At 30.4% G+C, this 70379-nt stretch overlaps 14 protein-coding genes across 14 annotated transcripts; 6 read left to right on the top strand and 8 right to left on the bottom strand.

Annotated features, from left to right (window-relative positions):
* Positions 1-152: 152 nt before the first annotated feature.
* OCT59_019389 (uncharacterized protein) lies at positions 153-1941 on the bottom strand (the record flags this gene model as incomplete). The annotated part of the gene is made up of 10 exons (XM_066143499.1): positions 153-502; positions 583-767; positions 839-856; positions 934-1068; positions 1133-1239; positions 1324-1568; positions 1673-1682; positions 1750-1778; positions 1839-1868; positions 1935-1941. The coding sequence occupies 10 exons, from the start codon at positions 1939-1941 to the stop codon at positions 261-263; spliced, it is 1008 nt and encodes a 335-aa protein (XP_066005239.1). The 3' UTR covers positions 153-260.
* Positions 1942-2098: 157 nt separating this feature from the next.
* Positions 2099-4408, bottom strand: OCT59_019388 (uncharacterized protein; the record flags this gene model as incomplete). Its single annotated transcript, XM_066143498.1, has 13 exons — positions 2099-2131; positions 2440-2484; positions 2581-2652; positions 2713-2907; positions 2980-3057; positions 3118-3187; positions 3292-3379; positions 3493-3529; positions 3590-3659; positions 3764-3851; positions 3965-4001; positions 4062-4131; positions 4236-4408. 13 exons carry the CDS (start codon positions 4406-4408, stop codon positions 2099-2101), a joined length of 1056 nt encoding a protein of 351 aa, XP_066005238.1.
* A 1222-nt stretch (positions 4409-5630) lies between these two features.
* Positions 5631-6404, top strand: OCT59_019387 (uncharacterized protein; the record flags this gene model as incomplete). Its single annotated transcript, XM_066143497.1, has 2 exons — positions 5631-5666; positions 5739-6404. The coding sequence occupies 2 exons, from the start codon at positions 5631-5633 to the stop codon at positions 6402-6404; spliced, it is 702 nt and encodes a 233-aa protein (XP_066005237.1).
* A 1797-nt stretch (positions 6405-8201) lies between these two features.
* On the bottom strand, positions 8202-12341 carry OCT59_019386 (uncharacterized protein). The gene is made up of 6 exons (XM_025319783.2): positions 12075-12341; positions 11926-11976; positions 11484-11855; positions 9545-11385; positions 9405-9476; positions 8202-9318 (listed from the first exon to the last, which is right to left on the bottom strand). The coding sequence occupies exons 1-6, from the start codon at positions 12166-12168 to the stop codon at positions 8296-8298; spliced, it is 3453 nt and encodes a 1150-aa protein (XP_025172968.1). The 5' UTR covers positions 12169-12341; the 3' UTR covers positions 8202-8295.
* A 170-nt stretch (positions 12342-12511) lies between these two features.
* Positions 12512-13086, top strand: OCT59_019385 (uncharacterized protein). Its single transcript, XM_066143496.1, has 4 exons — positions 12512-12660; positions 12738-12767; positions 12839-12892; positions 12970-13086. The coding sequence occupies exons 1-4, from the start codon at positions 12537-12539 to the stop codon at positions 12972-12974; spliced, it is 213 nt and encodes a 70-aa protein (XP_066005236.1). The 5' UTR covers positions 12512-12536; the 3' UTR covers positions 12975-13086.
* On the bottom strand, positions 13009-14487 carry OCT59_019384 (uncharacterized protein). The gene is made up of 2 exons (XM_025331177.2): positions 13498-14487; positions 13009-13421 (listed from the first exon to the last, which is right to left on the bottom strand). Exons 1-2 carry the CDS (start codon positions 14186-14188, stop codon positions 13183-13185), a joined length of 930 nt encoding a protein of 309 aa, XP_025172970.1. The 5' UTR covers positions 14189-14487; the 3' UTR covers positions 13009-13182.
* Positions 14488-15520: 1033 nt separating this feature from the next.
* On the top strand, positions 15521-17855 carry OCT59_019383 (uncharacterized protein; the record flags this gene model as incomplete). The annotated part of the gene is made up of 10 exons (XM_025319785.2): positions 15521-15668; positions 15749-15975; positions 16060-16179; positions 16256-16588; positions 16657-16726; positions 16802-17078; positions 17146-17214; positions 17290-17421; positions 17521-17557; positions 17631-17855. 10 exons carry the CDS (start codon positions 15521-15523, stop codon positions 17853-17855), a joined length of 1638 nt encoding a protein of 545 aa, XP_025172971.1.
* A 272-nt stretch (positions 17856-18127) lies between these two features.
* Positions 18128-19345, bottom strand: OCT59_019382 (uncharacterized protein). The gene is made up of 4 exons (XM_066143495.1): positions 19212-19345; positions 19105-19145; positions 18942-19034; positions 18128-18876 (listed from the first exon to the last, which is right to left on the bottom strand). The coding sequence occupies exons 1-4, from the start codon at positions 19339-19341 to the stop codon at positions 18220-18222; spliced, it is 921 nt and encodes a 306-aa protein (XP_066005235.1). The 5' UTR covers positions 19342-19345; the 3' UTR covers positions 18128-18219.
* An 8042-nt stretch (positions 19346-27387) lies between these two features.
* On the bottom strand, positions 27388-28078 carry OCT59_019381 (uncharacterized protein; the record flags this gene model as incomplete). Its single annotated transcript, XM_066143494.1, has 4 exons — positions 27388-27398; positions 27472-27650; positions 27718-27954; positions 28017-28078. The coding sequence occupies 4 exons, from the start codon at positions 28076-28078 to the stop codon at positions 27388-27390; spliced, it is 489 nt and encodes a 162-aa protein (XP_066005234.1).
* A 12622-nt stretch (positions 28079-40700) lies between these two features.
* Positions 40701-43158, bottom strand: OCT59_019380 (uncharacterized protein; the record flags this gene model as incomplete). Its single annotated transcript, XM_066143493.1, has 9 exons — positions 40701-40886; positions 40983-41109; positions 41182-41336; positions 41418-41690; positions 41783-42111; positions 42190-42252; positions 42383-42589; positions 42666-43037; positions 43116-43158. 9 exons carry the CDS (start codon positions 43156-43158, stop codon positions 40701-40703), a joined length of 1755 nt encoding a protein of 584 aa, XP_066005233.1.
* A 6363-nt stretch (positions 43159-49521) lies between these two features.
* On the top strand, positions 49522-49997 carry OCT59_019379 (uncharacterized protein; the record flags this gene model as incomplete). Its single annotated transcript, XM_066143492.1, has 2 exons — positions 49522-49728; positions 49977-49997. 2 exons carry the CDS (start codon positions 49522-49524, stop codon positions 49995-49997), a joined length of 228 nt encoding a protein of 75 aa, XP_066005232.1.
* A 6211-nt stretch (positions 49998-56208) lies between these two features.
* OCT59_019378 (uncharacterized protein) lies at positions 56209-57379 on the top strand (the record flags this gene model as incomplete). Its single annotated transcript, XM_066143491.1, has 5 exons — positions 56209-56254; positions 56947-56994; positions 57063-57107; positions 57192-57236; positions 57327-57379. 5 exons carry the CDS (start codon positions 56209-56211, stop codon positions 57377-57379), a joined length of 237 nt encoding a protein of 78 aa, XP_066005231.1.
* Positions 57380-62599: 5220 nt separating this feature from the next.
* On the bottom strand, positions 62600-62935 carry OCT59_019377 (uncharacterized protein; the record flags this gene model as incomplete). The annotated part of the gene is made up of 2 exons (XM_066143490.1): positions 62600-62791; positions 62864-62935. 2 exons carry the CDS (start codon positions 62933-62935, stop codon positions 62600-62602), a joined length of 264 nt encoding a protein of 87 aa, XP_066005230.1.
* A 277-nt stretch (positions 62936-63212) lies between these two features.
* OCT59_019376 (uncharacterized protein) lies at positions 63213-65320 on the top strand (the record flags this gene model as incomplete). Its single annotated transcript, XM_066143489.1, has 8 exons — positions 63213-63226; positions 63293-63392; positions 63568-63736; positions 64091-64159; positions 64221-64351; positions 64465-64737; positions 64824-64991; positions 65159-65320. The coding sequence occupies 8 exons, from the start codon at positions 63213-63215 to the stop codon at positions 65318-65320; spliced, it is 1086 nt and encodes a 361-aa protein (XP_066005229.1).
* Positions 65321-70379: the final 5059 nt, after the last annotated feature.

The raw sequence follows: 70379 nt of genomic DNA, 5'->3' as shown, positions 1-70379 counted from the left end.
TTTAGCGACCATGAAAAACCGTTCCCGATCAGAATCATGTGACTCCACGCAGTGGATAAAAAATTATCAAAAAATGAATTTATTTCGGTGCAACTGGCACGTAACCTCCTTTTTTAACACATTCGCATATATTGGTTAAAAATTACTAGTCTAAATCGTGGAAAAAAACTATTTCAATGTAAACTTTTATTTTTGACATTCACGTATGAACGCTACTACAAATAATAATCATATTTTTTTGTTTGAAAATAAAACTAATGCTATGAACATGAAATGCAGTTTCGGATTGAAAATTCAGGTGAGGTTGCTGGATGCTTAATTAGCTCCCTTATGACATCTGGATATTCTAAAACAGATACGATTACGAACTCCATCAATTCAAATATTTCAATGAATTGGAACCGGAAGTCCCAACTAAGTGGAAAAACCGCAGAAAATTCTTCTTCATCCTTATAGTCATTTTTTCCTCTTAAAAATAACGTTCTAAGAGTTAGTCGATCTCCTATGATAAAACGGTTAAAAAATAACAAATGAAAGTCTGTCTTTTGATCAAAATAACAATTAACGGAAAAAAATACTTACTAATCCCTTGAATCGTTAGTGAGCGAATTCTCTCTGCGAATCTTACGTCATAATTCAAATAGTTCAAAAGCATCGAATTTAGGGAATCAATTCGCTCCTGAAGCGTCTTATATGTATCACCAATTGAGTGTGGCTTTAAAAAGTCTGTTGGAGCACCATTCATCTCCAAAAAGACAACCTGCCGGCTGTCAGAAAGCCGAACCCCAACCATGTCTGCTTTCATCCGATATTTATTTGTAGTGTTTCCTTCGAATACAAGCCGTTCGTGTGTTGGCTCGATATCAATGATTTTCAATTAATATGTAAGTAGTCAACAATGAGTTTATAAGTTAAGAAAAGAACAGCACTCACCACTGAAATTTAATTTTGTTTATGAACGTCGCTTGCATGTAAGTGAACATCGGAGAAATTTTATCGACAATCCAATCCCTCTCAACTTCGTCAATGGTCATTACATGACTGGGAACATCAATGATTTTATTTATACTAATGATCAATCAACATTTGATTAGAGTACATATTATACATTAAAAAGACAAAAATAACTTACAAATCCATTAAGACTTTCCCGATGTATTTTATCATAATTTCTTCGAATCCATTTGCGGGTGTATATTTATATGTCAAAATGTTAATTCGGGCTTCTTCAATCGAAAACTGCAAAAAAACAATAGAAAAAAAGAATAACAAAGCTCAGCTCATAAATGATTATTAAGCAGTTGTAGGTAGCTCTTTACTGACCTCCAGAATTCTTTCTAGCCACGCATGCCAATCCATAGCTATGAACGGATTATCTTTTTTCTCCGAACCTTTCGACTCCTCTTCAAAAGCTTTTTGATCATCTTTTTCTAAACCTTCCAACTCGTCTTCGAAAGTGACCTCAGCTTTTTGACCGTCCTTTTCTGGCTCAACTTCTTTTGACTCGTCTTCGAAAGTGACCTCAGCTTTTTGACCGTCCTTTCCTGGCCCAACTTCTTTTGACTCATCTTGTTAAAAAACAACCTTAACTTTTCTGTAAAAGACACTTGCGGGTACATTTCTTTCATCTCCGGTTGGATAATTGGTTTGTTGGGAGTAATTGGATAATCACGCTTGCGTTTCTGACCATAATGACGACAATTATTATTAATAGAATTTAATAATACAGAAATTTAGGAATATACTTACTAAGGAGTGAGAAGAAACCTCCCGATTAACTTCTTTGAACGTTATAACATGCTATTACAGATATTGACGCCGATTTTTCCGCGACGTACACACTCCAGTCTTTATTGAAAATCCCCCTTCTGCATAAAATAAATGTATTAAAATTCGTATCAAAAGAGATAAATTATGCGTATCTATGTTCTCACCATCCATTTTTCCTGAATTTCTTGAAACATTGACATTCTCTTTTCTGGAATACCATTTGATAGTGTTAAAGTGCACTAAAATATGTGTTCGTGGCAATGCTTTTCGTTTTACGATTCAGGTGTCGATAAAATTCCAATGGTTCGGGGTTGAACGAACATAACATTCATTCAATATTGGACCTATCTTTACCGGATAACTTGACATATAAAGAAAGTACAAAATGGATTACTTAGTCAAATGTTTTTTTATGAGAATAGAAAGCCCTTTGAGCACACTTTAAGTAGAATGTACTCCGAGGAAGGTCGGTACGACCGAAGCCTTACACGATGGGTTATGGTAGTAACTTATTGACTAGACTGCCATTGTGCTTAACCAGCCTCTTGCAAGACTGTGCGACCGAAGCCTTACACGATGGGTTATGGTAGTAACTTATTGACTAGACTACCATCGCGCTTAACAGTTTGCAAGCCCAGAAGAATATACTTGTAATAAAATATGACTTACGTTCGAAGAAATGATTAAAAGCTCGTTGATAGCGTTGTTATCCCTCTAAAATATTGTACAGTAGAGTTGAGAAATTTTCCCGAGTTGGCCGAGTATTTATCTCATTTCATCAGTATACGTCATACGTGAGCGAGTAAAAACTGCGCATTTTTTCAGGTGATCGGTCTCACTCTCACATGACGGAGTTTCTATGCAACGAAACCGAGATCTTTCCTTTTACAGAGATAAGTTAGTAAGAAATCAAGGTAATGATAAATAAGGTTTAACTACTACCTTCTCCTTTTCATCGTATAATTTCGTTCCAATATAATTTTGATCCACCGTTTTGACATTCAACTTTAACCTTTTGAAGATGTAAAGGTATAAGGATGTGAGTAATTGTAAAATGTGAGTGATAAAAAATATTATAGGCAAATCTATGGGAAGCTCAGCACGTTGACCAGATACTTCTTGAACAGCACGTTGACCCTTCAGAAGCGCAATTATGCAAAATTAAAGATAAATATAAAAAACAAAACTTTCTTTTGTATTTCTTCAGACTTGTCTGGAACATGAGTTTGTACGGCTCTCATAACTCTCACATGACGGAGTTTCTATGCTACGAAACCGAGATATTTCCTTTTACAGAGTCAAGTTAGTAAGAAATCAAGGTAATGATAAATAAGGTTTAACTACTACCTTCTCCTTTTCATCGTATAATTTCGTTCCAATATAATTTTGATCCACCGCTTTGACATTCAACTTTAACCTTTTGAAGATGTAAAGGTATAAGGATGTGAGTAATTGTAAAATGTGAGTGATAAAAAATATTATAGGCAAATCTATGGGAAGCTCAGCACGTTGACCAAATACTCTTGAACAGCACGTTGACCCCTCAAGAGCGCTATCCCATTATTTGCCCAGCACGTTGACCAGATACTTCTTGAACAGCACGTTGACCCTTCAGAAGCGCAATTATGCAAAATTAAAGATAAATATAAAAAACAAAACTTTCTTTTGTATTTCTTCAGACTTGTCTGGAACATGAGTTTGTACGGCTCTCATAACTCTCACATGACGGAGTTTCTATGCTACGAAACCGAGATATTTCCTTTTACAGAGTCAAGTTAGTAAGAAATCAAGGTAATGATAAATAAGGTTTAACTACTACCTTCTCCTTTTCATCGTATAATTTCGTTCCAATATAATTTTGATCCACCGCTTTGACATTCAACTTTAACCTTTTGAAGATGTAAAGGTATAAGGATGTGAGTAATTGTAAAATGTGAGTGATAAAAAATATTATAGGCAAATCTATGGGAAGCTCAGCACGTTGACCAAATACTCTTGAACAGCACGTTGACCCCTCAAGAGCGCTATCCCATTATTTGCCCAGCACGTTGACCAGATACTTCTTGAACAGCACGTTGACCCTTCAGAAGCGCAATTATGCAAAATTAAAGATAAATATAAAAAACAAAACTTTCTTTTGTATTTCTTCAGACTTGTCTGGAACATGAGTTTGTACGGCTCTCATAACTCTCACATGACGGAGTTTCTATGCTACGAAACCGAGATATTTCCTTTTACAGAGTCAAGTTAGTAAGAAATCAAGGTAATGATAAATAAGGTTTAACTACTACCTTCTCCTTTTCATCGTATAATTTCGTTCCAATATAATTTTGATCCACCGCTTTGACATTCAACTTTAACCTTTTGAAGATGTAAAGGTATAAGGATGTGAGTAATTGTAAAATGTGAGTGATAAAAAATATTATAGGCAAATCTATGGGAAGCTCAGCACGTTGACCAAATACTCTTGAACAGCACGTTGACCCCTCAAGAGCGCTATCCCATTATTTGCCCAGCACGTTGACCAGATACTTCTTGAACAGCACGTTGACCCTTCAGAAGCGCAATTATGCAAAATTAAAGATAAATATAAAAAACAAAACTTTCTTTTGTATTTCTTCAGACTTGTCTGGAACATGAGTTTGTACGGCTCTCATTAAACGATTTGACCAAGCGCTATCTAGTCCACTCCAATCACCAGTAAATGGGGTGAATTAATCAATATATCTCGTTTGAGATATAAAAAATTTTGATAAGTTGGTTCTTCATATTTTTCAAGATAAGATAAAAGAGCTGGAAAAAAGTGGTTAGATCCAAAAACAATATTAATAATCGAGCGGCTTGGAAAACCAAAAATACCTTTGTAACCAGATATTGTACAGTAGAGTTGAGAAATTTTCCCGAGTTGGCCGAGATTATATAGAGCGTACGGTGAGCTATGTGCGTAGCATACGGTGCGACATGTAACAGTTGACGTGGTACAAATGTGACAAATAACTAAACAACACACTCAAATCACGTGATAAATATATGTTATATGACACATCCCATTACTTTAATGCATAGTCACGTGAAAGCGTCACACCCGTGTACAACGTATACGCGACACCATAGTGACCATACAGACGTACATAGCTCACCGTACGCTACATGTTTCCTGCGTACCGTTGGCCGAGTATTTATCTCATTTCATCAGTATACGTCATACGTGATGTACTGCGAGTAAAAACTGCGCATTTTTGATCGGTCTCACTCTCACATGACGGAGTTTCTATGCTACGAAACCGAGATCTTTCAAAAAAAAAAAAACTCTCTCCCCTTTCCGTTTTTTTTAATACAATTCCGCAGTAAGCGTCAAATTTTCTCACACAAATAAAATTTTTTGAGGAGCGAGGATCACGGGGTGGCCTCAACGGAAAGGCCTCCTCTTTAATATCACTTTTCGCCCCTTGAGAGAGATGTGGGTGAATTTCAATACCACACCACAGAGCCTACTCCCTTTATTATGTCAAATAATAGACGCGCCTGCATTAATTATCACAAAAACCTAGAATTATACACAAAAACCGTAGATACACCTACCCATACACCTTCCCCCAAGGCTTATCATGCAGAACTCCTATTTAAGTCTTGGAACGAATGCAAAGTCAAACAAATCTATTCCCATCGCCAAGGTATTTCTTACACGGTGAGATACCAGGCCAACGGACATTACAATGTGCTCTCGATGCAAAGTAAATACATGTATCGAAAACGATTTGAAAATTTACAATTCAATCGTAGTAACAAAGTTAACACCGCCCTGAAACAAAGGGATCGATACTGGTGTAAAAGCAGAAGAATCCCTTTCCTAAGACACGATGGTCGTTTCCTCAGACTTTCTGACAAATATTACCGTAATCAACGTGGAATTCTGAGTTCGTTCTCGGATGTATACATCAAGCCTATTAAAAATTTACGTTACATAGAACAAAAGAAAGCTATATGTTTTAAATCTTAGTGTTTATAAATTTTCAATTCCTTGGTTCATTCAAACTTCCAAGGCTTGGAAAAAACGAAACCTGGCTGTAGAATCTGGTGATTCTTCACAAGACACACCCACATCTTCGTCGTCGAATCCAATAACTCCTACTATTTCATTACCTGCTATGGAAAAAAATCTACCGACAGTGGGTTCGTACGGACCTTACAATTTCGACATCCCCACGGACCTTTTACCTTACGTTCCTCCTGGACACCTATATGTAAACAAAAAGGCTAAAAGGAGTAAAATTATCCCGCCTGGAAGTCCAGAATGGATTGATAAAATCAAAGTAATCCAACAAGAATACGAAACCTATTATGAACTATTGAAAATAGCCGAAGATCAAAAAGCTAAATTTCTTGGTACATCATCTAAACATTTACACAAGAGGAAAGGTCTAGTATCTGACCTCACCAAATATACAGACACCTTTGACAGGAAATTCACCAGTCTCCTTAATCGCCGTGCATGTTGCACAAAACAAAAAGCTATAATGCAAGCGAATGAAGATTTCAAGACATTCCAACCCGATTATTTCGAAGTGTGTGATGCATCCGCACCTCAATATGAAGACAAAGGGGGTCGTCTAAAGCCGTGTTCGATCATGTGACTTGACATTTTATGAATAAGCCATTTTTTTATGAACTAAGATTAATGTAAGTATGAAAGTTATAGAATAAGTGTATTTTGGCCTGCTTTACAAGTTTACTTAGTGAAAAAAAGCTGGTTTTAAACACTGTTTTTGACTTTACATATGAATGAATAATCTTTGCCGATCATATCCAAAAATGGATGACGAAAATGAAAAAATTCAAATAAGTCAAAAACGGTGTTCAAAACCCCATGTTGCGCACTAAGTAAACTTGCACAGCAGGCTAAAATACACATACTATGTGTAACTTGAAAGTTTTATGTATTGGCGAAAAAGTTTTATTTGTAAAAAATAAATTTTTACAAATCACGTGATCGAACACGGCTTTAGACGACCCCAGACAAAGGCAACACTTCAGACGAAACTACCACTCTTGAGTTGCGCCCTAACAAACGCAACACTATTTTAGTCTCACATGATTCTATCAACTTTTTACAGTAGTAGAAAGTAGAAAATGAATACCAAGTATTTTCCTGGTTACAAAGGTATTTTTAGTTTTCCAAGCCGCTCGATTATTAATATTGTTTTGGGGTCTAACCACTTTTTTTCCAGCTCTTTTATCTTATCTTGAAAAATATGAAGAACCAACTTATCAAAATTTTTTATATCTCAAACGAGATGTATTGATTAATTCACCCCATTTACTGGTGATTGGAGTGGACTAGATAGCACGGTGGATCAAAATTATATTGGAACGAAATTATACGATGAAAAGGAGAAGGTAGTAGTTAAACCTTATTTATCATTACCTTGATTTCTTACTAACTTAACTCTGTAAAAGGAAATATCTCGGTTTCGTTTTTTATTTTTATTTTTATTTTTATGTTTCAGAGAGTACGCAGCCGTAGTACAAATTATCAGAACAATAAAATTTAACAAAAAAATGCAGCGAGAATAATTCTAACACTACGAACCAAATCGCAAGCTGGTAAACCAGACAGACAATGACTCCTGACCTTGAAAGGGAAAGAAACGGAGTCAATCCAAGATCGCCTCCAGAACTCCCCGCCAATGGAAGGAAATAAAAACAATCGAACAAAACTAATTAAACGATCCGTATTTTTCTTTCGGCCTTGTTAAAGACCGCCACCTGTAAATACTGTCATAGGTGGAGTGTTTCACACTATTCAAAATTGTTCTATATAAGAGGGTGTCTATGATGTAGAATAGGGTTGTTATTGATTCTACAAGTAAAAAAAAAAAATCTAGACTCATTACAAAAAGAAATAAAAAAATAATTTGAATTCATTTAACCCAAAAACTGGGAGTCTGTAAATGTAAAACAGCAGTTGGGTAATAAAATATCTCCTTTGAGATATACGGGTTCTTCTAAAAAAAAACAGTAGTTAATATGGGATTCGGGTTCTTGTCCGAATACCCTAAAGATCGTGATTTTTTGTTAATGCGTTTAGCATGAAGGACTGAAGGGAGCTCTAGAAATACTGATTAGGGTAAGTGACTTAGGATAAGTTGATTAGATTTAGCGCAAAGATTTGTATTTTTTGTTCGCAGTTCTCTGCTTCTGAATGTCAGATTCTAAGCTCGCTAAAAAAACCACAGAGGAAGTAATATAAGTTTACATTACGTCTCATTATGATGAACTTTTAATTATATTTCCATGATCGAGAAAATGTGGGTTACCATTTTTGAAAAGGTACCGTGCATGCCGATTCCGCGTATTAACAAAGTATAATATTTAAGCCATATAATGCTTTTATCCAACTTAAATTTTATATTAAATTTTTTTTTTTTATTAAAAGGTAATTACAATTAATGTAAATATAAATAAACTACATAAAGTTTCTGTCTAAAAAAATTGTTTCAGATATATCAAATTTTGTAAAAAAAGTTAAAATATATCATCATCAATATTCCATTTACCTTGACCATTACCTTCAACTTTTTCCTTGCCAGCACGTTCTCTTTCTTTCCAATATTCATGATTAAACTCCCAATATAACTCGCCAGTATCTTTCTCAATCTTCTTTGTAAACCATCTTGGAACAAATTCTTTATCTACTCCTTGTTCTCTTTTCTTTCTCTTTTCTCTCTGTTTTTCTTCTAATCTAACCTTCTCAGTACTAGCTAAATCGTAATTGCCTAATTCCATAGCTCTCTGATCAGGTCTAAGACGACTATCAGTAGGAGCTATCCAAGGTACTAAATTTCCAGGCAGGTCATTTAATGTTATAGCAAAGGGTGTTAAATTAAAAGGCATTGGTTCTTCAGGTGTAGGAGATTTTTTCCATAAAAGTACGATAGGTCTTCTATATTGCAAGGAAGAAGGGCTTATTGGTGTCATAGGTATTCCATCTAAACTATTGCTATTTCCTGCAGTATGATGCTGATAAGCGTGCTCAGCAGCTTTATCACTACCCAAATCAACTTCACTAGCACCACTCAAATTAATATCACAACGTCTTGCAATTAATCTTTCATTCCATCTGCCAGCAATTTCCCAAACCTCTTGATCATTTTCGCCATCTTTAACAAAACCTCTTATCTCAAAAGCATCTTTACCTCTCCAACCTCTTGCTTTGAAAGTGAGTACACATTTATCACCGGTTAAATGATTTGTTATAATCATGTCACCATAATGATCTATCCATGGAGTACCTACAATTAAATTATTCACGCAAGTTGTAACCTTTTTCCACGAATAATGTTCAATAAATACTTCTCCATTTTCATTTGCCGGCTTCTTCAATGTATCAGGTAAAGATTTTGGCCAATAATCATTTAATACTTTTAAATTTACATGTGATACACCTTGTGGTAATATTTCAAATGATTTTCCCCAAAACTTTGATTTTACGTCCACCTCGGCAAAAAAATCATAATTTGGTGATTCACAATAACATGCACTTATTGGCTATTCGGGTATGTGAGGAAAAAGAGTGAAGTTACGTTAATATGAATAATAAACATATCTTTAATGGGTTTTTTTGTGATACTTACCGGATGATGACTAACTTGTTCCGAAATATATCTAAATGCTTTATCGGGTCTAACATATTCATATGTCTCTCCCTAATTGATTAATTATAAAATTAAAAATAGTTTCTAAAAATCTCCGTATACGATCCTACTTTACTTACCAATAACGGATTAAACGGTTTAGCAATTCTACCGACAGTGCTTGAATAATTACTCATGGCAAAAGCAGCAACATATAAAATTCTTTCGGCGCTATTTTGTTGTCTGCTAGCAGAATCCAATAACTCACTATATTCCATATCTTCAGCCATACGCTGCAACATACTAGTAGGTTCATTAAAATAAACTGGTAAAGTAATTTTACTTAAATCTTTACCTATACTATTTTTTAATATACTCCATAATGATACTTCGGGCCTCAATGATTTTTGATCTAATGGCAACCTCTCTCTAATATGTTCTGGATATCCTAAATATGAATTAGATATATATGGTTGCAGGGAGGTAGAATTAGGTAGACTAATTCCTTCTGATGATAATTCAGAAGGTAATTTTGTAGCAGATTTGTTAATATCTTCATTAACCGAACAACCATCAAATGCATCGTAAAATTCTTCATCAGAATCATATTCATCCGCCAAGGACATTGAAGAAGTTGTGATCAGATTTTCTCCACTCGTCGTCGATAACCCATTAGTAACAACGGTTAAGTCCACAGCACGTGACTGAAACTCTTCGCTCTTTCTCACTTCCATTTCACTAGATTCCCTCTGTATTGGCGTACTATTCGTTGGAGATATTAATCTTAATTGTTTTTTTCTTAATTTTTCTTCTTTAACATTATCTTGTATGATCTGTTCCATCTCATTGCGTTCAATAAATAAATCTCTCATACTTTGTTCCCATAATCTTTTGATCTCTAATTCTTTATCTAATTTTTTTCTCCAATACTCTTCCCTTTCTTCTGTCATCCTAAGAATTTCTTCGACATAATTTTGTAATAAATTTAATGATTTACTAAATGTTTCAACCAATGCTCCTTCTTTTGTTTCATTACCTTCTTCCAACGAGGATGATTGTAGTGGTAACATTGTAATTAACGCTTCAAGTTGTTGATTTTGTAAAAGAAATTGTGCTTTTGCTGAATTAATTGTCATTTGATATGAATCTTCATATGGTATTGTTTCTACTTCGATACTATCATCCGATGGTGATCTTGATCTTGATCTTTGATCATTATTTTGTTGAGAAAGACTTTCGGTTCTTCCAACTCTAGAATCATCATCTTTAATTTCTCCTGTTACGTTACGAGAAGTGGGTGACACCATTCCTCCATCTTCTCTATGATTTTGTTGTTGCCATTGAGTAGATTGAGTTAAAGCAATGGTCCATTTTTTTGCTTCAGAAGGATGATTAGCTCTTAAATGATATCTTATACTTCCCTTCCCTATGATATCGAATCTTTGTCTATCAGAAGAATCAATAGAAATTTTTGCTATCTTCATATTTATACTACCTCTACATGAATTTCCCGCATCATCTTGATTTTTAAAATATGAAAGAATACAATTCTCTAGGACAAACCATCTACTCTTATATCCACCAGCATAATTTGTCCATTTATTTAAATAACCTTTTAATTTTGGTGGTTGATTAGATTCCAAAGTGGTTACTATTGATGTGGTTGTTAATAGCGGTGTAATTTGTTTTAATAAAGATTTAATATCATCATCTTTTGTCACTTCTATTGCCAACTTCCCCTTACGATCTCTTATTCCTACATCTGCTCCATGATCTATACAAAATTTTACCATTTCTATGTCTTTTTTCCGAGCAGAATCATGTAACAATGTTGCACCTGTTGTTGAATCTTGATGATTTATATCCACTAATGCTACTGCTCTTGGATCTGAAAATAAACTATATAGTCCTGAATAATTTGAATTAGTTATATATTGCTTAAATAATGATGTTGCATGTTCAACAAATTCGTCTCTGCTTTCTTTATACGAAAATGGAAAGAAAGAAAAAAGGAGTTTAATATTGAATAACTTTTTTTTTAAAAAAAAAAACCTAACGAAGGCCCTTTCATTCCATTACCTTTTAAAATATTGGCAATTTCCCGATTTTTAGCCAAATCGATAGGTTGTTTGCCATCCACATTCATTATTGTATCATTAATATTTTTTTGTTTTAACAGTAATTCAATAACATCGATTCTACCTCCCTTTGATGCATAATGTAATGCCGTATTCCCTAATTGGTCACTTTGATTTAGATCAATATTTTTCCCAACAAAATTTGATATGATGAACTCTATTGTGTTGGTTGTGGCACATTGTACACCTAAAGTTAGTGGTGATGGCAAATTATGTTGTGATGAGGTTGAGGAAGTGGGAGTGGAGGAAGAAGTAGAAGAAGGAACTGGAAGAGTGTACGTTGATATTAAAGTTTGTAATGTTGAAGTGTCTCCTATTAACGTGGAAAAAGGGTTAGTATGCGATTTAATAAGAAAAAAGGAAATCCTGGTTACGAAATTTACCTGATCGGAGTGCTTCTAACAGTTTATAAGTTTTTAAAGAATCTTCAACAGCTAAAAAAAAAACCAAAAAAAATAAAATAATAAAAATAAAATAAAAAATAAAAAACAATTTCTTAAGTTAAAAATGAGGAAAAAAAACTATTAATCACCTGCATTGGAATTACTTTTTATAGATAACCTTAAACTTGGAGTTGATACTCTTCTCTGTTGTTCAACTTGTTCAACTTGTGGCGTTGTTGTCATAATTATTAATTTCAAAATAATTTTTTGAATTTTTAAAAAAATTAAATACTTGAAATAATGATATTAATTAATTAAACTGATAAATAGAAAATTAAACATTCTAAATCGGAAAGAGAGAATAAAAAAAAATGATATTACTGTGCATAATTTGTTTGTTACAAAGATATGTGCATATGCACAAAATGAAATAAAATGGCTTAGCTTTTATCGTGGTAAGTTTTAACATTTTAACTTTAAAAGTTTGAATAATCATGCGTGATCGATATTAATTGGCTGATATAAATAAGCATTAATCGACGTTCATTTCTATATTTATTTCATAGTAATTATTCATGCAAAAAAAAAAAAATTTCTTTACAACTCTCAAAATGAAGTTTAATCAATTTGTTTTAATTGGTTTGATAACACTTTTATTGATTACATCGGTATCTGCGCTTCCTTCTTGGTTGGATTTTTATAAGAAAGTTAAACAAGAACATGAAAATACAAAACGTGGGTATCACAGTTTTTTTTTTCATTACAATATATCAGATATATATTCACGCTACATAATTCGAAAATTGTTATAGGACAAGATTTTCCACAAATCAATATTGGAGGTAATCTCTTTATATAATGTATATAAATATGAATTAGAATAGTTAATTAACTTAGATACTTTTCATAGTAGGAGTTAGAAAACAAGAAAGTGAAAGCGAAAATACGGACAAGCCTCTTGCGGAACGTAAGTTTGCCTGGGTTATTATTTATGATTTTTTATGGTTGAAATTTTTTTTTTTACCAACAACGATGATTTTTTAGTGTGATGATGCATACATAATACATATATAAATTAATTACATCATTTGCATGTGATATAAATAACTGATGCGTTTAATTAACGAATACAAATAAATGTCCAGATTTGACAAATTAACATAAATTGGAATTCCTTTATTTACTGCTAATACTTAAAAGCATATGAATAAAAAAAAAATAGCATATAAATAAAAAATATTATATGATAAGATTAATTCATTTATTAACAGAAGATAATCCTGCAGCTATTCTCAATGCTTCAACAGCACCTGAATAATCATAATTCTCTCCACCATTCGCCTTAACGGTAATAAGATGTTGATGAAAAATATCGGCAACTGGAAGCGGACACTCGGATTCCGCAGCAAGACGTCGCATATGGCCAACATCTTTCAAAGCATTAGTAACTGTAAATCCAGCTTCAGTAGTAAATGTATCTTTTTGCATTTTTTTACCTAATAAATAAATAAATAATAAATAAATGAAAATAAAATGAGAAATATTAATACTGTAAGGTACTTAGGTACTTACCATAATTCTGAAAAGGTCCGAATGGAAACAATAAATCAATAAATTCCATTAATTTATCCCTCCCAATACCAGTCTTTTCAGATAAAGTCATTCCTTCAGATAATAATTCAACTGCTCCTATAATGAAAAAATTTCCAACTAGTTTAAAATTTGCGGCTTTCGCCACATCTTCACCAACAGTAATTGATTTTTTCCCCAAAACAGGTATAAATAACGGCATAACATGATCAATGGAAGGTTGATGACCTGAAGTAATTATAATTAATTGAGCATTCTTTGCACCAATGGGTGGACCCCATACAGGACAACAAAGAATGTGAACATTTGGAATTTTTTCAGCTTTTTCTTTTATATTAACAATTGTTGCCGGATAAATAGTGCTCGTTTCAATTAAAATTACATTTTTTCCTTCATTGGGTTTTAATGATCCTAATAATTCATTATAAACTTGATTGACTGCTTCATCATTTGAAAGTGAGGTAAAAATAATATTAGCTTGTTCCGCAACTTGTTTTAAAGATTGAGCTGCGATTGCTCCGATTTTAACAAGTGATTCCGTTTTTGAGATTGTACGATTATAAACTATAAGAGGTTCTCTATTTTGAGATTTTAAATAATTTTGCAGATTCGTAGCCATGTGAATACCCATGGCTCCTAAACCTATAAATGCAATTCTATCTGAAGATGCCATTTTTTCCTTTGAAACAAAAACAAGAAAAAATTGGGACGTCTTTTAAATGATTCTTTAAACAAATTTCAATCTCAAAAGGGTAAAATGTTTTCCTAGAATTATTAAGCAAAGTTACGCCCGATTACTAATAAATCTCTTAATAACAAAATTATTTTCGGAAACCTTTTTTTTAAAAAAAAAAGAAGTTATTTCGAAAAATGCTTAACGATATTATAAGATTACATATAAGAGACATATATATAATTCTTAACTTCTTTAGTTAAGAATCAAGTAATAATAGATAGATGATATTACAACTATACTATAATCAGGTTTATGAGATTACTAATTATTTTTAGCAATTAATAATCAAAGCAATTTTAAAATAGCACATAATAATTCCCTGATCGGCACCATTTACAAATGTAGTTGTATAATTGATGGCTTTGAAAATTTGTTCTGTAAAATTTTTTTATTATATCCTAGCTTCGGTCTATCGGCCGATCATTTATCCGATCCTAGTAAAATTTTAATTAGCCAGGATTTAACTAATACGTGTTATGAATTTTTTGATAAGGAAAAACAATTTTTTTTTTGAAACAAAAAAAAATAAATTTTAGATCACATTTAAATGATTCTTTCAAGCATACTGTATTCCAACCTCAAAAAGTTAAATGTTTCTTAGAATTATTAAGCAAAGAGATTACACTTGATTACTAAGAAATTTTTTTTTTTTAGAATAAATCACATGTTTAAACGAAAAATGATATAATAGCCGGATTTGTTGCCGGGTTATACATGATCTGCACACCGGTAATTAGCGCGAAATACTGTTACCCCTGTCGCACTAATGTTACTCATCATACTAATTTTTGAAATTTGTAAATGACCAGGAATTCGTCCGGGAAATCTCTAATTTTAGTTTAAAGTTTAAAATAGAAATCACGAGATTACCCATTTATTTCACGGAAACATATTCATAAATTGATTATTAATTGTTAAAATAATTATCATCATTCATCTTTTTCAATAATTTGAAATTTGGACAACAAATTTTCATTGCTTAGTATTAAAGAAGTTAAGAACTATATATAGTATATGTCTCTTCTGTTTATATATATATTTTTTTATTGAATGTGATCTTATAATATTTGTACCATTTTTTTCAACTTTCTCAAATCTTATTTTGTTGTAATTAACCGAAAATAATCTGTGTGCAAGATCATGTGTAACCTAGTATTAAATTTGGCTACCATTTTTTCATAGGATTTATAGTGTAGATCAATAATCAACACTCAAAAATTATATCAGGTTGTTTTTTTGTAAATTGTCCAGTTTTTTTTAAAAAAAAAAATGAATTCAAATAACGATAGCGAAATGTCCGATAACTTTAGTGATTTTCCAGCAGAACAAGTAGCTACTCCGGTTCTAGAATCCCCTGACGGAATTACTGAAGAAGATTCCACTTACATATCCATAACCGAGAATGAAGATAATTCAGGTAAATTAAATATCATTTTTAACATTTATTTGTGCCATTAATTATTATTCAATAAAATTAATAAATTAAAAAATCAATAGATGATTCTAATGAATCAAATACTGATATTTGGTTAATGGGAAATAATTCAATTAATCCAATATTGGGGATTTATCGATTACTTCATAGAACATTGGAAATACAAGAAGAATCTGATAACGAAAGTAGTTCAAATTCATATTCAAATGAAAATTATAATAACAATGAAGTTGATGCTGATGGTATGAATAAAGGCGAAATATTAATGAAATCGGGAGAATTCGGAATTGTGAGGGTTACTTTTAAATTATTTTACCCACTTTGATTTTAAACAAGAAAAATATTATTTACCGATCAATTTTTATTAATTTAGATTGAACCTTCTCCGGATAAAGGATTGAATGCAGAAAAGTTATTTTCAAAGAATGCTTGTCATCAGCTTATGTTAAGAGAAATATTACCAGGTCGATTTTCAAAAATTTCTTTTGGAAAAGTAAGAGTTCAAAATAATTATATTTTTAATTCAATATTTAATAATTTTCATATTTATCGTTGCATCAAAATTGTAGAATTTTAGACCAAATACTAATGGAGAAGTTGCAGTTAATTATGGTGTAAGAGCATATTCAGGACAATATTCCCTAGATGGTTCATTCTTTTATACTTGTTGCCAAGATTTTCGTGTACATATTTATGACACTACAAATCCTAATGTATTTAAAGAAACGAAAACAATTGTTGGAGATGGAAGATGGACGATTACTGATGCTAATCTTAGCTCAGATAATCAATGGTTAGCATACACAAGTATTACACCAATTGTATATTTGGCAAAGACGGACCCTAACGTTGATTTTCAAATACCTCTCGATTTCTCCAAAAGATTGTCATATAATTATGGGGTAAATTAATAAATTAAAGAAAATTTTTTTGCAAAATTTTTTAATTAGGAATTTTATTATTATTATAGTTATGGTCAATTCGTTTTTCAAATGATTCTAGAGAGTTAGTTGGAGGTGCTAGCGATAGTAGAATTTATGGTAAAATTCTTTCGATTATTATTATTATTATTATTTTAAATTTATCGTGTTGGTATTTAGTAACTTTTTATGTAGTTTATGATATCGAGACACGAAATGTCCTTCTTCAATTAGATGGACATGATGATGATGTCAACGCAGTATGTTTTGCAGATGATTCATCTCATATTCTATTTAGTGGTAGCGATGACACTTATATTAAAGTTTGGGATCGTCGATCAATGAGAGGTGGTAAAGAAAGCGGTGTCTTAGTGGGACATACTGAGGGAATTACTTATGTAACCGCAAAAGGTGATGGAAGATATTGTTTATCTAATAGTAAAGATCAAACAATGAAATTATGGGACATTAGGTAATTAAAATAATTGAGGTTGATCGTAATTTATGTAAAATTTTATTAAATAAAGAATTTTTCGTAGGATGATGGTTTCCGGTGAAAGATTTGAGAATATGCAATTGGAAGATTATAGACAAGGGTGGGATTATAGGTAAATTTAATTCAATAATAATCCATTGTTTGAACATATAATTAATCTTAATCAAAAAAAAAAAAATGCCCTAAGGTTAAATAATTATCCTGGTGATCGGCATTTTAAACATCCCCAAGATGTGTCTGTAATGACATATCGTGGTCATAGTGTATTGAAAACATTAATAAGATGTCACTTTTCACCGATAAGTACTACCGGACAAAGGTAATTTTAACTTTTTATTCCTCCAAAATTATGATTATATGTATTAATCAAACTTTTATTTAATCAAATTTAAAACTAACCATTGTATTTCAACAAAAGGTATCTTTATACTGGATCGGAAGATGGCCGTGTCAGAGTAAGCATTTTACGGAGCTGAATTAATTTTTCAATTTTATTTCCTAAGTATTAAACTTTAAAATTAATTCCAGATTTTTAGTCTTGATGGTCGCATAATACAATCTTTAGATGTGATAGAAGCAATACGTAATGAAAGAAATCGTAATACATCTCGGCCAATATATTTACATCGACCAGTAACAAGAGATGTTAGTTGGCATCCTCATCTACCACTTATGACTTCAACTAGTTGGTCGGGGCCTCATCGTGACTCTGGTGTTATTGTCTGCCATTCTTATAAAGAACCAGATCATTAATTAATATATTAATTAATGATCTTATGATTTGTATAATAAAGTATACTGTACGGTAAAAAGTTATTTAATACAAGCATATGTACACACATAGTAAAGAATTCGGATTAACTGAATGCCATCAGTTAACTCCCGAAATTTCTTCTTCTATGATTCTTTCTATGATTCGTTAATTCTCCATTACTCTTAACTTGACCATATATATTAATTAACTTAATTTGCACAAAGCTCAATATCTTTCCATTTGGTTTATAAATTTTAATACTATTAAGTTATTACTTAGTGCGCATGCCAATAACATGAAGTTTATATTACTTTATTAATCATAAATAACAATATTAAAGTAATTGACTAATCCGTTTTTCCTTTATTTTCTTTTACTTGAGTCTCTTAATCTTTCTTTACCTTTACGAACATTTGTCTTTTTTTTCACTTCTTTCACCTCTTTCACCTCTTTATCTTGCATCATCACCTCCCTACTTTGCTCATATTTTCTGTTTCTTCCTCTATCACGAGAAGCTTTCTTATATTTTTTATCATCTTCGTCTATTTCCTGCGACATTTCTTCAGAATCAGAGGACTGAAAAGAACTACCTAGATATGAAGATTCATCACTGATCATATTATCACCCGATCCAATACTACTAATCTCATCACTATCATAGATTTCCTTAGCTCCGTCATCACTTGTCTCGTCATCACTCAATTCTCTTCTTTTCGTATAATCCAGATTATTTAAGTTACTAACATTGCCTTCTTCATCTGTTCCAAAACCTAACAATGAACTTTGAGAAGAAAGCATATCATTTAACAATTGTGATGGAGTATGCTTATCTAATCCATAATTATGTTGAGGAGGTAATGTTGGTGTTGATGAAGTCGAAGCACCTACTCCCAAGTTCTTTCTTAATCGTGTCATAGGTCCAGGAGATGGTTGTCGTTTATTTTTGTCATCTAACAAACTATCTAAGTCCGGAATTTTTTGTTCAGTTTGTGTTATTGTAACCGTAAATGGATATTCTTTCTTCAAAGAACAAAATGTTAAATTTATACTTCGTATTTTTAGGTGAATATACTGTACATTTTTACCTGCATTAATGTTAACGTATCTCCATCAAATATTTCAATCTTATTATTTTTTCGTATTATTTTGCTTCCTTTCATCATTGCATTGGATCCGAGCTAAGCGAAAAGAATTTTTGTTGTTTATTGCATTAATAACATTAGGATGTTTAAATTACTCGTTACCTACCGCGGTAACATAAACTCGTCCATTTTTTACTTCAAACGAAGCTATCAATAAAAGAATTACAATAAATATTATAATACGTTATTTGTTATGTAATTATAGATATTTACCTTGCTTTCTACTTAACGTTTCATTTTCAATAAACCCTGAAGATCTTCCAAGTTCTAAAGTGTTTGGTTCAGTGAACCCAAATGTTTTATCAATTGGATCTAAAAAATGTAAAACTACATGAATAGGCATTATTATTACATTATATCTTTGAACTAATTCTGGATAAAAAATCTTTTCTTGGATGTGACATTTAAGGATAGGAAATCTTGCTGCGCCACAAATCGCAACACACCTCGGCTTTATGTTTATGGTAACACAGGTGACATATTATGATAAATATAAGAGTTTGCGTACACGTGATAAAGTGTATGAGCGTGTAGTCACGTGATTATAATAAGACTATCAATGGCACAAAAATTTAAATGAGAAGCCCAAGAATAAAGCACTTTAGTTTGAATAATTATGTATTATTTTGTTATTATTTTCGTAAAGATATATGAAAACATACAGTGGGCTGCCAAAAGTGACCGACCACCTGAAAATTAATGACATCAGTTATTTTCATTTATAATTTTTAAAAATTAGAAATATAAAAACCTTATTTTTAAAGTATTTTTATACTTAATTAATAATAAAATTATGTATAAATATCTAATTTTAATGTGAAAAAAAAAATTGACTTTTTAACCAGAGCAGCTAGAGCAAAATAGATGCCAAAAATCAATTTTTCAACTAAAAATTAGCTTATTTTCAAAAAATCAGAAAATTTTAATCAGCAATTTTTGGAAAAATCTGCTTTTAAATCATGAATTTTGATGAAATTTTATAATTTTTATATGTAGATCATCAATTTTACCAATTTTTAGGAGTGGATTTCTCAGCAACTACTAATCAAATTTTCTGATTTTTTGAAAATAAGCTAATTTTTAGTTGAAAAATCAATTTTTGGCATCCATATGGGCCGATTCAACGCATAAAATGGATTTGGCCAACATTATCGGATATTTTAAGGGAAATTTGGCTAAAATTACGGTATTTTCGGCCAAAATTACAGCATGTCCAACAGGTGGACAACAGGTTTTTGAGGAGACGATAGATGATTATTATTATAACTTTATACTTATCTTGCCAAAAATAATAATTTTGTAACTAAAGTAAATTTGTTAAGCTTTACAATTATTGTTATATAGAAAAAAAATACTTCATTGAAATTTTTTAACAAAAATTTTAATAAATAACAAATTTACTACTTAATGCATCAAATCTTTCCCATTATGTATTTTACTACAGCTCTTTCTGGATTAAAAAGTCAATTTTTTTTTACATTAAAATTAGATATTTATACATAATTTTATTATTAATTAAGTATAAAAATACTTTAAAAATAGGTTTTTATATTTCTAATTTTAAAATAAATATAAAAATTATTAATAAAAATAACTGATTTTATTAATTTTTAGGCAGTCGGTTACTTTTGGCAGCCCGCTTGTGCTTTATATAAATTTCAAATATGTTAAATCAATAAATGATAAAATGCTTTTTTTAAAAAATAATATTATATTTTCCAGTAGAAGATTAAACTTTCGGCTAGTAAGTGATTCGCAAATTTTTTGGAACTTTTTTTGATATTTTCTCCAAAATATAATATTTAAAGTCTCAAATAAAAACTATACCCTGAATGAACCTTAGTTAAAAGGTAAAAGTATTTAAAAATAATATATTTTTTTTAATATTTAGTAATTTACAAATGTTTTATTAAACACGATATATCTGAATAAAGACAAAAATTTTTTTGGTGTTATGATAGTTAATTAAAAGTCATATGATTACACTCTTCCCTTAAATGCAAAAAAATTTAACTTAAACTAACTGCAGGTTTAGACTTTCCTTTCTAGACCAAGAAAGTTAAATCCCGATTATTATTACCTTCATTTGTTTATTTAAAATAAACACTATGCTCGCTCTTTTTTTTATACTGCTATTTCATTTGGTTTTTTTTTTTATATTATTTTTTTCTATACAAATTATTATTTTTTTTTTTATAATAACAGTCATTGAACATTTCAGCAAAATTAGTGGTGAGATTTTTTGTACTATGATATTATAATACAAATTCTTAATATGATATAGTCTTTAGGTAAATAATATTTATTTAATATTTAAATTTGGCTAAATTAGTTTGATTAGTTAAAATTTATTAATTTTTAAATTATAATTCTGGTCGAAATTTTCTTAATTCTGGTAAGGATTACGTAATGTCGAAATCTAAATTTCATTAAAATCAGAATTTTCAGGTCAAAGTAACACTATATTTATACAATGTAATACTTTTAGGGGATGCTAACAGACCGGTCCGATCAGTCTCGGTTGTCTTCAATCGTCTACGTCTGAACTGCATCGGGAGCATCCATCACGGTATGATAGATTGCTCATCATGGCATCCCAAAAAAATTTTAGTCTTAGTCGCATAATTTCTACCGGAATTAACAAAATTCAAAATTTCCTTTTTTGGAAATCTGTGTAACCTTGTGCGACAATAAATTTCAATTTTTGCGAAAATAAAAATTCCTTTTTTTGGAATTGTGTAATGTTACATAACTGTAATTCTGGCCGGCACTATGAATTTTAGTTAAAAAAATTTCGTATAGAACCGTCTAATAGGACTGACGGTCCTATATGGTCCAGTCCAAAATTGGTCCCTAGGACTGGACCACGGTCTGGTCGGTCTGGACCAGACCGTTAACATCCCTAAATACTTTTTCCAACAATAGTAAATATGTTTGTTCAAGGTTTGAAAAATATTTTTAAACTTTTTAAAAGTCAAAAACTTCACTTTATTCAGTTGCATCTGGCCAGTAAAGGTTGTCAATTATATGGTTATTTTGATATAGCAAACTAATAAAGTATTAAGAAAACTTTTTTAACTTTTTTCTTTTGCTTATTTTTTTTAGATAATTTCTTAATATACACTAGTGTGCGAAACACGAATCACGTGACTATAATTTGTCACCCATGTCACACCTAGTTTTCCATTTTTACTATTTATTCTAGGGACTTTGAATTTTTTTAGTAGGAAAAACCTTATTTGTCACATATTATATGTCACTTCTACTAATTTCAGCCAAATTTTATAATTCCAGCCAAAAATTACCATAATTTCCAATTTTGGAAATTAGAGTAACGTTACACAATCCAAAAAAAGGCAATTTTATTTCTCTGTAAAAATGAAAATTCATTACACAAATTTCTAAAATAGGAAATTTTTTATGCAGATCACCAAAAAATGATAATAATCACGTGACCCGTGTTTACACACGTAGTGTACAAATAGAAATAGTCTTTTTTTTAAATACAATATATTATAAATATATTTTATTTTAACATTACTTTAGATATAAAAAAAATATTTTCCTTTATGATTTTTTTGACATGTTCCTATGATTGTAAAGAACAAATGAAAGTTGTAAACAAAATTCGTTATTGTTGACAAAAAAAAATACATACTTCTAAAGCAACAAGATGACTAATTGAAAAATCCGCTAATGGGATTGATGCTTTATCAACCACCATTTTTGTCGTTTGAAATGCCCATAAAGAATATAATCTGTCATATCTCAAATTCATGAAATATGTTTTCATCAAATTACCTGATTATCAGAAGATACTTTAATACTTTAATACACACAAAAATAACAACTTTCTATATAATCTCTCATTTACCCATATTTAAGAATATGTCCTTCTCTAGGATCTCTTTTTCTTCGTAACTGTTGATTTATCGATTTTTGTGCTTTTAGCTGTACTTTCATCTCATCTTTTTTATGTTATAATGGTATGCTACAGAGGTTTGAATTCTGAGTTAAGGATTGGTATACTTTCTATTAGTGCTCTGAAAAAAATCCGATCTGATCTGGATCCGCAGATTTGATCTGAGCCAGATCCGATTCAGTTTTCAAAATTCTGATCTATAGATCAAATCAGATTTAAAAAAATCTGATCTGATCAATTTTGGATCAAATCAAATTATAACACAAGAAAATCTGATCTGATCTGAACAGATTCAGATCAAATTTTTTTTAAAAAAACCTTTTCCTGGATGAACGGACGAAGCCGGACGACCAAGATTTAAAAGAACGAACTAGGTAAGTTTGTTTCTTTTTTTTTGTTATTTTTACTTGAGAGAACGTAATTAACGGTTTTCTTCTTTTTTAGTAGGAAGTCTGAACAAACGAAGCCTAACGACACGACCAGGATTTAAAAAAAATGAAATGAACTATAGTAAGTTTGTTCCTTTTTTTTAAGTTTTTTTTTATTTTTTATTTAAGGGAACGTAATTAACATTCCCACTGGTCAGAATAGTCCATTTTGGCAAAATTTTAAATTGCCAAATGTTGGACGAAATTTGGTCTGACCTTAGCCGATCAGTACCAAAAAAATCGGCAACTAATTATATAGATGATTTGCACCATAACGCCTGCCATTTGTCAACAAATCGATCAGTAGAAATTGGAAACAAATTGGTAAAATCAAATTGACGATTGTTAATAAACCTAATAATTGATTACTGATTTTAATTTTATAATAATTTATTAATTAAATTTTATTAATTCATTTTATTAAAAATTACATATTAAATTAATATATAGCTATCTATCATCTATATACACCATCCACCATCCATCATCCACCCATCATTCTCACCTAACCTGATAAAAATCTGTAGAAAACCTACAAAAAAAGGAGGAAATGGTTAGTAACCTATTTTTTAAATAAAAAAAGTTAAAGTTTCAAAAGAAACTTACCCGATCCAATAAAAAGTCGAAGGGGAAATCTACAAAAAAAAAGAAGAAATGGTTAGCAAACCGATTCTTTTATAAAAAAAAATTTCGAAAAGTTTTGAAATAGTTCGAAACTTACCCGATCTATCAACCCGAAGTGAAAGCCTACAAAAAGAAAAAAGAAACGATTAGTAAATTGTTTCTTTTAAAGTTTTGAAATTAAATCAACTTCGAAACTTACTATCAACCATTCCATGCCCTAAACCCCTATTATACTTTGAGAGCATCTTGAATCTACAAAAAAAAAGAACGAAAATGTTAGCAAACGTTTCGTTCAAATAAAAAAAGAAAAAAAAATTTTCTAAATACAAACGAACGTTAGTAACGTTCGTTAGATAAATTAATGAAATATTTTGAAGTTCTACCTTCGAAATGCCATGTTGAACTCATCCTGAAACCTGATCGAGGAGATTTTGGCGTCCATATTGAAGCCGATTTCCTACAAAAAAAATAAAAAAATGTTTAAAATAAACGTTTTTTATTAAGTTTCAAAAAAAAAACTTTGAAACTTTACTTGTAGGATTGGTATTCGAATCGGAGCTAATTCTCTACAAAAAAAAATAATAAAAAATAATAAAAAAATGTTACTTTAAACGTTTTTTTTATTAAATTTTGTAAAGTTTCGAAAATTCGAAACTTTACCTGCGGGATTCCGGTATCCGAATTGGAGCTGATTTCCCTGCAAAACAATTAATAAAAATAATAAAAAAATGTTAAATTAAACGTTTTTTATTAATTTTTATCAAAAAGTTTTGAAAATTCGAAACTTTACGGTATCCCTACAATAATATTAAAAAAAAAAATGTTAAAAAACGTTTTTTTCAAAGAAGTTTCGAAAATGAAACTTAACTGGAATGTCGGCGTCCACGCTAAAGCCGAATTCCTATACAAAAGTAAAAAAAAAACGTTTTTAATATTAAAAATGTTTTAAAGTTTTGAAACTTTATTTCAAAACTTACCTTTGGAAGTATCCACACCAGAACTGATATCCCTACAAAAAAATAAAAAAAAATGTTAATTTTTAACATTTTTTATTATAGTTTAGAAATTTTTCGAAATTTATCTTTGGGGTTCGGTATCCACACTGGAACTGATAGCCCTACAATTAAGTATAAAAAAAAAATGTTAAAAACATTTTTTTTTTTAAAGAAGTTTCGAAAATGGTTTGAAACTTATCTGGAATATCGGCATCTACGCTGGAGCCGAATTCCTATACAATAAAATAAAAAAATAACATTTTTTAATATAAAAAAACGTTTTTAAAGAAGTTTCAAAACATTTATTTCAAAACTTACCTGGAATATCGGTATTCACGTTGGAACCGATTTTCTACAAAAATTAATAAAAAAACGTTTTTTATTAAAAAACGTTTTATTAAAGTTTTGAAACTTTAGTTTTGAAACTTAATTGGAATATCGGCGTCCACGTTGGAGCCGAATTTTTATATAAAAAAATAAAAAAAAAACGTTTTTTTTATTAAAAAACGTTTTAAAAAAGTTTCAAAACATTTAGTTTCAAAACTTAACTGGAATATCGGCGTCCATGCTGGAGCCGATTTCCTATACAAAATAAAAAAAACGTTTTATTAAAACGTTTTATTAAAGAAAGTTTTGAAATTTTTTTCAAAACTTTACCTAGGGAAACAGTATCCACACTGGAACCGATTTCCTGCAAAAAATATAAAAAAGAAACGTTTTTAGTTAAAAACGTTTTTTTTTAAAAGAAAGTTTCGAAATTTTTCGAAACTTTACCTGTAATATCGGTATTCACGCCGGAACTGATTTTCTTCACTAAAAGTATAAAAAAGAAACGTTTTTTAATGTAAAAAACGTTTTTTTAAAAAAAGTTTCAAAACTTTTTTGATTTAATAAAAAGTTATCGAATTCAATGTGTATATTTATGGATGAAAGAAAGAGGCGAAAAGTTTAAAAAGTTTAAAAAAGTTTATTTTAAAAAGACCCGTAAAATGTCAATCTGGATCATCTGATTTTTTCAGTCATTTACCAACTGATTTGCCAAATTATTGCCAATTAGTTATTGATTTTTACCGTTTGGCAAATTTGGCAAAATTATGTTGATTTATATGACCAATCAGTATAATTTTACTGAATAATCTTAAAAGAGCAATTTTTCGTATAACAATCAGTATAAGTTGATTTTTCACTAAAAGACTGAATAAGTTTTCGTTTAACAATCAGTATTAGTTGATTTGTGATTGATTTTACCAATTTTTGCCATTGGTCAAAAAATGTGACAAATCACATAACTAATCGGCAAAAATTATGCCAAAAGCTCTTAACGGTCGAAAGTTTTGATTTCGACCAGTGTCCCTTTCTTTTTTTTTAGGAAACCTGGACGTGAGATGAAGGAACGACCAGGATTTAAAAGAACGAACTATGGTAAGTTCATTTCTTTTATTTTATTTATTTTTTTTTACTTAAGGGAATGTAATTAACGTTCCCTTTCTTTTTTTTAGGAAACCTGGACGTGAGACGAAGCTGAATGACCAGGATTTAAAAAAAAGAACGAACTATAGTAAGTTCGTTTCTTTTTTTGTTTTTGTTTTTATTTTTACTTAAGGGAACGTACTAATTAACGTTCCCTTTCTTTTTTTTAGGAAACCTGGATGTGAGACGAAGCTGAATGACCAGGATTTTAAAAAAAAATGAACTATGGTAAGTTCATTTTTTTTTTATTTTTTTTTTATTTTTACTTAAGGGAACATATTAATTAACGTTCCTTTTCTTTTTTTTAGGAAACCTGGATGTGAGATGAAGCTGAACGACCAGGATTTAAAAAAAAGAACGAACTATGGTAAGTTCATTTTTTTTATTTTTATTTTTATTTATTTTTACTTAAGGGAACGTAATTAACATTCCCTTTATTTTTTTTTAAGAAATCTGGACATAAGACGAAGCTGAATGACCAGGATTTAAAAAAAAAATGAATTATGGTAAGTTCGTTTCTTTTATTTTTATTTTTTTATTTTTACTTAAGGGAAGCATGGTTACGTTCCCACTTTTTTTAGGAAACCTGGACGTGAGACGAAGGAACGACCAGGATTTAAAAGAACGAACTATAGTAAGTTCATTTCTTTTTTTTGTTTTTTTTATTTTTACTTAAGGAAACATAATTAACGTTCCCTTTTTTTTTAGGAAACCTGAACGTAAGATGAAGCTGAACAACCAGGATTTAAAAAAAAGAACAAACTATGGTAAGTTCATTTTTTTTTTGTTTTTTTTTTATTTTTACTTAAGGGAATGTACTAATTAACGTTCCCTTCCTTTTTTTAGGACAAGGATCAGATCCGAACCAGATTCAGATTAAATTCAAATCGGATTCAAATGGATCCAAACCAGATTCAGATCAAATTGAACCAGATCTGATCAGATTCGGATCAGATCAGATCTATTAAAATAAAAATCAGATCAGATCAGATTTAAGCTGAATCCGGTCTGAACTGATCTGTTAGGAATACTACCTTCTATGACATAACTAAGGTCTGGCCTCTTTATTGAATTTTTATTGGCATGATTCAATGTTAGTTTGTATTCCTTTTTTGAATTAGAGAATATTGGACAGGAGATTGGATGAAGAAACTTGTAACAGTACTCATTCTCAATCATCTTTTGTGATGCAATATCTGGAATACAGTTATACCTGTAATGTGTTAAAAAGAATATTACAATGTAACTCATGAGCAGTTATTATAAATGAGTTAACTTACAAATCATTAAATATATATACCACTATTCTGCTCAATTTCGTTTTGCCACCATTCATAAAAACGTCATTACAAATAAAATGGTCATTATATGTTTCACGAAGATGTAGTAAAATTGACTGTGGAAAAGGAGATTCTTGAATTTTGTATGGGTTGGTTAACATTATTTCCTCCCATTCTTTAATAGTAAACGAAGAATATGGACAAGGCCAGTAGAATACCATTATTGATGATAAAGCTCTAAAAACAACAGAAAAATGATCAACATAAATCATTAGCTGATCAATTTTACGAACACTTACAAAATTTTATAAATGTCATCATATTTCAACCCTTCAGTTTTTGCTTTTTCAAGTGCTTTCATCTGGTATTCTCTAAATCTTTTTGATACATTGATAGTACCAACAACCCATTAAAAAAAGGATGCAGATTGTGAGATACGAAAAATAATAAAAGCATAAGGGACAATTGATGCGTGCTGTCTATAATTTGTTCGGAATTAGAAAACAAATCCTTTTCAAGATTGGTAAAATCAAAAGTTATTTCTTCATCTTTCTTATTAGAAGAAGAAGAAAACTCAGAAGAAGACCTTTTGCCTGAATAATTTGTTTTCGTAGTACTATTCACACGCTTTTTTGTCTAAATATAGAAAATATACATGAATTTTTTAAGTTCTCTTAACTCTACTACCTAGAATTTTTTACCTTTTGGCATGTAGATGTATTCCCCCTGACTTCGTTCTTTTGTTTATAACTTGCTGATAATTGTACCCTTCATTTAATAGTTCCTGCGAATGTGCATAACTAGCAAGCTGTTTATAGAAAAAAAAATAGATAGATAAACATAATCCTGGATATTCCCCCAATTTTATTATCTATGGATTATTGAAAAATATACATCACTTTCCTCATTGTCCGTTTCATCAAGAATGTCTTCATTCGTTTTCCGCCATTTAATAAGCACATTGGTTGATACTTCAGTAGAACTTAAAAAGAAATCCTACAAAAATACAATAAAATATACATAAATAACGAACTTACACTATTCTTTTTTGTGGATCTACAGGTCGAAATATGAAAAATCAATCACCAATCGGTCATATGACTGATTGGTGACTGATTGGTTACCTATTAGTGACCGATTCTTTCAATTTGTTACCTATCGGTAGGGTGTCCAGGATTTGACGATCATGATTTTATAGCGATTTTGGCCAAAATTTTGCGATTTTTGCGATACCGCAATTTTGGCCAAAATTTTGCGATTTTCGCGATACTCAAATATGATTGGCTATTTAGACACTATAAGTCACGTGAAATCATGAATGTATCGCCGATAATAACCATTGATAATCTCTTTTTTTTCGCTTAGTCATTTTTAATAAAATGGTCGCGCCTCACATACGTTTATCTCAAAGTGCCGAGTATCGTGAAAACTATATCGTACAAGAAAACAAACTATGGTGTCGATTTTGCAATGTAGAAATTGATCATGAAAGAAAGAACTCTGTAGATAAACATATTAAAACATTAAAACACCTTAATAATAAAAACAAGAATAATTCTAATTTGTTAATCCAAAGAACTTTACCTTCTTTTGAAAATACACTAAATGAACGAGAAAAAAATTAATAAAGAGATAGTGGAAGCATTTACTTATGCAGACATTCCTTTGGAAAAAATTGAGAAATTAAAACCATTTTTATTAAATCATTGTAAAAATGGTATGTATTTTCTGATATTTCAATTTCAAATTTGCCTTTTTTATTTTTATTTATTAATATATTTTTGTTTATAGCGGGCTTAATTACTGGAGCAAATCAACTTCGTGAGAAATATCTTCCATTATCATATGAAATAGCGCTCCAAAAATTGAAAAATGATGTCATCAATAAAATTATTTGTTTGACAATTGATGAAACAACAGATCGTTGTGGCCGGCATGCTGTTAATATATTATTTAGTTTTGATAATAAAACTAAATTAGCTAAAACAGAATTTTTGTCTAATGTTAACGCTTCATCTATTTCACAATTTGTTATGAATACAATTCATTTTTATAATATTTCTTATGAAAATATTATTTTTTTTATTTCTGATAACGCTTCATACATGAAATTGGCGTATTCAAATTTATCTCCCTTTTTACCAAATTTAAAACACAATTGTTGCTTAGCGCATATCCTTAATTTAATTGGTGAAGCATGGGTGAACTTTCAAAAGTTTGAATTGGTTGACAAATTAATTATGAATTTTAAATCGATATTTACTTATAATTCACAAAGAAAAATTAGATGGAAGGAGCATTTATTACAAAATGGTATTGAATCACCTACTTTAGCACCCCTACCAGTAAAAACAAGGTGGAATTCATGGTTTTTATTTTTATGTTGGATTAAACCTTTATATTCTCATTTAATAACTTTTGTTACTGCAGAATATTCTATTAATCATGATTCAAAAGCTGTTCGAGATCTTTACACATTTTGTCAAAACAGAAGCCATGTTTTTTGTGTTAAAATATTTATATATTTTATTACATATAATAGCAAAAGGTAAGTGAATTTAATGGATTTAATAATTTTATAATAATATTACTAATATAATACTTTATTTATTTAGATTAATCAATGATTTGGAATTCTTTAAAATAAGAAACAAGGCTATAGCTCCATTTGTTTATTCACGAATAGTATCTCTTCAAGCTTTTTTATCATCAGGAACCAGGAATCCTCCAATTTCAAATGAAATATTCCAATTATTAAACGAAGAAAATCAAGATATTGCATCTTTTGTTTCATTATTTTCTAGAGCTTTTATATTGGCAAATGAAAAATGTGAGAAACATATATCTCATCATCCAGCTTTATTATTTTTCAAAGCAATACAATGTTTTGATCCAAGATTTATTCAATCTAATTCATCTAATCATAATATGGAAAATTATAGAATTATCAAAGAATTTTATCTTCCTACTGATACTTTAATACAAGAATGGGCTATTTACTGTGGACTTAATGAATCTATTGAAGAGTTTGATGATTTGGATTTGTATTGGCGAGGTAAAAGACATATATTACCAGAACTTAGTTCACTGGCTTTAATATATATATGGTTGCCAGTATCTGGTGTAGATATTGAACGTAGTTTTTCTAGTTATAAAAGCATTTTATCAGATAGAAGAGTAGCGCTTAAAGAAGAAAATATTCAAATGCTTAATTTTCTTTATTTTAATCTTAGTAATAATGACGATTATAATAATGAATTGATGATTTATGAATAATATAAATGTATAAATTTATTACTTAATTGTAAATAAATAAATAAAATTTGTATAGAATATAAATTATTAAAAAGTTTTTCATAATCGGAATTATGTTAATTCTGGCCAGAATTATGGTAATTCTGGCTGAAATTATGGATCACGATTTTCACGATTTTTGTGATTTTTCACGCCTGATTTTTGGGCCATCACGACGTCAAATCCTGGACACCCTACCTATCGGTCACCAACCAGGCATAGATTGTCAATCAGTCACCAATCGGTCATATGACCGATTGGTGACTGATTGATTGCCGATTTGTTTACAATATTTGATTTACATATTAAAGTTAAAAAATTAGCATTATAGTCTTATAAAGCAAGTTAAATTATACTTAATCTGAACTTTTGAGTTTATTTTGATAAATATATTAAGTTTATTATTGACAATCAGTCACCAATCGGTCACCAATCTGATATAACCGATTGGTGACTGATTGGTTACTAATATCTGATTTTTATATTAAAGTCAAAAAATTAGTATTATAGCTTTATAAAGCAAGTCAAGTTATGCTTAATCTGAGCTTTTGAGTTTGTTTTGATAAATATATTAAATTTACTATTGACAATCAGTCACCAATCGGTCACCAATCTGACATAACCGATTGGTGACTGATTGGTTACTGATTGGTTTGCAATATCTGATAGTTTTCAAGAATTCAGGATTTTTATTTATTCTTTAATATGAAAATCGGCTACCAAATGAATAGCCAATTAGTGACTGATTGGCTTAAAAAACATTCATTTAATAAAGATAAATGGCATTCCGATTTACAAATTTTTTAATTGTAAATATTGAGAAAAAAAATTATTTCCAGATCGTATTATTCGTCTGAAAACCTGTTCGTAGTCGGTAAATTGATAAGTCAAATAGTCAGCAATCGGGTAGCAATCGGTTAACAATATTGCTGATCAACTTCTTTTACTGCAATTTGTGTCACTTTCTTGAATTGAGTGAGATGTGATCTGTAATCTAGATCATTATCCGATTTGAAAAAAAAAATTCTTTTTATGGACGAAAAAAATTGCCAGACTTTGAGAATTGAGGTAAGGGAGGGCTGAGTGAGGGAGAAGGTTTTTCTTTTTTTTTTAAATATATTTTTTTCTTTTTTGTAGTGTTACTATGGGAAGGGTTCATATGGGATATCTGATAGAAAATTTTTTTTCAGAAATTTCCTAAGATTTGTATAGGATATTTTTAATAAATAGAGATTTTTTTTTTTTTTTTTTTTTTTTGATTTCTACACGTTTGTATGGGAAGAGTTCGTATGGAATATTTTGAAAGATTTTCTAAGAGTTTGTATAGGAAGAATTTGTATGAGATTCTTTGATAGAAAATTTTTTAAGAAATTTTCTAAGAGTTCGTATGGGAAGGGTTCGTATGGAATATCTGAGAGAAAATTTTTTTAAGAGATTTTCTAAGAGGTCGTATGGGAAGGGTTCATATAGGATATCTGATAGAAAATATTTTAATTCGTAATCCATGTACCAATCGGACCACCCCTTAAATCTGCATTTCCAATATAGGAATATCCACCAATTTTTAATCGAATAAATTGAAATTTTTAATGAAAAAACTTTGACATTTGCTTTATTTTATTAAAGTATCAAAAATAACTCTTAAAAAAGTCAAACTTTCACCAATAAACTTTAAATTTCTTCAAATCGTAATTTGTGTAACCATCGACATAAAACTGAAAATTTTTTTCACTTAATAATTTGAAAATAAATGCTTTAAATATGTTTAGAACTAATATTTTAAGATAAAATTACCATTTTTAAATTCCTAAAGATTGATTTATAAAAGTTTCATATAGGCATTAAAAATGGGAAAATAGATTATCCCAGTAAATAGTTTTTGTATAAATTTATACCAAACGGGCTCATTGGCTCGAAATTAGCTCAAATTTATGCAATAAATAATCCAAATTTAAGCCAATCTAGAGCCAATTATATATGGATGAGCCCATTTGGTACAAATTTATACAAAAACTATTTACTGGGTATTGTTAGTTAACCTTAAAATAGGAAATATTTTTACATTTATTATATCATTTTTTTTTTTAATATTCTATTAATATATGTCCAAAGTATATATGTGTGAATTTTGAGACTTCTTGCTAGTACTTTTATTAGAAAAAAAAATGATAAATAATTTTTACTAAAATTTCGCTAATTGATGATATTTAAAAGAAATTTGCAAAATTTTGAGTTTTGAAATACTTAAATTTATATTTTTACAAAATAGATTTAATCTCTAAGTTTTTTTAAAAAAAAAATTTAATTGGTTTGGCTAAAAATTGACCGACTTTACTTTTTTTGGAAGTGGAGATTTGATTTTGCCGATCTTGGTCCGATTCGTTTGTGGATCGGCAATTAAGAGATTTTCTAAGAGTTCGTATGGGAAGGGTTCGTATGGGATATCTGATAGAAAATTTTTTTAAGAGATTTTTTAAGAGTTCATATGGGAAGGGTTCGTATGGGATATTTGATAGAAAATTTTTTTGAGAAATTTCCTAAGATTCGTATAAAATATTTTGATAAATAGAGATTTTTTTTTTTTTGAGATTTCCACGTGTTTGTATGGAAAGAGTTCGTATGGAATATTTTGATAAAGATTTTCTAAGAGTTTGTATAGAAAGAATTCGTATGAGATTCTTTGATAGAAGCTTTAATTTTAGATTTTTACAGTTCGTATAGGGCGGTTCAGTATCAGGATATCGATAGAAAATTTTTTTTGAGATTTTCTAAGAACTATGTAAAGATCATCAAAAATCGGAAAATTTTTCGTGATACTAATGCAACATACAGTATAAAAAAGGATTAATAAAAAAAAAATTAAAAAAAATTTTTTCTCTGTTAATTTCAAATATGGTAATATATTTCTCTCTTTTTCACTTTCTTATTTGACCAATTTATTTTAACTATACATTAGATTCGTAGATTCATATGGGAAGAATTCGTATGAGATTCTTTGATAGAAAATTTTTTTAAGAGATTTTCTAAGAGGTCGTATGGGAAGGGTTCGTATGGGATATCTGATAGAAAATATTTTTAAGAGTTTTTCTAAGAGTTCATATGGGAAGGGTTCATATGGGATATCTGATAAAAAATTTTTTTAAGAGATTTTCTAAGAGTTCATATGGGAAGGGTTCGTATGGGATATCTGATAGAAAATTTTTTTGAGAAATTTCCTAAGATTCGTATAGGATATTTTGATAAATAAAGATTTTTTTTTTTTGAGATTTCCACGTGTTTGTATGGAAAGAGTTCGTATGAAATATTTTGATAAAGATTTTCTAAGAGTTTGTATAGGAAGAATTTGTATGAGATTCTTTGATAGAAAATTTTTTAAGAGATTTTCTAAGAGTTCGTATGGGAAGGGTTCATATGAAATATCTGATAGAAATTTTTTTGAGAAATTTCCTAAGATTCGTATAGGATATGTTGATAAATAGAGATTTTTTTTTTTTTGAGATTTCCACGTGTTTGTATGGAAAGAGTTCGTATGGAATATTTTGATAAAGATTTTCTAATAGTTTGTATAGGAAGAATTCATATGAGATTCTTTGATAGAAAATTTTTTAAGAGATTTCTAAGAGTTCGTATGGGATATCTGATAGAAAATTTTTTTAAGAGATTTTCTAAGAGTTCATATGGGAAGGGTTCATATGGGATATCTAATAGAAAATTTTTTGAGAAATTTCCCAAGATTCGTATAGGATATTTTTGATAAATAGAGATTTTTTTTTTTTAGATTTCTACGTGTTCGTATAGGAAGAGTTCGTATAGAATATTTTCTAAGAGTTTGTATAGTATGAGATTCTTTGATAGAAAATTTTTTTAAAAGATTTTCTAAGAGTTCATATGGGAAGGGTTCGTATGGGATATCTGATAGAAAATTTTTTTTGGGAAATTTCCTAAGATTCGTATAGGATATTTTTGATAAATAGAGATTTTTTTTTTTTGAGATTTCTATGTGTTTGTATGGGAAGAATTCATATGGAATATTATTTGATAAAGATTTTCTAAGAGTTGTATAGGAAGAATTTGTATGAGATTCTTTGATAGAAAATTTTTTAAAAGATTTTCTAAGAGTTCGTATGGAAAGGGTTCGTATGGGATATCTGATAGAAAATTTTTTTGATTTTCTAAGAGTTCATATGGGAAGGGTTCGTATGGGATATCTGATAGAAAATTTTTTTAAGAGATTTTCTAAGAGTTCATATGGGAAGGGTTCGTATGGGATATCTGATAGAAAATTTTTTTTGAGAAATTTCCTAAGATTCGTATAGGATATTTTTGATAAATAGAGTTTTTTTTTTTTGAGATTTCTACGTGTTTGTATGGGAAGAGTTCATATAGAATATTTTGATAAAGATTTTCTAAGAGTTTGTATAGGAAGAATTCGTATGAGATTTCTTGATAGAAAATTTTTTAAGAGATTTTCTAAGAGTTCGTATAGGAAGGGTTCGTATGGGATATCTTTGATTGATAGAGATTTCTTTTTTGTAAAATTTTTTAGGGTGTTTTTGATGGAAATTTTTTTTTTTTTGAGATTTTCTAAGATTCGTATAGGAAATAGAGAATTTTTTTTTGAAATTTTCTAAGAATTTGTATGAGATATTTTTAATAGAGAATTTTTTAGAATTCGTAACATTAATTAAAAAACAATATACTTTTTATTAAATTTACATTAAATAAATTAAACAATTTTAAAAAAATTTAGGTCTCCGAAAGTCTAAGGTAAATTTTAATACAAATTTAAAAGGTGAGAGACGGTAAAAATTGAAATTTTTTCTGGAGATGTGATATTTATCTATTATTAACCAATTAAAATTCAGTCTGATCTTTATGCACATGACCTGATCTTAACATGCATATAAATTACCAAACTCGAGTTTGTTTATTTTTCAAAAAATATATCAATCACCGCGCATGTAATATGCAAATCATTTTCATATTAAAAAAAATTCGTGTAACCATATTTGAGTCACTTCATTTTATGATAAACCGTCAATTTTAATATGTAACTCCCATACAAATTAAGTAATTTGATAGAACATCATGTGATTTACTAGTCTCTGAAGTTAATTTTCCATTTTTGAAATTTTTTTTTTCTCTTCGCATATACAAGAAGTTTACGTTAAAAAATGAACTTTTTTTGAGACCCTTTTAAAAGTTTGGATAAATATATAGTTTTAATAGCAAAAATATATGTAATTTTGCAAGAGAAAAAAGATTTTCTAAGGGTTTAATGGTAGTTATTCGGGTAGTTTTTGTATAAACACAAAAAAATTGATTTTTTAATAAAAAAAAGAATTTTTACTTCAATAAATTTTAATGAGAATCCTTTAACTAATAATAAATATTTTATTTTTAGGTGTAACTTTTCAAAAGAAACAGCTTTTATTAAGTTAATAAGGTCGGTCACCCAATAAGATTTTTGTTTATTATTGAATTTATCAAATTTTCTCTATTTTTTAATATGAAATAATGATAAAATTTTATTTATTATAGGAAAAAGGAAGGGAAGAGTATTATTAGATTTATTTTTGAATAATATATTTTTTTTTAAATTAAAAAAAAACTACAAAATTTTCATTATTTTTAGTAAATCCACTTTTGTCCAATCATGTTTTAATATTAGATTCCTATTTATTTCATCACGAAATTTTTTTATTTTAATATTCAAATTGTTTTTTAAATTAGAAAATAGTTTGTTTTGTAATTAAAACCATTGAAATAATAAAGAATTTATAATACTATTATACAAATATAATGAAAAAAAGGGAAATTTTTCTTTATAGATTCTGGGTTTATTTGAAAATTTATTAGAGTTAATATTTTTTTAAGCTTTTTTTTTGTTATAAAATTATATAAAATACTTTCTGTCTTAATTTGGAGTTTTAAATTATTTACTATATTTGACAAATTTCAAGTTTTTCTCATTATTCCTTATTTTTAGCAAATAAAATGTACCAACTTCTAGTTAAGATCCACCTTAAAAAACAAAAAGTATTTGAAAAAAATTTTCAACACACTCTTAGATGTTGTCAAGAAGTATTATTTTCTATATTTAGTTTGAAAGTTATTTTATATAAATGTGATGTTACATTTGAACTGCATTTTTCAATTTTTATAAAATTTAGGCCGGCATTATAAAATTAGCCGGAATTAAGCAAAATTTGGCCAGAATTATGGATTCGAAAATCATCAATTTTAACCAATAAAATTTATTTTAGCCGATTTTGATCTACATACATAAATTATATAATTAATAACTATACGGCACCATAATTTTTAATATGGCTATCATAATAAGAAAAATTTGCCCTTAAATTTTATTACATGCGCAGTGATTGATATACGCTCTTTCTTTTCTGTTTGTTTTTTTCTTATTCTCTTTACATTTTACAGGTATATTAATTATTGTATTTTTGTCATTAAATTTATTGTACTGACTATATTTTATTTTATAATATTAACTTTATCACTTTTTAATATTACTAATGTAATGTTATATTTCTTTATTTTTACTAATATCATCATGTATTTTTCTTTTTTTTATATATTTTATCAAACTCTTCATAATACTAACTGTATTTATTATTTATTTGTACTTTACTACGGTTACTAACTTTTTATATTTACTCTTTACTATTTATTAAATATTACTAACTTTATCAGTTATATACTAACATCTGTTTTTAAAAAAGATTATGAATGGTTTTTGTTTTAAATATTAATTATTTATGTTTATTTACACCATATGTGCCAATTTTTGGAATTAGTCTAAATTAAGATTTTTATAAAAATTTAATATTTTAGTAAGATTAACATTACACAAATCTAAATTAAATATGTGTTACATATTTACGTAACTCAGATTTAATAAAAAATAAAAAAAATTTTTTAATCAATATTCAAAAATAACGGTAATAACCACTTCTTTTTCCCCATCACTCCCATCACTTTTCCATCATTTTTCTATTCACTTTTATTAAATACGACAAAAAAGTTTATAAGCAAATATAGCAGTTATTTTTAAGTGGTAAGTAAAAGAAAAAACTTAATATTTTATATACATAGATAAGACATATTTTTTCATAATTTTTAGCTTTAATTTATTGTTTTTTCTTTGTAAAAAATACATGCAAATAAAAAATAATTATGATGTAAAATAGTTGTAAAATGAATAATAAGATATTCTTTTTTTTCAAAATAACTAATTATATATTTGTTTTTTATCTTTTAAAATTATTTTATTAGATTTATTCTACTAAAATCCTTAAATGGCAAATAAAATCTTTTAAATAAAGTAAAAGAATTTGGGATTCTCTTATGAAAGCATTTTTTGGTAAGAAATAAAATTTTCAGATCAGACTTTATGCAGGTGACAAAATCGTGCATTATTATTCCTGGAGATATGCTAACGTCATCATTTTACATTCATTTGAAAGCTGAGAATTTGCTCTATCGTAAGAATCAAAGATCAGGAAAATTGGATCACTGGATGAGGCGTAATTAACGATCAAAGTCAAATCAAATTTAAAAATTAAAAATAAATATATTAGACGTAATTATTCACAATCCAGTGATTCAATTCATTCGATTTTAGGCTTATTAGATAGACCTCAATTTTCTCTTTCAAATGAATATAATTTCATTCGTGTAGCTTGCATCTACAGGTATTTAATAAATTTTTTTATATAGATTTAATCAAACTTATAAAATTTTATATTAATAATATAATTGATGATTCCTAAACATCTACATATATTAAACGAATTATTTTAAATTTATTTTAAAGATAAAAGTTGGCATCACCTTAGGGAGCAAAGATCATTCAAATTGAATCACTATATGTGAAGTAATTAATGATCAAATTTAGATAAAATTCAATAATATACTGAACGTGATTACTGAACAACTAGTGATTCAATTCACTTGATTTTAGATTCATTAGATAGATCTCGATTTTCTCTTTCAAATGAATGTAAATTTATTTGTATAGCTTATTTCTACGAAGAATTATCAATGATTTTGTCATGAGAGTTATATTTGATCTTTTAAATTTTAATGATATCTTATATTAAAAAAAAATTAAAAATTATATAATTAATTAGTTTTTTTTGCATTATCTGGTATAAATTTATTATTCTTATATAAATGATAATTTATATTTGCTTTAATAAAATTATTTTTGTGTAAAAAAATTAGATTCCAAGGATCGGCCCATATGTACTTATTAATATAAATAAATAAAGACACTATGTATTTTATTGTTTGTAGAGTTTATAATTTTAATAAATATTATTATGTGCTGTAATAATAAATTTTATTATTGGTTATATGATTACTACTAGAAAATTTTACCAATTGGTTATTTGACCATAAATTGACCTATAAATTGACCATAAATTGACCATAAAATTGACCATAAATTGACCATAAATTGACCATAAATTGACCATTAATTTACCATTGATTGACTATAAATTGACCATCGATTGACCATAAAATTAACTATCATTCGTCACCAATCGGTCACCAATCTGTCACCAATCGGTTACCAATCTGTCATAAATCTGTTACCTATCTGTCAACAATCAGGCAGCCTGATAGGTGACTGATTGGTGTCAGATTTTGGCGGAAATCAGGCATCAATCAGGCATCAATCAGGCACCCGATTGGTGACTGATTGGTGACTGATTTGACACTTTTTGACCTATAATCGTAGGCATCATTAATTACACTGGTCGAAATAGTCCAAATCGGCTAGAAATCGGATGTCTGATTTTAGGCCGAATTTGGTGATAAAGATGGCCGATTTATTAATTTAGGCAAAGTTCCGATTGGCAGGCTGATTGACGCCGATCAGAATATCCAAATTGTATCTGAATTGCTTAGTATTTTTGATCCGAATTGTTTAAAAAAATATATTCATAAATTTACTGAATTGCAGTGAATTTATTCTGAATTATGATAAATTTTGATAAATTGCGATAAATTTTAATCTGAATTGCAGTAAATTTTAATCTGAATTGCAGTAAATTTTATTCTGAATTGCGGTAAATTTTATTCTGAATTGCGGTAAATTTTCTATTCTGAATTGCGGTAAATTTATTCTGAATTGCGGTAAATTTTATTCTGAATTGCAGTAAATTTTAATCTGAATTGCAGTAAATTTTCTATTCTGAATTGCGGTAAATTTTCTATTCTGAATTGCGGTAAATTTTATTCTGAATTGCAGTAAATTTTAATCTGAATTGCAGTAAATTTTCTATTCTGAATTGCGGTAAATTTTATTCTGAATTGCGGTAAATTTATTCTGAATTGCGGTAAAAATTTAATGAATTGCGGTTAATTTATTCTGAATTGCGGTAAAAATTTAATGAATTGCGGTTAATTTTATTCTGAATTGCGTCTGAATTGCAGTAAATTTTATTCTGAATTATGGTATATTTGCAGTAAATTTTATTCTGAATTGCGGTAAATTTGCAGTAAATTTATTTCGAATTGTAATTAATTTTTTTCTGAATTAAGACAAATTTATTTTGAATTATGGAAAATTCTAATACTAATAATTTGGAATATTAATTACATATATATATAGATTTTTGACGAAAAAAAGAAAGTTTTCTACCAAATTAATTCAGATTCGTTCATTGCGCGTCGTCCATATGTAAATCAGAATCTGAATTATTATGATTGTCGCCGACCGTTGATTTTGATAGTTTTTCTTCTCCTTCCTTGTTATGGTCTTCATCATTTTCGGTGGTGTTGCCAGTTGCTGGTGTTGTCCCTCTACTAACTTCTTCTTCTTCTTCTTCATATTCAGTGATTAAACCCTGATCGATATCAGTATCGAATATTAAATCTTGTTGTTGTACGATATAAGACCATTCGGGAGCATTCGACGGATGTGGTCAGTCATATTTTTGTACCTCGTCATCGTATCTACGTTCGCGTATTAATTTCGACTTATTTGACGAGTGTATATCGAGTACATTTTGTAGCAAATTTTTAAGCTGAAGAAACAATAAAATATAAAAATTAAATCCAGCGATTCGTCTGAAAAATCAAGATTCAGAAGTTCTAACCTCATCAGATCTCTACGAATAGTCGTAAATAGCGATTATGGACTTTGTTGGGTCTTCTTCATCTGTCTCGCTTATTTCTGGAGAATGAAATAAGCGATTGGATAACATCTTTAGTAATCTACGCTTATCATATTTTGTTATCCGTTCATCGTCAAAACTATATAATCTCTTTGCCGCCTTAATTCGGCAGATTTTCTTCTAAAATACGTTATAATTTGAATAAAATTCAATACATAATCAGAATAAAATTCAGCATAATAATTATAAATCATTACTAACGTCGTGTACTCGATTGTTTGAGTGCACCCAGTGTTTATTTTTATCAGCTTTTCCCCTATCCATTAATCTTTGATGAGAACGACGAGACTTGTGGAGACAACCCAACCATTTTGTAAGTTGCTTATTTGAAGCGGGAAAACACGGAGCAAGGGCTGAACGCAATTCAGGAACTAGCTTACGACGAATCTTGAGATTTTTCGCGCTATTGAACGTTTCATTGTAATCTAGTCCTTGAGTTTCATCGATGGTTTTCAAAATAGACTTCATTTCAGCCTAAATATAACAATCAAATAATGATAACCGGTACTTAATTACTCAATACTGCAATTTTAAATAACTGAATCAGACAAATAAAATTAATATACCTTAGCTTCTTTTTCGTCGTACTCATCATTATTGTTAGAACCAGACCGTTCTTCCTCCGATTCTTCCTCGTATCGTTCAGACTTTTTTGTCTTAATTCTTTTTTGACATTTTACCGGCTGTTCGAGATCCGTCTGCCTATGAATGGCTTTAAGCAGACGGATTCTCGAATACCTGTTTAAGCTTTCACATAGATCGTCATTCTCGTCTGCAAAGGCCTCGTTTATTTGAGTCAAAAAACGATTTTCGTCGAATAATCGGTTATTTTCGCGTTGAAGCTTTGCATTCTCTACTTGTACTTCTTCAATTTGTTTCTTTAATTTTAGATTTTCTAAATAAAGAATTTTATTAATAGTTATATTTTTTTACAAATAATTCTGAATTTATACGAATGAAGTCAAAATCGTACCTGCTTCTAAATCAGTATCGTCATCATCGATCATCCTTTCATTACCTTGATCGTCTTTAACCACTAATACGAATTTTTGTGGAATTCGAATATTCCCATATCATTTTTTCATTTCCGATAACATCTCTTGTTGATCTATAAAAATTATTAATTATTGTACATGTCAATCAGCAATTTTCCAAAATTCAATTACCTTTAGGAATATTTGGCGGTTCAATTTCTATAACCTCATCGTCAGACTCTTCTTGAGTCGGCTTAGTCGACTTTGCAGATTTGAGGATCGACTTGATGGGTGACGATTTGCTAGTCGACTTATTGGTTTTGTCAATCGTCTCATTCAGATTACTTTCTTCTTCTGTTCTTCCCCGTTGACGATTAGATCCTTCGTCAGGTGTTTCTTCTTAAACCCCTTTGCTGCTTTTGTTTGTTTGACTTGGTGAGTGACAATTTGCTAGTCGACTTATTGGTTTTGTCACTCGTCTCATTCGGATCACTTTCTTCTTCTGCTCTTCCCCGTTGACAATTAGATCCTTCGCTCAGTGTTTCTTCTTGAAACCTTTGCTGCTTTTGTTTGTTTGACTTGGTGGGTGACGATTTGCTAGTCGACTTATTGGTTTTGTCACTCGTCTCATTCGGATTACTTTCTTCTTCCGTTCTTCCCCGTTCCCGTTGACGATTAGATCCTTCGTCAGGTGTTTCTTCTTGAAACCTTTGCTGCTTTTGTTTGTTTGACTTGGTGGGTGACGATTTGCTAGTCGACTTATTAGTCTTGTCACTCGTCTCATTCGGATTACTTTCTTCTTCCGTTCTTCCCTGTTGACGATTAGATCCTTCGTCAGGTGTTTCTTCTTGAAACCTCTGTTGCTTTTGTTTGTTATTTTTTTATTGTTTTTTATTATTGCTATTATTTGACATTTTATATTCACTCAATATTCGTTTAAAAAATCGAAGCGGGTTCAATATCGTCATATCGTCCTATTTATAAATTTAAAAATCATCAATTAATTAATAAGAAAATCGTTAGCGTTCTACTGCGTTGATTTCTCGATTGAAAAATCAACTATAAATCATAATTAAAAAAGACAAATAAATTAAAATTACGAAAATCGTTAGCGTTCTACTGCGTTGATTTCTCGATTGAAAAATCAACTATAAATCATAATTAAAAAGACAAATCAATTAATTAATAAGAAAATCGTTAGCGTCCCGCGTTGATTTCTCGATTGAAAAATCAATTATAAATCATAATTAAAAAAGACAAATAAATTAAAATTACGAAAATCGTTAGCGTTCTACTGCGTTGATTTCTCGATTGAAAAATCAACTATAAATCATAATTAAAAAATCAAATAAATTAATTAATAAGAAAATCGTTAGCGTCCTATTGCGTTGATTTCTCGATTGAAAAATCAACTATAAATCATAATTAAAAAAGACAAATAAATTAAAATTACAAAAATCGTTAGCGTTCTACTGCGTTGATTTCTCGATTGAAAAATCAACTATAAATCATAATTAAAAAAGACAAATAAATTAATTAATAAGAAAATCGTTAGCGTCCTATTGCGTTGATTTCTTGATTGAAAAATCAACTATAAATCATAATTAAAAAAGACAAATAAATTAAAATTACGAAAATCGTTAGCGTTCTACTGCGTTGATTTCTCGATTGAAAAATCAATTATAAATCATAATTAAAAAAGACAAATCAATTAATTAATAAGAAAATCGTTAGCGTTCTACTGCGTTGATTTCTCGAGGAAAATCAACTATAAATCATAATTAAAAAATCAAATAAATTAATTAATAAGAAAATCGTTAGTATCCTATTGCGTTGATTTCTCGATTGAAAAATCAACTATAAATCATAATTAAAAAAGACAAATAAATTAAAATTACGAAAATCGTTAGCGTTCTACTGCGTTGATTTCTCGATTGAAAAATCAACTATAAATCATAATTAAAAAAGACAAATCAATTAATTAATAAGAAAATCGTTAGCGTTCTACTGCGTTGATTTCTTGAGGAAAATCAACTATAAATCATAATTAAAAAATCAAATAAATTAATTAATAAGAAAATCGTTAGCGTCCTATTGCGTTGATTTCTCGATTGAAAAATCAATTATAAATCATAATTAAAAAGACAAATCAATTAATTAATAAGAAAATCGTTAGTGTCCTGCGTTGATTTCTTTCGATTGAAAAATCAATTATAAATCATAATTAAAAAGACAAATAAATTAAAATTACGAAAATTGTTAGCGTTCTACTGCGTTAAAATTTGATATACTTTAATGCGGCAAGTTATACTTTGTCGAAATTTGCAGTAAAATCGAAAATATATTGTTATTATAGCAATACCACTTCGATTAATACAAAATTGTTACTTTTCAACTTTTGCTAAAATTTACAGTTTCTTTTGATAAGGTTTGTTTGGCATCCGAAAATGATAAAGGGATGATAAAGTGATTATCTTGTAAATAAAAGTTATTTTAAAATAAAATAAGCTTTTTATTTTAAAAATAAGCTTTTTATTGTAAAATAAGCTTAAATCATATTGCAATTTTTAAAAGTATATTAATTAGAAAATTCGCAAATTTATTATATAAAATTGCCAAATTTGCGAAAAAAAATATTAAATCTTAAAAAATTATTGAAATAATCATAGAAGCCAGGATTACATTAATTATACATACAAATTATACAAATTTTGTGTTATTCCAAATTTTATAAAAATCGGCCTTTTAACAAATTTGGATTTTACCAAACTTATTAAACTTATTCAAACACTAAACAAATGAGCAGAAAAAGGTCAGTCTCTAGTATACTTGAAGATCTTGATGATGAAGAATCACCTTCAAATCAGCCATCTTCTACTTGTAGAAATAGATCAATTTCTGGTATAATAAACGAAGAAATAGTATCTTCTGCTAGACCAACAAGTAATAAAAGAAAACTAGTAGTTTGTAATTGTCCTGATTGTGATGGCAACTTGGTGGATTCTCGCACAAAAGAAATTCACGATTCTAGACATCAAAAATACCAAGATTCGCAAGGTACAATTTCGTCTTAAGTTCGTCAACTTGAAATAGGTGAAACATCAATACCCGCTTCAGCTGGACGAATGATTGACGGATCTATTAGACAAGAATCGGAAGAATCAGATAACAGTAATCAAGATGATGTTGATGATGAACATCAAGATGTCGAATTTAACTTCTTACCTCGACAACGTGCAAGAAAGTATACAAATCGTCCAGAAATTTCAGAAGATCCAGAAGATTCATCATCATCCGAATATACTACAGAGGAAGATATCTACAGTGATACATTGTCTATAGGCAGTGAATCAGATAATGATCCAATTTCTGGAATTTCTGAAATTTTTGAAGACTATTCACCACCTAGTTATGAATCATTTCAAAACCCACCATATTTAGAATCGAATTATGATTGATTTTTATGGATTTTACTTTGGATAATGAACTTTCAAACAAGATTCAATATCGCAGAGACAGCTACTGAGACTCTAATAAAATTTATGAAATTGGCCCTGTGCGAGTTCAGTAGTGACGATTTTAATGATTTCCCAGATTCACTTTACTTAACAAGAAAGAAGGCTTGGATTAAATGACCAATTTCATAGTTTTGTACCTTGTCCGAAATGTCGCAAATTGTATAAAAAAGAGGAAGTGGTAGATTTCAAACAAGAGGACAATCCTGCTATAATGAAATGTCAACACATAGAATTTCCCAATTCTTCAGTTCACAGATCACGTCTTTGCAATATGGCATTGTCTGAAAAAATTAGCGCATCGACAAATCGAACAATAATACGACCTAATTTAATGTATCCGTTTGCTGGAATTAATCAACAACTTGCCACTATATTTTGTCGGCCTGGGTTTGAAAATTCTCTCTGACATTGGGCTAATCGGTCGAATTTTGATAATATTTTGACCGATATATATGATGGGCAAGTGTGGAAGAATTTTAAAGAATCGGACAATGAAGATTCGCCAAATTTTTTCAGAAGCGAAGTGGCCGATTCTCATCTTGGCTTGATGCTGAATCTTGATTGGTTTCAGCCATATAATAGTACCATTTATAGTATCTGGCTATCAGTATACGCCGCACTATATGCAATTTGCCACACGATATCCGATTTAGACGTGAAAATTTATTGACTCTCGGCATTTTACCTGGGCCAAGGAGGTCAGCCTACCTATAAAGTGAACCACTATTTAGCTGCAATAGTTAACGAATTGGAAACACTCTGGGCTGGGTTAATACTAAATCGTACTTATAAATGCGAAAATGGAAAGAGAGTTCGTGGCACTTTAATCTTAGTATCATGTGACATTTCCGCCGCAAGAAAAATTTGCGGTCATGTTTCTGCCTTAGTTTCATGTCACAGGTGTGAGAAAAAAGCAAATTATGAAAATGGGCAGCATAATTTTGCTGGAATGGATGATGTAGGGTATTCTGCTCGAGATTCGAATGAGCATTGGCAAAACGCATTAGGTTGGCGAAGATGCAACTCAGACGCTGCTAGAAAGCGCTTCATCAAAGAAACTGGCGTTAGATGGTCTGAATTGTTGCATCTATCATATTTCGACCTTATTAGATTTATTACAGTCGATCCAATGCATTGCTTATTTCTGGGCATTGCGAAGTGGATAGTAAAACGAATTTGGATCGATGGGGTATTTTGACACCAAATTCTTTGAACAAAATTCAGAAAAAGATGGACGAGTTTCAGATACCATCCGATTTAGGTCGAATTCCAGGAAAAATTCATAGTGGAGAGGGATTCGCCAATTTTACGGCCGATCAGTGGCGAATATTCTTTACAATTTATTCAACTGTATCACTTTGGGAACACCTTTCAGACGTAGATAGAAGAATCCTGAATCATTTTGTCAGGGGTTTGTTCGATTTTGGTAAATCAGATTCTAGAATCTAATTTGGTGGATGAAGCCCATAGAAGTCTTATCGAAATAGTCAAGCTCATTGAGAATCACCACGGCAGAGATAAGATCACACCGAATCTTCATTTTTCTCTGCATTTGCGTGATTGCTCATCTGATTATGGACCATTATATGCGTTCTGGTGTTTCTCTTTCGAACGTATAAACGGTATTTTAGGTAAATATCCATTAACGATTTTTTAACGATTTTAACGATTTCAATATTAGCTTATAATTTATTGATTTCGCACTTTTAGGTTCGTTACCAAACAGCAACAGGAAAATTGAGTCTGAACTTATGCGTCGATTAATGTTTGATAAACAAATTGAAAATATCATAAGTTCAGGTATCGAAGTAAAAGGTCTTGAATTGCTAAACAGTCAGCGTACTATCGGGTCCCTTTCAGTTACTGATGAATTTTCGTCAGATGAGATGCATCGATTTTGGCTGAATTCACAAAATATTAAAGATTCACAGATTTCTGGCAAAGAAGGCTTCCCAGGTGAATTTCTTAAGCCGGTATCTCATAATATACTACTTTCAAGTGAAATGTTAAATTTAATGGTCGAATATCATAATGCGACTTACGAATCATTTGGATTTCGGAGGCCTCTTGTAGAAGGTTTAGATAATGATATAATAATTAGGGTCAAAATTAACCAATTCGGAAGGTGTCAGATTGGTTCAGAAGTCTTTAGATCGTCATTATCGTTAAGACATGTAAAAAGTTCGTACGTCTTAGCGAAATTTATTACGGATGATGAAGATGTCGACACCTACCCAGATCAAATTCAGTATTATTTTACTCACGTAGTAGACTTTCTGGATGGTCCTGTCGAACATTTTCTAGCATACATTCGTTGGTATAAACACGCAAATTCAACCAATATTCGATACTATTTCAGCAGTGATGAAATTTGTAATGTTGAGTTGTGGAATACCGAATTTTATCCAATAAGTCGTGATTGTATAATACCTGTGCATCATATTTTAGGTAGATTTGTACCAGTAAGTTACCAAATCTCAAACCAGCAAAATGCAAGAGAGTATTTAGCCGTAAATCCAATTACCAATTATAAACTTATAAGTTTTAGACATAAATTTATAATAAATTGAGTAATTGACTATAAATTTGGTGTTGATTTTTCCGAATTTCTGAATTTTAATGACAAATCATGTTTTTCAAAAGTTAATTTTGATGACTTTTTTTGTATCAATCAGCCGTCAATCAAATATAATGATTTTTTGCCAAATTTTTATTGAATTTTTATTGAATTTTTATTGAATTATCAATTTTCCATAAATCGGAAGTACATATTTGAATATTGGGTAAATTTTAGGTTGATTTGTCATTTTGTCTGATTTTTTTTGATTTCAATCAGCATCAATCAGCCGTCAATCAAATATAATGATTTTTTGCCGAATTTTTATCGAATTTTTATTGAATTTTTATTGAATTGTCAATTTTCCATAAATTAGAAGTACATATTTGAATATTGGGCAAATTTTAGGTTGATTTGCCATTTGTCTGATTTTTTTTTTGATTTCAACCAGTATCAATCAGCCGTCAATCAAATATAATGATTTTTTTCTGGATTTTTATCGAATTTTTATTGAATTTTTATTGAATTGTCAATTTTCCATAAATTGGAAGTACATATTTGAATATTGGGCAAATTTTAGGTTAATTTGCCATTTGTCTGATTTTTTTTTTGATTTCAACCAGTATCAATCAGCCGTCAATCAAATATGATGATTTTTTTCTGGATTTTCATTAAATTGTCCGATTGGCATCAATCAGATGTGCTGATTTGTAATGTCAGTCGATTTTGGTCTGATTTTTAGCTGATTTTCCATATGTCCAATTTTTTTGATTTCGACCAGTGTTACCTTTATCTTGTCTTTCAATTCACCTTTCAGAATCTAACTCCATCTTTCTCTAATAAGAGTGGAGTGAGTTGTTACTTCTTCGAATTTGTCGATAACGTATTTGAGCTGATAGAAACATGTCAATTTACATATATAATAAACAATTAATAATATTAGGGTGGGGGAAAGTTCAAGTCCCGGACTTTAAGACTGAGTCTTTGGACTCAGTCTTAGCAGGACTGAGTCCTAATTTTTGGGATCTAATTAGGACGGTCCCAAACTAGTCTTTATAATAATAATAATATAAATTAAAGTTATGATCATTTAACAGCTAGTCAGTAATCATATGATTAATTTAATTATCAATGTAGATCAATCGCGTTTTAATAAATTCCTGTGTTTCATTAAATAAACCGCGTTTATTTTCTGTATTTGTTCCATTTTCTGTATTTGTTTCATTTTTACCATTAACTTTTCCTTTCCAATAAAAATGTCAGATAATAATTTTGATGATGCTGATTATGACGAATATGAATCATCTTCAGATATTGAGTATAATCAAGACGCACCACAAGATCCTGTAATAAGTGAGGAAAAAGAAAATAACTCAGAGAAAGAAAATTTGCCCCAAACTCGTCGTATTTCATCAGCGTGGAAATATTTTAATGATAAAACGTCACAATATCCAGGAAGACCAGTCTGTTGCAAATGTCAAAAAGTTTTTGAAAAGGATACTGGAATCTCAACTTTTAAACGACATCTTTCTTCTGCACATAAAATAATGATAGAGAACGTTAAAAGTACATTAACAAATCAAAGTATTTTGAATTTTAAATGGGTTGATCCTTGGCCAGAAAAAAAAAAAAGTGAGCGTAATAATGCAGTGGTAGAATGGATAATTGGAGATGCACAGCCCTTTCGATCAGTTAAAAATTTGTATTTTAGGCAAATGGTCAATACTTTTGATTCTCGATATCAAGTTCCCGATAAAAATGGAATTAAAAACTTAGCAATGGATTATTTTGAAGCAAAACGTGATAATATACAATATGATTTAAATAATATTCCGGGAAAGATATCCCTCACAGCAGATATATGGACATCAACTTTCAATAATGATGCATATCTTGGATTAACAATTCATTTTATTGACAATGATTGGAATTTGCGAAATTTTTTATTAGATCTTATGTCTTTTACTACACGTCATACTGGAATAAATATTGCTGATGCAATTATTTCAATTTTAAGAAAATTTCATATTCTTGAAAAAACATTAGCTTTAACCACTGATAATGAATCAGCAATGATAGTTTGTGGAAGAACAATAGCAGCAAAACTTGCAGATGAACTTAACAATCAATCTTTCCGCCACTACAGATGTTCTGCACATATTTTAAACTTAGCTGCACAGCAAGGAATTAAAATTATTGATAATGAGATTGTTAAAATACGTGAAATAATAAAAAAAATTAAAAATTCACCTCAAAAATGCAATAGATTGCGAGAATTGTGTTCAATAGATAATTTGCAATATTACAAACCACAACTAGATGTTGAAACTCGGTGGAATAGCACATATTATATGATAGTAAAGTTTCAAAAAATATTGCGTCCTATTGAAATGTTAGCAGCAACAGATTAAAGCATTGGAAATTTAATGCCAGATGCAGAAGGATAGATGAAAATTAGAGTAAGTTAAATTTTTTAAAAAACAGATAAGTAATAATTCTAACACTTACAAATAAATAGGATACCTTAATCCTACTTGAGCCTTTAGAAAAGGCAACTGTACTACTTTCAGCCTCCTCTTATCCCACTATTTCAGATACACAGGCAATCTCGATAAATCGGATTCTCGATAAACCGGATTTGGCACTATTTCGGATTTTTCTTCTGGAACCAAATCATCTATATTAAAACAGTCTTGATATATCGGACTTTATTAGTAAAATCTCGATATTTCGTAAATCGGATTTTATTCTAGATCAACTATAGTTAAAAAATCTTGATATGACGTATTAATTTTTTCGGAGTCCGAAATAATTATGTCAATCATTTATTAATTAGGCAAACAATTTTTCTCACTGTTTTTTTTTCAAAATATACTTTAGCATGAGAGAAAACAAAGATACGAATAATAAAAAGAAGAAATCTTTAACATTAGCTCAAAAGAAAGAACTCTGCGAAAAACAAAGAGATCAAAAACTTAGTGGTGTTCAATTAGCAGCACAATATGGAATTTCCACTAGCACAGTTTCCGATATTTTAAAAAGATCAGAACATTGGCTTTCCATTGATACCACTTTACCAAATGCAAATAATTTTCGTGAAAAATCTAGTGTTTATCCACAACTAGAAGAAGTAATGAGCATTTGGGTTGATCAACAAATTTCAAGAAATTTAACTATAAATGGGCCTATTATCCAACAAAAAGCAGTAGAGTGTGCTAACTTACTTGATATCACCAACTTTTCAGCATCTGCAGAATGGTTAAGCAACTTTAAACAGAGAAATAATTTGCATACATATAAAAAAAAAGGAGAAGCTGGCAGTGCTCCTATTGATGAACTTCCACAAATGAGAGCTGAATTACGAGAAATTCTTCAAGCATATGAACTAAAAGATATCTGGAACTGTGATGAAACTGCTCTTTTTTGGCGTTTAGAACCATCCAAAACAATAGCACATGATCCTGTACTTGGTAAAAAACGTCCTAAAGAACGTGTTAGTATTTTGGCAACTTGTAATGCTTCTGGTGATGAAAGATTGCCTTTAGTTTTTATTCATAAATATGAAACACCATGTGCATTAAAGGGAATTGAAAAAAGATCTCTCCCTGTTTGGTATTATTGGAACTCTAAAGCTTGGATGCAAAGAAGTATTTTCAAACATTATCTTGAAAGATTAAATTCCAAAATGCTTAGAGAAAATCGGCATATTATTTTACTAATAGATAATGCTAGATGTCATGAATCTGAGAACATCAATAGTCTTTCAAATGTTAAGGTTCATTTTTTACCACCAAATACAACATCATTTCTTCAACCATTAGATCAAGGCATTATTTATAGTTTAAAAGCACAATATCGCAAATTGCTATGTCAAAATCGTATTCAAGCTTATGATTTTTATGAAGAGGGAGACCCCATTCCACCCCCAATTGATATTTTTGATTCAATCAATTTAATTGCTGATGCCTGGAAAAAAGTATCTAAAAAAACAATTCTTAACAGTTGGGCTAAAGCTGGAATCCTTCCCAATAATAATATGGAAGATTCTGAATGTTCAGACAATTCCGATTATGAAGAAGATAATATTGGACATGAATTACAATCATTAATTGATGAGTTAGGATTCGTAGATCCTTTAGCTGTGAATGACTATATGAATATTGATAATAGAGCATCTGCTGAAGAGGAATTATCATTACAAGAAATTGTTGACATTGTATTTTAACAAATGAAGTAAATTGAAGAGGTAATATGAGCAGATGAAATCTCTACAATAGTTGCGTTAAATAGCATTGAAAATGTAATTAAATATATTCAACAAAAAGATTTAGAAATTGGTAATTTAGAAATGAAAAATTTAATTAAATTGAAAAAAAGGATCTTTTTTGATAATATAAATGAAAAAAGGCAAAGTAAACTAAATGAATATTTTGATTTTAATGTATGACAGATAGTTCTTTTATAATAATAAAATTATATTCATTTTTGAATAAAATTTTGAAAATTTTGAACGAAAAATCATGTGATTTCTTGGTATTTCGGATTTTTCATATATTTTTATATAAATCCGGTTTGGCGAGATTTTTTCGATATATCGGATGTCTTGTTATATCGGATATTTTTACTGGAACCAACTGATCCGATTTATCGAGATTGCCTGTGTATTAGGTTCTTATTTCTTGGGATTCAACAGCATCTAGATGATTATATTGGAGAAGAAGGATTTAGTCAGAGTGAAATGGCATCATCAATCCTTGAAAAAATTAAACAGTATTGGGAAGTGGTGGATTCATCCACTATAGTAGCTACAATTTTAGATCCACGTACTAAACTTACTTTGTTTGCAACAGGAGAAGAATCAACAAATGCAGTAAATGCAATAAAAAGCCACTTTGCCGAGTATAATGTATCACCACTTCTAACATCATTACCTAATACTACTAATCAAGAAACAGTAAGCAACCGTGAATATTTCCATCAGTTGAAGAGAAGACGGTTGGCTATTTCAGATTCACAAACAGAAAGATCAGTAAGGAGATCGGGGTTCGTCTGGAATTTATGAAGAAGCTTGATCGGTATCTTGTCTGCAACTACCATTGTGATGATAATGTTGAACCTTTACTATGGTGGAAAACTCATTTTCGAGAATTTCCAGCATTGGGAGCAATGGCACGAGATTATTTGTCTATTCAAGCTACCAGTCGTTATATGCGAACAAGCTTTCTCTGTAGCAAGTAATACTATAACCCGTACAAGGAATAATAGGATGCTTCCAGAAACAGCTCGCGCTTTATTGTGTTCAAAAAGCTGGCTTGAGAAAGGAATTGGAAGTAGCCGCAAAGGGAGAAATAATTTTGAAAAAATTAATAGTTTCGTTGTGTTGTGTGTGAAAAAAATTAATGTGGCTTAACGGTATTACAATAATAATAATATATGATTATGATCAACATTAGATCAGCTGATTAATTAAATAATAGCTAATAAACGTTTAAAAAAATAAAAAATAAAAAAAATTGGCCTATTTTTATAAGTTTTTTATTAAATAAAATATAATAAAGCAATAGTTCGGACTTAGTCTGGACTCAGTCCAAGGTATTAGTCTTTGACTAAATCTGGTCTGTCCGTGTACCAGGACCAATAAGTCCTAGGAGGACCTGGAAAACTTCTAATAGGGGTTACCGCCAAACATGATTCGAGGCTATAATTAATTTTCAAAAAGGTCACCGCCAAATTAATTAGTAAAAGTCACGTGTTGGTTCGCAACAATAAGAATTTTTTTGTGAAAATCTTTCCTTTCTTAGGCAAACCTTTATTACTATATTTGAAATAGAAACGTGGATGAGTAAACGCAGCCAAAACAACCAATCATATTATGGTTTGCACTCCTATTTTTTTTTGATTTTTTGGCAGTAACCTTTATATATAGTTTTCCAGGTCCTGTCCTAGGACTTTAACCGGACTGTAACAGACCTTCCCCACCTAAATAATATAAAATAGAATAAAAACTCACATCAGAAATGGCCATTTGTAATTTGGTCTCCTTTGATACAATTTCCAACCTATTATCAAGATCAGAGATTTTTTGCTGATCCCAGAAATTCCGTACTTCTCTTGATGAATTTTATCATTCCAAGATTCAGATAATGCAGTTCATCATGAAGTTGAAAAATCATTTAGCCTATATTTAATAAGCGCAATTATTTAATAAATATTAAAAATCAATATTTATTGAGTATTAATAGTTTATATGTATTTATTTGTATTTAAACAAAGTATTTATTTATTACTATATTATAATATAAATAAAATATTAATTATAAATACTTTATAATTACTATTTAAAAAAATGCATAAAAAATACTTTAATTTAGTATTTATTTTTTAGTGTAAAATAAAGTATTTAGATTTATTATTAAAAAAGCATTTAGAAATTAATATTAGCATCATAATATAATATGGGAAGAAAAATAATCAGTATCAACATATCACGTGATCTAATTGCCGATTGATAAATACTTTTATTTTTATTTTTTATTCTTTATCAGTTTCTTTAAACTGAATTATTACTGTTATTTTCCTTTTTTTCAGCTTTATAAACTGAAATTTTTTTTTGTTTTTTACCTTTTTTTATTTATTCTTTTCAGTTTTTTATACCAAAATTTTTTTTATTTATTCTTTTTTGGTTTGTTAACCCAATTTTTTTTTATTTTTTATTGTTTTTTTTTATTTATTCCTTTTCAGAAATTTTTTCATTCTTTTTCGGTTTATTTATCACCGTTTTCAAAATAGTATATGCAGCTCGATTATGCATGAAATTCAAATACTGATTATAAGGTTGCTGAAGAAACTAGGGGGTTTTGGCAAATTGGCAAAATGCTGAAATAGCAAAACTTTGCTGAAACTATATGAAAGTCTTATTAAAAAGTTGGTGAAACTCTGGAGAAAAGCAAAACCTGATGAAACTTATTATAAATGTTGAAACTGCCAAAACCTTGCTAAAACTATAATAAAACTATAGTAAAATTTTGGAGAAACTAATCATAGAGAAGTTTAGACAGGCAATTTTAACTGATTATGATTATTGGTCATATGATCAAAATAAACAAAATTGGCCAATCAAATATTATAACAGTCATGTGACAATAAATGAAAAAAATCTTTGCTCCGCAAAAAAATTAGTTTTTATTTAAAATTTTATTTGTTTTATAATTTCAATCTCTCCTTTATACAATTACAAATTAAATCCTCATAAGGCTTCAATTTTATAATATAAAAATTCCAAATTTTCATATAGAATTTCTGTAAAAATAAAGAGAAAATAAATACAGAGTCAATATCATTATTATAAAAATGTTTAGAATTTTTTAAAATAACCATTTAAACTTGATAAAACTTTAGTCTAAGCAACACCATACCTGTTAAATAACTTATTTAATTTTTTAACTTAGCTCTTAACTTATTTTGAAGCATAAATATCTATTGTTATAAAATTATAAAAATAAGCATATACAGTTAGATAGTTTCGTTAAAATTCAATAAATCTAAATAATTCTAAACGTTCCAATATTTACAGAAAAACTTTATATAGCCTTCTAAAACCTTTTAATTAACCAAAAATGCTAAATTATTTTATAATAATGCAATATAACATAATAGGCAAAAAATTTAAAATTACTTACAAAATTTATTAACACTATTAATATAATTGATTATAATTATTATAAAAAGAGAGAAAATGGTATTTGTAAATAGAAAAAAAATGTAAGAACGTTACTAAATATCATTCAACCGCTCCATAACATTCATCTTTTGTTAGGTAAATTGATACTTTTATTAATAATTTCGAAACATTTTTCACAACATCCTAAAATTAGTCGAAATTCAAAATAATTACAATGTAAATAAATAATAAAATTAAATATTTCAAAGATATTCCTACCACTATGAATGATTTTTTAACGCTTGATGACAAATTTATTTTATCAGAAAGTAAATTTTTTAATTCGGATTTAAACTCGTGTATTTCTTTACTTAAAGTATCGATTTTATTTTCAATCTTTGTTAATCGATCTACCATAATTACAATAAATATTAATTATAAGATAATTTTATTAATTTCTTAAATATTTGCGAATACCTTCCACTGGTCAAATGATGAAATATCGGGTAATAACGTATTGGTCAAATATCAGGAAATAATCAGAAACCCGATATGGCATGATAGGCAATATTAAACATTTACAAGTATCGGTAATCCGAAATGTTTAATAATATTTTATGAAAAAAATCTGATTTTTTAAAGACATATCATTAAAATATCAGAAAATTTTATTATACCTATCAGTAGTCTGATAGGTCATTGGAATAATTTACGGCATGTAATTATTTCTATTCCCACAAAAATCTTCGATCTTTTTTTTAATTGATAAACTTTTTTTTTTACACTTTAAAGTTAATTTTTTTTAACTTTTTTCTTACAATACTTTAAATAAATAAATTTTTATCACACCTTTTGAAGAACCAAATATTTAACTCGAAATCAAATTTCTAACTTCTGGCAAGCTCGTCCAATGTTCGGAATATAATCTGCAACATGCAGAAACGGATTAAAAAGTTTCACTTTAGTAGTCTCCGGACTTCTTTTCTTTTGAAGGAAATGCCGGACTCTTGGAGACTTTAAGGAAGCCGAAGACATATACCGGTATCTAAATTAGTTCCAGTCTTCCGGAGTAAGCAAAAAATTTTTTTTTATTTGTTTTAATGAACGTTAGCACTAATATTCTTTTTTATTTTTTAGGTCCAGAACGCCGAAGGTATAGGTTCGGAATTCGACATTTCGAAGGTATACTTCTTCGAAATAATTTATTTTTTTATTTTTTCGACTAGCGAAACGTTTATTAACGCTTCGTTTTTTTTGCTTTTTTAGGTTCGGCTGGGCAGCTCCTTGGAGACGGAACTCGATATTTCGAAGGTATACTTCGAGTATACTTCGAAATAATTATTTTTTTGTTTTTTCGACTAACGAAACGTTTATTAACGTTTCGTTTCTTTTTTCTTTTAGGTTCGGCTTCTTTGGGCGGCTTCTTGGCTTCTTGGACGGACGGAAATCAATAAGACATTTTGAAGGTATATATACTTCAAAATGTCTTTCTTTTGGGGTTTTTTTTTCAACGAAACGTTTATTAACGCTTCGTTTTTTGCTTTTTTAGGTTCGACTTCTTTGGGCGGCTCCTTACTCGACATTTCGAAGGTATACTTGAAGTATACTTCGAAATATATTTTTTTTTTGTTTTTTTTCAACGAAACGTTTATTAACGTTTCGTTTTTTTTCTTTTTAGGTTCGGTTTCTTTTGGGCGGCTCCTTAGACGGACGAAATTAAATTCGACATTTCGAAGATATACTTCAAGTATACTTCGAAATATCTTTTTTCATTTTTCAACGAAACGAACGGTAAGTTTCGCAACGCGTTGCAAAACTTACAATTTTTTTTTTCTTTGAGAGTTTGAGAAACGTTATTCTGACGTTTCTCTCTTTTTTTTGTAGGTTCAAGTGGGAGCTTCGAAATGGCAAACCTCGAATGGTAAGTTTCACAACGCGAAACTTATTTTTTATTTATTTTTTTGTAAGAAACGTTATATTAACGTTTCTCTCTTTTTTTTTGTAGGTTCAAGTATTTCGGCCTTGTGAAATTCGAAATGACGGTGAGTTTCACGACGTTTAGTTACGTTACGAAACTTAAAAAAATTTTTTTCTTTGAGAAACGTTATATTAACGTTTCTCTCTTTTTTTTGTAGGTTCAAGTGTTCGGCTCGGTGTTTTGAAACGGTAAGTTTAAACGTTGCGAAACAATCTTTTTTTTATTCTTTTTTTTGTAAGAAACGTTATATTAACGTTTCTTTTTTTTTGTAGATACTCTCTGGATATTGGATTTCGGTTAGGTTTCGAAGTTTCGTTTTGAAACTTCGATTCTTTTTTTTTTTATTTTTTTTTAAAGAAACGTTACTAATGTTTCTTTATTTATTTTGTAGGCTCCCTTCGACTTTTATACCGGACTGGGATGCTAAGGCCTAAGAGAGGGTAAGTTTCAAACTTTCAATATTTTTTTTATTTTTCAAAGAACGTTTCTAACGTTCTTATTATTTTTTTTTGTAGAATCTGTAGGCTCCGCCGCTCCAGTACTCTAAGGTCGAAATGGTAAGTTTCGTAATGAAAATCGTTACGAAACTTTATTTTTATTAAGAAACGTTTTAACGTTTCTTTTTCTTTTTTTTTGTAGGATTTGTTGAGCTCGGTATTTAAATTCGGTAAGTTTTTTTGTCGAAACTAAATATTTTTTTTCAATAAATCGGATTTAGATATATGGGGGCTGTTAAAGAAACGTATCAACGTTCTTTTTTCAATTTTTTTAGGTTACCAGACTCCTAGGAACTTGGAAGTCTCGGTATAATATATGGGTGGCGTATGACGTTTGATTGTGTTAAAGAAACGTACTAACGTTTCTTTTTTCATTTTCTTAGGTTACCGGACTTGGAAGAATCCGGTAAAATATATGGGAGGAGTGTATGGCGTTAATTGTATTAAAGAAACGTATTAACGTTTCTTTTTTTCATTTTTTTAGGTTACCGGACTCTAGGAATTTGGAAGAACCCTGTAAAGTATATGGGGAAGTGTATAGCGTTGGTGTTTAATTATGTTAAAGAAACGTATTAACGTTTCTTTTTTGTTTTTTTAGATTACCGGACTCCTAGGAATTTGGGAGAACCTGGACTTAGGTATATGGGATAATGCGGTGTATGGTGTTTAATTGTTTTAAAGAAACGTACTAACGTTTCTTTCTTTTTTAGTAGGAACGCCAGACAAGATTACGAACTGGACTTTGGACGAAAGGTAAATAGAAGGGTTTTTCTATTTTTTTTTGTAACATTTTTAACGTTACTTTTTTCGTTTTCTTGTAGGTAATTCGCTCAAGATGACACTGGTCGAATAAAGAAGCATCGGTATATGAAACATCAAATAAATATCGGATCATATCGGAAAATCGAAAATTTTCTGATATTTCTTAAACATATAAGGCAAGAATCGATATACTAATTAAGTATGATATTACATTACATAGAAACTGATATTTGTAATATTCGTAATACAAAAAAATCAGGTTTTTTGTGAAAAGCTATCAGTTAGCCGATATGTCTTTGATATAGTATATGCACAATCGGAAAGCTTTCATAGGTCTATCGATTTTTTGTTTTATTTAAATATATCAAATATATCCGTATATTTTTTTTTTATGCGAAAAATAATTATTTTAAAATTTTTTTTTCTTTTCGTGTGAGAAAAATAATTATTAGTATTTTTTGTGAAACGATATAAAATTAGCCAGTATAATTTTGTAAAACAATAAAAAATTGCATCATTATTGTTTAATTTTTTTTTTCTTTTCGTGAGAAAAAATAATATTTTGTGATATATTTTTGCGAGACAATATTTTTTTTTCTTTTTGTGAAAAATAATTATTTTTAACGAAACAATATTTAAATATTAAATTTTCTATTTATTGGAATAACCGATATATATTTTTTTGGATTTCTCTGACCAACTTCGAAACTTCCTGAAACAAATCGACATAAAATATTATGTATGGGAATGATGCAATCGTCCCATTTCAAAAAATTCTGCTTTCCACAACTCAATATTACAAGATTTATCATCATCTTTATCTATCTTACAGTGAAACCTTATCTTGTGGTTTTCAGCCGCCTTATACCATCTTACAAAGGCTAAATAATGTGTTTTAGGGACCCTCAGGTAACCAAATGGTGTGTTCAAAAAAAAATTGAATCTGGCCGGGATATGTATCGACGAATTATCGCTTAAGATAAAGCGTGCCAAAATCTTTGCTGATTTTGCATGCTGGGAAGACAATGTTGACCCAAATATTTCCGTTCCAATTTTTAATCGGCTAAATTGATTGACTTTCGAAAGAATTGGAATAGATCCGTCCGGAGCGTTATGAAGTTGCGATAGTGTGACAAAATTTTTATCGTACGTATTGTGATAAAATTCTGCCAATAAAAGTAAAATATCTTGCTGTAAAGATATATCTTTTTTGACGGACCTAAAAAGAGCCCGGAAATGGTTCAGTACCAAAAGCTGCGCCTTCTTCTATATTTGCTGATAATAATCGAAACGTTCGGTGGTCTTCGTCGCTGTACGTAGAAGGCTTCCAACCGAATCATTAAGCTTTAATATTTCAAGACTTTCCCGAAGCTGTTGATTTTGATCAGCGTGAGATGTTAATTCATCAAGAATGGTATTATTTTGCATAATTTTCATAAGTTCTGGTTCAATTTTTCTTCGACTGTTATGTAACGATCCTAAAAATGTGATAGAATAATATTAATATACAGTATATTATGATAGATTATTGGTATCTGGAGATGATCAAATTACCCAATAACCCGTTCATTCGTTCCATTGAGTAGCACCAGAACGAGTATGAGCCATAATCCAATGAACGTTCGCATAAATGTATACACAAATGCAAATTAGGAGAAATTTTTTTAGGCCCGTAAGTTTTCTCAATTTCTTTAACCATTTCCAGCGAAACGTTGGTGAGCTTCTATAAGACTATTTTTTGATACTATTCTGCATACCAAAATATTACAAGCACGCACAAAGTTTGCTAAAATTCTTCGATCTGGCTCTTTCAAAAGATCCCAGGTAATAGACGTTGCATATATTAACATAAATGTTTTCCGCTGAGTGCGAAAACCCAGAAAAGCCTTCTCCTGTTGACATTTTGTTCGGAAGCCTACCAATATCCGCTGGTACCTGGATTCGGTTGGCCCTTTCTTGCATAAGTAATAGGTTTTCCGGGTTTAATTTTCCTTCTTCAATCCAATGAGCTCATTACGATCCGACAATTAGAATGCTAGGAAAAGGCGAGTGCGTAGGATCACTACAAGAAAACGTACAGGATTAAAGTAAGGTAATCGATATATTTCGGACCATCGTACCAGGGTTTTTGATACATGATTCCGACGTTGCTCTTGTGTTTTGCAATTTTTCCATGCAAGTGCATTATTTTAATTTCCTCAACATTTCTTTCTATAAACCAGCTATCTATATCGGCTAATCCTCCAAAATTCGGTTGATTCCTATCATCAAAACTGGCATGTTTAAGACATCGATGGCATGCAATTCTCCTGCAGATATATACCCACAAAGTTTTCTTGCAGCGGGTATATCGCAGGAACAGCATATAATAGCACCTCTAATTTTTTCACCATTGGGATTACCAAAAGTTTCTGATAAGTCTATACCATGCCATAGTTCAATTAATTGATCAATGAGAGGAGCCAAGTAGTAATTTAGATGATGTAATTTTGGTTCTTTTGGACCCGGAATTAACGCTAATGTTAATATATTGGAAGGTTTAAACCTCTCATTTCGGGGCAAGTTGCAAATGATGGCATAAATTGCTCCTGTGCTATATTGAGAATTTTCGTAAGGTTGGAACCAATCGATATTGAGCATTATTCCGAGGTGAGTATTTGCCGTTTCTGGCCGAAAGAAGGTTACCCCATTATCATCACTAAATGACTTCCATATTCTCCCGTCATATACATCAGTAAGAATCTCTGGGTCGAAGGACGGTTAACCCACTTTCGGCATGATTCTTCAAAGCCTTTTCGCTTGAATAGATTATTCAACTGATGTTTCAAGCTGACCGTAGGAAATATTAAATTTGGCCTTTTAATTATACCATTTTTTGTACAAACTTGCTTATACAAAGGAGTTCCACAAGCATTTCTTTTGTGACTCATCGGGTGGTTAGGAAAATCTTGGTATATGCAATTCGTGAATTTAGGCGTAAGGTTAGGATTACTGCTAGATACATCAGAAACCTTATACAATTTACAGCACTTTTCACAAGCCGCATATTTTATCAAATGAGCACAAATTCCGAGATTCTTTTGTGCCATATAGAGAGATGTAGGAAATGTAGAAAACAAGTTTTCGTCTATATTCACGAACGTAGCGGAAAAATTTAAAGAGATAATTTATCGCTACGTTAGATAGCCGACACCTCTCCTGGTACTTCAAGATCCATACAACAATCCACAAAAAAGGGTGATCTAGTCCTTCAGCATGCCCATAATTGCTTTCTCCTAATTCCATTTCAGGTGCATCAAAATTCTTGGTAATCTTCTTCTGAATCATCTGATGAATATTCTGAAGTAATATCTTGAAAGTTTCTTTCATTGTCTTCTTCAGATGCATTGTCACCATTATCAGATAATAGTTTATTTATTATTTCCGGAAGAGAGGTTTCAGACCTTCTGTATTTTTTGAGAAGCAATTGGTGCTCTTTTTACTAAAAAGGGATAGCTCTCTTCTTGCGGTTCTTCGTTATAGCTCATATCGTTACAATTAAAATCATTTTCTGGATTTGGAGGCGCTAATGGAATTTCTGGTGCTTCAGGAAAATTACGGGTAGTTTTGCGTTGAGGTTTAGTCTTGTTCTTGGTGTGAGATGCTTTAGTTAGGATCTACTGCTTTTCCTTTGCAACCCCTGACAGTAGCATGGTTCAAACTTTCGATTTCAGGGGAGGACGAGTATAGGGAGTTTTCTGAACACTTTGAACGCTAATTGTATTATTAGACATTTTGAATTCTTTTAACAAAGAATGAGAAATTTATTATTTATTATAATAATTATATAATGGTATTTTATTGTTTAGCCAGCAATTTGTGATTTATAGTTTAAAGTTAGTTTGTTTCAATTATGATCGTAACGCGTTTATATGATCTACATACGTATATAGTTTAACTAATTTAAACTCTTTCTTTTTTCTTAATTTTCTTACCAGATCCTCGGCTTTTCTTACTTTGCCTAATATTATCTATTTATTATTTTTTTTCGAAGTACCTAATTATACAACAATGAACAAAAACAAGTAAGTTAAAAAAATTTTTAGAATCATGCAAAATTACAGATTCTAAGATTATCTTCGATGGTATAGAAAAACTTCGTTACAAGAAAAAAGAGTTAAAAGTCAAACTCCATATTCTCATCAAGATGACTCTTCATACTCGAAGAAATTTCGTATTCTCGTCGGAAAAGTATTTCATTAAACATGAATAGAAGTCAAACTCGAGATAATGTTTCTTTAAACAGAAATAGAGGCCGGACTCGGGACAATGTTCCTTTAAATAGGAGCAGAAGTAACTCTCCATACACTCATCAGGATAATATTTCGTTAAATAGGAGCAAAGAAGTCTTCGCCATGTCCTCTAGGACAATGTTTCGTTAAATAGGAATAGGAGTAACTCTCCATACACTCATCAGGATAATGTTTCTTTAAACAGAAATAGAGGCCGGACTCGGGACAATGTTCCTTTAAATAGGAGCAGAAGTAACTCTCCATACGCTCGCCAGGATAATGTTTCGTTAAATAGGAATAGGAGTAACTCTCCATACACTCATCAGGATAATGTTTCTTTAAACAGAAATAGAGGCCGGACTCGGGACAATGTTTCGTTAAATAGGAGCAGAATAACTCTCCATACGCTCACCAGGATAATGTTTCGTTAAATGGAAGCAGAAGTCGCTCTCCGTACTCTCGTCGGGGCAATGTTTCGTTAAATGGAAGCAGAAGTCGCTCTCCGTACTCTCATCGGCAAGTCATCTCGTTAAGCAGGAATAGAAATCGGTCTTCATACGCTTCTCGAGAAGATGTCTTACTAAATAGGAATAGAAAACGAACTCCACATTCTTCTCGTCGGGAAATTATCTGTTAAATGTAGATATTAAATTGAAGAAAGAAGGGAAAGTAATGTTGGTGAAGAAAATCATGGAAGGAATAAGAGCAGAGAGAGAAATCTTGAAGGTAATTTCATAAAAACATGATAGATATAAAAATTGTATTTCGGCTACTAATAATATATCAGAAATTTCAGAATTACGTACGGCCATCTCGGATTTAGGAAGAGAAGTAAGAGGACTTCGTCAAGAAAAGGAAGATCAACCAAGGACGCAACATTCCTGGTCTCCTGATCCATCATCAACTAGATATACTAAAGTCCGGAAAGTTTTAGAGCCAATGGATCACGAATACAAGAAAGCTTTCGGGTTAGTATAAGATATTTGTGCGTAAACATGTTAATCTTTATTTAAAATTTTTTCCTAATATAGGACGAAATTGTCCAAATTCTAAAGGGTTTAGATGATTCTTTGACGATAGATCATAAGAACCGTTGGACTGACATCGAAAGACATGTGACTCAAGATACCATTCCAGCTATAAAGAGAGTTCTCGGTAATAAATTTCAGTATACCGATATAGAACTGAAGAAGGTTTTACAGAATCTTCATCGCCATCGAAGGGATGCTTACAATGTTTCAAAAGATCCTTTAAAATCGAAAGTGAACAAACGACGAACTGGTATAAACACCAGGAGAAAAGATGTGAGTATCAGTTTCATATTAATTTATTGATTTTTTATTACATTTTAATACTAATATTTATTCGTTATTTTATTATATTACAAAAGAAAAAGGAGAGACGGCAGAGAGGATTTCGTCATATGTTAAGTAGGAGAGATCAGAAGCTAACAGATCTTCAGCCTTCTATACCATGGGATGATTGGATTGAAGGCTTAGAAGCGATTATCAATGACTCAAGTTATCATTCGGATGAAATTTCAGAGTCAGACGAAGAAGTAGCGACGAAGAAAAGAACAGAAATATTCGCCCATCACGAAACGAAAATTCAAACCATGTGATTCACGTGTACGATAAACAATGGAGATCGTAGTAAGGTAGGTTATATACATAAAATAAGAAATATATTTATTTTACATTTTACTAATTAAATTTTTATCTATAGATTCGAAATTTTTTACGACATGCTGATTTGACGGGAGAAAGTATTCGGAATATAAAAGTAGGGAGGAAGAGGTGGTATAATGATCAATTGTATATAGAAAATAATTCAAAACCACCTCGTAATGCAGCATGGGCAATTTCATCTTCATACCGTTCTGAATAGATACTTATTTTAAAGGTCTTTTTGGCGAAAAGTATCGATCGTTAGAAATAATTTCCGTTCTGTATTTAAAGATCAGCAATTTATTGATTTAGAATTTGTATTAATTATTTATTACTAGGAAACTTTCGTGGCATTTAATATTAAATTCAATATTTAAATTCAATTTATTTTTAATAAAAATTACAAATATGATATAAATATCGTACCTAATATTATATATAGATTATTAAGTATATAAAACATATCAGAAATTACATTATACTTATATCGGAAGAAAATCTAGATAAATCGGGAAATATTTAGGGGTACGCGATATTTCTCTCTATCCGCCGATATTCATAATACGTCTGATGTCGGAACCGAAATTTACATTAAAGATGCATGATTTGCGCCAAGAACCGGTCACAAATCGGGTGGATCGATAGCTGCCATTCAGGTCAAAATCGAAAATGTATAATAGGGCTATCGGGTATATGAAATTTACCCGGTAGCCCTTCATTTACCAGTGTGAAATTGACACATGCGTACGAACTTATTTTTTTTAATATTTTTCGTTAAGAACGTTTACTAAACGTTCTTTTTTTTTTATAGAGAACGAAATAATATTTCACTCACAATTTTACCAAGTCAAAATCAACCTATCCCACCACAATCTAATATCCATCTTGCTTAATTCGTTTGGTATTAGTAGGCAATAGTTCGGAAGAGTTGGCATAAAAACTTTGGGAAAAATAGTTGTTTGTTGGAATCGAACCAACTGGAATAATATTCCAAACCATTAACAACGTAATGTAGATAGATAGAATAGGATAAATTAATGAATATAATTTTTAAAAATATAATAATAAAATAAATATATATATATGTTATTATGTTAAATAAATAAATAAATGAATAATATATAGTATATATAAATGAATAAATAATAAGTTTCGGGTTTCGATGTAGCAAATATACATCTAATATTATAAATAGTTCGAATATCGGATTGCTGAAATTCTCCCGATATTCGTATATAGCACTTTACCGTTATGTTAACCTGAAAGTCACATGACTTATACCTGATCTGCGCCGAGAACTGGTCATGAAATCGGGTGGATAAATCGGTTGCCATTCAGGTTAAAATGTGTATAATAGGGCTATCGGGTATATGAAATTTACCCGGTAAGCCCCTTCATTCGACCAGTGTTCGATTTTTGAATTTGCAGGAAGCCTATCTCTTGAGTTACGAAGAACGTTAACCGTCGTTGATGGTTTCGCTGGTGTTGATGTTGGTTTACTGTTGTTTCTAGCTCAGCTTTGGCTTATCGCTCAACTTTACTTTCGATTAGCAATTCCATCGATTTTTCTTACGAGAGGACTCTCTCGATTTATTTCCTGATTCCATAATGATACTTTTGAAAAAGTGGACTTTTTTACAATTTAAGAAAAAAAAATATTTCCGAAGAAAAAAAATTGACGATTATTTATGAAAAAAAAACTCTTTAAACCGAAATCAAGCAATTTTTCGTACCGGTCGTTAACAGAAACTTTCGAATACTCAATAATTACGTCAGTGCAAATTTTCGTACTAGTCGTTAAGCAGGCAGCGACTCTCTTAGTAATAATTATGTCAGTTGAAGAAATAAAAACGTATACGCAAGCATAAGGATAAATTCGCGTAAACATTACTTATTATTCTAAATCAGGAAAAGAAACTTTCTTAGTAATAATTATGTCGCAGTCAGAAATAAAAACAAATGCGTGAACATGGGATAAATCAGCATAATTACTTACGTTATTTTAAACCAGAAAATTTTTTGTACAATTCGCATAATTACTTCGATTATTCGTAAAAGCGAAGAAGCTTTCTTAGTAATAATATGTCGGTTGAGAAAATAAAAAGCAAATACGTGAAGCATAAGGAAAATTCGCATAATTTCGATTCACATCGCTATTAAACCAGGTAATTTTTCGTACTCAGTCATTAAAGCGGCGCACGAAAGCTTTCTCGTAATAATTACTTCAGTTGAGAAAATAAAAACACGCACGTGAACATAAGGATAATTTCGATTACTTCTTAAAGCCGAGGCAATTTTTTCATACAGGTCGTTAAAGCAGTAACGCAAAAACTTTTGAATATTTAATAATTATATCGCTTTATATGGAAATAAAATAAATACGCGTAAACATGGGTTTTTTTAACTTGTTATTATTATGGATAGAAACGCATGATTTCGTCTTTACTAATTATCCTAAGCCGAAGCAATTTTTCGTACAAGTCATTAAAGTAGAATCGCAGGAACGCTGGGGCCGAATATTTAATAATTATATCTAAGGTTGCTTGCCGAAACCCTAGGGGTTTAGGCGAGATGGCGTTGCTGCCGAAAAGCGAAATTCTGCTAAAACTATATTAAAGTTATATTAAAAAACTGCCGAAACTTATTATAAATGCCGTAGAAACTGCGAAATTCTGCTGAAAGCTATAATAAATCTATAGTAAAATTTTAAGACGGAAAGCTAATCGTAAGATTTTGAAAAAGGTTTAGGCAAGCAACCCTAATTATATCGTTGTTATATCGTATATGGAAATAAAACGTAAACGCGTGAACATAAGTTTTATTATTATGGATAGAAATTCGCATGATTTCGATCTATCATTATCTTAAACCAAGCAATTTTTCGTAGAGTCATTAAAGTAGAATTCGCAAATGGCTATAAAGCCTTCGCATCCTTAGTAGTAATAATTATATTAGTCGGTATCCTCGCAGTGAAAACAATAAACATTAAAGTTTTTTAACATTGTACGATAAAAAATTTGTATAATTTCGAAAACGTAAGCGTGCATCTACGAAAATAAAAAATCTTTAATGATACGCTTTCCACGAGGTATGAAATAAAATTCAAGCTTCGTTATATATTAGTCGGGGTTGTTTGATCAGCATTTTTTGATCACGAATTTATTAGTTGGTGTAACCGATCAGGCGTGAACTGTCTAACCAATAAAAATAGAACAATTTAGCATTCCGTAAGTAGCTTTCCGAAAACTTACCATATAAAAGGAAAAGTAATAGTCGTATTTTAGATCGGTAACGTTATACAGATATTAGTATTGCTATCGTTAAATATAATAAACTTTATTAAAATATGTATTTATTTACAAAATATTTATTTGTTTTATCGAAGTTGGGGTCTATATGTACGATATCTTATTTGCTTATGCATTCGATAAAGTTATAGATTTCCGTAATTTCTAGTAAGGGATAGGGATAGGGATAGGGATAGGGATAGGGATAGGGATAGGATAGGGATAGGGATAGGGATAGGGATAGGGATAGGGATAGGGATAGGGATAGGGATAGGGATAGGGATAGGGATAGGGAAGGGATAGGGGGGATAGGGAGGGGGATAGGGATAGGGATAGGGGGATAGGGAGGGGGATAGGGATAGGGATAGGGGGATAGGGATAGGGATAGGGATGGGGGGGGGGGAGGATAGGGATAGGGATAGGGATAGGGATAGGGATAGGGATAGGGATAGGGATAGGGATAGGGATAGGGGGATAGGGAGGGGATAGGGATAGGGATAGGGGGGATAGGGAGGGGGATAGGGATAGGGATAGGGGGATAGGGATAGGGATAGGGATAGGGGTTAGGGTTGAGGTTAGGAGGTTTAGGGTTAGGGTTAGGGTTAGGGTTAGGGTTAGGGTTAGGGTTAGGGTTAGGGTTAGGGTTAGGGTTAGGGTTAGGGTTAGGGTTAGGGTTAGGGTTGGGGTTAAGGGTTAGGGTTAGGGTTAGGGTTAGGGTTAGGAGGGTTAGGGTTAGGGTTAGGGTTAGGGTTAGGGTTAGAGGGGATTTAGGGTTAGGGTTAAGGGTTAGGGTTAGGGTTAGGGTTAGGGTTAGGGTTAGGGTTAGGGGTTAAGGGTTAAAGGGTTAAGGGTTAAGGGTTAAGGGATTGAGGGTTAGAGGGTTAGGGTTAAGGGTTAGGGTTAGGGTTTAGGGTTAGGGTTAAGGGTTAGGGGTTAGGGGTTAAGGGTTAGGGTTAGGGTTAGGGTTAGGGTTAGGGTTAAGGGTTAAGGGTTAAGGGTTAGGGTTAGGGTTAGGGTTAGGGTTAGGGTGGGTTGGTTAGGGTTAGGGTTAGGTTAGGTTAGGTTAGGTTAGGGTTAGGTTAGGGTTAGGTTAGGGGTTAGGAGTTAGGTTGGGGTTAGGAGGTAGGTTAGGGTTAGGGTTAGGGTTGGGTTAGGGTTAGAGGTTAGGTTGGGTTAGGGTTAGGGTTAGTTAGGGGTTAGGTTAGGTTGGGGTTAGAGGTTATAGGGTTAGGGTTAGGGTTAGGGTTAGGGTTAGGGTTAGGGTTAGGGTTAGGGTTAGGGTTAGGGTTAGGGTTAGGGTTAGGGTTAGGGTTAGGGTTAGGGTTAGGGTTAGGGTTAGGGGTTAGGGTTAAGGAGGGTTAGGGGTTAGGGTTAGGGTTAGGGTTAGGGTTAGGGTTGGGGTTAGGGTTAGGGTTAGGGTTAGGGTTAGGGTTAGGGTTAGGGTTAGGGTTAGGGTTAGGGTTAGGGTTAGGGTTGGAGTTGGGGTTAGGGTTAGGGTTAGGGTTGGGGTTAGGGTTAGGGTTGGGGTTAGGGTTAGGGTTAGGGTTAGGGTTAGGGTTAGGGTTTAGGGTTGAGTTAGGGTTAGGGTTGGGGTTAGGGTTAGGGTTAGGGTTAGGGTTGGGGTTAGGGTTAGGGTTAGGGTTAGGGTTAGGGTTAGGGTTAGGGTTAGGGTTAGGGTTGGGTTAGGAGTTGGGGTTAGGGTTAGGGTTAGGGTTAGGGTTAGGGTTAGGGTTAGGGTTAGGGTTAGGGTTGGGGTTAGGGTTAGGGTTGGGTTTAGGGTTAGAGGTTAGGGTTAGGGTTAGGGTTGGGGTTAGGGTTAGGAGGTTAGGGTTAGGGTTAGGGTTAGGGTTAGGGTTAGGGTTAGGGTTAGGGTTAGGGTTAGGGTTAAGGGGTTAGGGTTAGGGTTAGGGTTAGGGTTAGGGTTTAGGGTTAGGGTTAGGGTTGAGGTTAGGGGTTGGGGAGGGGTTAGGGTTAGGGTTAGGGTTAGGGTTA

This window comes from Rhizophagus irregularis, chromosome 29 (assembly GCF_026210795.1).
Source record: "Rhizophagus irregularis chromosome 29, complete sequence".
NCBI classification, from domain to species: Eukaryota; Fungi; Glomeromycota; class Glomeromycetes; order Glomerales; family Glomeraceae; genus Rhizophagus; species Rhizophagus irregularis.
This window is presented reverse-complemented; position numbering and strand designations above follow the sequence as displayed.

Excerpts from the sequence above, each read along its gene's own strand:
- OCT59_019386 (XM_025319783.2), bottom strand. The coding sequence starts at position 12,168 with ATGACAACAACGCCACAAGTTGAACAAGTTGAACAACAGAGAAGAGTA. Across the intron at positions 11,856-11,925 it reads GTTAGAAGCACTCCGATCAG|GAGACACTTCAACATTACAA; the intron begins GTAAATTTCGTA and ends CCACGTTAATAG. Across the intron at positions 11,386-11,483 it reads AATTGCCAATATTTTAAAAG|AAAGCAGAGACGAATTTGTT; the intron begins GTAATGGAATGA and ends TTTCGTATAAAG.
- OCT59_019385 (XM_066143496.1), top strand. The coding sequence starts at position 12,537 with ATGAAGTTTAATCAATTTGTTTTAATTGGTTTGATAACACTTTTATTG. Across the intron at positions 12,661-12,737 it reads AGAACATGAAAATACAAAAC|GACAAGATTTTCCACAAATC; the intron begins GTGGGTATCACA and ends AAATTGTTATAG. Across the intron at positions 12,768-12,838 it reads TCCACAAATCAATATTGGAG|GAGTTAGAAAACAAGAAAGT; the intron begins GTAATCTCTTTA and ends TTTTCATAGTAG.
- OCT59_019384 (XM_025331177.2), bottom strand. The coding sequence starts at position 14,188 with ATGGCATCTTCAGATAGAATTGCATTTATAGGTTTAGGAGCCATGGGT. Across the intron at positions 13,422-13,497 it reads CGGACCTTTTCAGAATTATG|GTAAAAAAATGCAAAAAGAT; the intron begins GTAAGTACCTAA and ends TTTATTTATTAG.
- OCT59_019382 (XM_066143495.1), bottom strand. The coding sequence starts at position 19,341 with ATGCCTATTCATGTAGTTTTACATTTTTTAGATCCAATTGATAAAACA. Across the intron at positions 19,035-19,104 it reads GACGAGTTTATGTTACCGCG|CTCGGATCCAATGCAATGAT; the intron begins GTAGGTAACGAG and ends CTTTTCGCTTAG. Across the intron at positions 18,877-18,941 it reads ATACGTTAACATTAATGCAG|AAAGAATATCCATTTACGGT; the intron begins GTAAAAATGTAC and ends TGTTCTTTGAAG.